We start from the raw sequence: 72089 nt of genomic DNA on the forward strand, positions 1-72089 counted from the left end.
TCATCTAATAAAAATAGCAAACTAATCTGCTTGATCATTTATGCTCTTATTTTTATTCACACCTTCTATATTTGTATTAACATTACCCTCATTGGAATTTTCTTTTACAATCTTAGGTGCATTAATTCCTTCATTAGCCAACATAACATATTACTCAGAATATCTTTAGCTCCATTTTGACTTACTATAAAGATGGGAATGGTAGGAGTAATTGGTGTAGAGTCTACCAATTGTGTGCATACCTATGTGTTTATATTAGTATAGTCATTTGCTTGTACTAACATAGGATTTGGGTTTAGCAATACCTCTTGTGCTGACTTAAGTCGTGGAGCTCCCTCCTTCTATTTTTTCTCAATCAACATAGCCTTATTTGGTTCAAATTCTTCAGTTATTGTGTCCTTCACTTGATTCTCCTCAGGCTCATCTTCTATGCTTAATGTTTTAGTTTTTTCTCCTCCTTGTTCAACCATGTCATCATTGAAATATTCTTGATTATCCAATTCAACTTTTTCATCTTCCTTTTCCTTATCCTTATTTTCATCTTTAGACATTAATCCATAAATCTTCTTCTAGATATTTTTTCTTTGTTCCACTACATGTTCAATTTTTCCTTTCAAAGTCATGAAAGCTCTAGTTTGTACCAAGTGCACCTTCTCTTATTTGTCTTTATGTCCTTAGTGCAAATTTCCACTCTCATCAACTTTGGCATATAATTCATCAAGAATCATGTTTCCTAACTCCAATGAGGTGTAGTTGAATTTTTCCCTAATATTAAAAGTAGCTTCATCAATCTTGTTCTTGTTAGAAACATCAATTTTTCATACTCAATGAAGTGAAAAGCTAAAAATCCTACACTTTCCTTGATGTTGTGATATATTTCATCAATTATTGTTGGGGATTTGTGCATTGCAACTCTAGAGTGACTAATGTATTTTGATTCTATCTTCTCTTCATCATCATCTCCATTAATTACAAGCATTATCCTAGGATTTTTAGTGTTATAATGATTTATAATGACTAAGAGGAGTGATTAATCAATTATCCTCAGGTCCAGATGTACCAATTAAACTTTTCAGCTCTTCAAACAACTTAGGTCTAATAATAAAGTAGCTTGATTTCTATAGTAACTTAACAATAACTTAATAATAACATAAACATGTAATCCATTGTCCCAATAGTAACTTAACTATCAAAATGTAAAACATTATATAGTAAACATCTCAAATAATATCCACACAAGTAAGACACCAAGATTTAATGCAGAGACCCAATTTGAGAAAAACCACCAACAACATGTCACCAAATTTTTACTCTTCTAAAATAAGCTCTATTAGGAGCCAACCATATTAAAGGTTACAATACATATTGTTAGGTGTGACCCTGTTAAAGGATTTAATCACCCTGTTAGGAGTGGCCTTATTAGGGGAACTAATAAAATTCCATTAGAATGTCACCTTGATTTAAGGATTTACAAACGACTGTTAGGTCAACTTTTATTAAAGGATTTCAACTAGTATAATAGTTAGAAAGTAATAATAAGTTGATCTAATAAATATAACTCACTTTGCAAATACAAATCAAAATTTTTTTCAATTATTGATTCATTGACTGGCCACTACTATCATCTCCATTACTAATTCACTTGGAAACCCTTAATAAATCACTCTTCACCTGAACTCTTCACTATTCAACCTTCTCAATTTTATCAATCAATAGAATCAAAAAATTCTCCAACCCCACTAATTAGGCCCTTACACCTCCTTAAATAGGTGACTTTTATCTTTTTCTACTTAAACACCACCATTGATCTTAGGTTTCGATCAGATTCATCGAATCCTTCCATCTTTTTGTTTCCTATTTTCCCTTCTAGAAACTTCTCAATATTTCTCTTTGAGTCCATGCCTAGAAATTCTCAAACATGGTTTCTCTTGCATTAAATGTTCCAACTCATCACTCCTTATCTTCAACATGCTTTACATATTCCAAGAATTTAACAATGTCATCCAGGAATCCCAATTTCTTCACAAACTATAATACATTGACACTTGACCAAAATAGTGTTCCTCAACCTTGGCCATCACTAGATAACTTGATCAATAATAATTATCTTTGTAGGCTTACACTAAATTTTACTAGAGAAAATTTTATGATATTATGTCTTTATTGGCGCTCGGTTGACAATATATTTTCTAGGCTTCTACCATTCACTAGGTTGACACTAGCACAACTTGACTTTAAATATAAGTTCTTGAATATTCTTCTTTGAATTTCAGTTAAGCCTATATATTTGGTCCTTCATTGATCATCTCTTCTAGGCTTCAACTCAACTATCTTCTCCACTTAGTCTCATGATTAAACAACACATTATCTTGTCAAAGTCCAACCTATCAAGTGCTCATTGTAGTTTCCTCATAACTCAACCTTTCCACTAGGTTCTCTTGTTATCTCTTCTTTTCAAATCCTTTTCATCAATCATCTTGATATGGAACTCTAATTAGGTAGAAATTTTTGTCTCATTAATAAGGTTTGACATCAATGATAATACAACAATTATTCGAATAGTAGTTATCATGCAATCCAAAAAATCATTCAAATATCCACTTGATTTTCTTTGTCAACTCACTCCATATTTAGTAAAAAATCTTCACTAATATCCTTAGTTTCATTCTAATTCTCATCTCATGCAACTCTAATATGAAACACCTCTAGTAATAATTATAATAGCTCCCTCTATCATAACAGAACATTATCTCCCTCTTTGATATACATATGTTCAACTTCTTCACTATCTCTTGATGGCAACACCTCTTCCTCTAATTACTCCATAGGTAATTGGTTCATACTTCTCCTTCTTTCATGTATGACTTATTTCTTCTATAATCTCTACTTGTTTACATTTTCTCTTCCCCTTGACTTTCACTCCTCATGACAACTGATTTAAAATTCTCTCCGTCATTCCGCACTATTGATGGTAACTATAAAATCTCTTCCTCTTTGACAATAATCCCAAAGACACTTCCAAATATACTTCAACATCTTTAGTTAACTCTATCTCATACATCTTCAACATGTAGATATCTGTTTGTTAGTCCTCTAAACTAGGATCTTCCTATGCCATCTTGCTTATGACTGATTCAACATCTTTTGCTTTTCTCTTCACAACTTCAGGAATGTCCTAAAATATGACCTTTCACATCAATTTGTAAGATTTTCCAATCAAAACATTTGATGTATAACTTCATCTTAGCTTAAGTAGCCTCGATGCCTCTTAGATATTCGTGTGCATCCTTAGATAAGGTCTTTCCTTTGTATTCATATACACCAATCTCACTTCTTTTTCTCATATCAACCCTCTCAAGTAATGATACTTGATAGCAATATGCTAGGTCATAGTATGCATCACAAGATTTTTAGATATGTTTATAGAACTTGTGTTATCATAGAATATGGAAACTAGTTCAATGATCTCTTCCTTCAATCCTTTCAACAATTTCTTGATCCACATTATATTAGAACAATTTACTATTGTTGTGACATATTCAGATTTTATTGTAGATTGGGAGATGCAATTTGCTTCTTGCTTGTCCATAAAACTAGTCTCTTTCCTATAAAGAAAGCTCCACTTCTTGTACTCTTTATGTCATCAACATTTCCAACCAAATATACATTTGTATACACTATTAGTTCAAACTTTTCATTAGTTTTTTAATACAATTTGTAGATCTCTTTTCTTTTCAGATACCTAGGTATTCTTTCACATCCATTATGTGATTCTCCTTAGAATTTTTAGAAAGTGTAACAACAACCCCAACTGCTAGTGCAATATCTGGTCTCATATTAACAATATATTACATCTTTCTAATCATTGATCTATATAAGGTTTGGTTCACATCAATAGAATCATCATTCTTTGAGATTTTGTGTCCATAATCCATGGGTGTTCCAATTGGTCATGAGTCTTTCATACCAAACATTTTTTAGTATCTCCTTGATATACATTAATTGAGTAATGTAGAAATGTTTCTTGATTTGATATACTTGCAAGCCAACCAAAAATTTGATCTCTCCAAACATAGACATCTCAAACTCTTGCTTCATTTGATCTACAAATGACTTACACAATGCATGCTTTCCTCTGAATATGATATCATAAAAAATATTTTTTCTAATCCTTTTTCAGATTCAGTCTTCAAATATAGATTTTCATTATCATTTGTCCTTGCAAAACCAATCTTTACCAAATATGTATGAAATCTTTCATAACATGCTCTAGGTGCTTGTTTCAATCCATACAATGCTTTGTGCAACTTACATAACATATCACTTTTGTTTGGGTCAAAAAATCCTTTAGATTGTTCAATGTATACTTCTTCCAAAATTCCATTAAAAAATGTAGACTTGACATCCATCTAGTATACTTTGAATCCTTTGTAAATAGGATATGCAAGTAGAGATCTCTCTCCTTTCAATCTTGCAACAAGGAAAAATGTATCCCCATAGTCAATACCTTCTTCTTGTGCATATCCCTTACAAACTAGTCTTTCATTATTTATTATAACTTCACCTTTCTCATTTGACTTGTTTCTAAATACCCACTTTATTTAGATAACATTCTTGTCTTTTGGTCTAGGTACTTGTCTCTAGGTTTTGTTATTCTCTATTTACTCGTTCTCTTCATTGATTTCTTGAATCTAGTATTCATTATCCAAGGCATCCTTCACTCATTCACATAGTAAGCATGTATCACTTCTCAATCTTCTCCTTGTCATAACTTCATAATTTTTTTCTCGAATGATTTGATTAGGTGCATGATGTCTTATCACATATTTTTCTAATGTAGGATCTTTTCTTCTTTCTTCTTCTTTAGGTTCATCTTGTAGATTTTATTCAAGTAGCACTTAATGAATTTCTTCTTGTTCTTTTGGCTATTTAGCAATCACTTATTAATGCTTGACAAGATCTTCATGATGCTTGACATGCACTTCCTAATCCTTGACACCAATTGCTTGATGCTTGGTACAATGTTCTTGTAACTTGACATGTATTCACTCTTCCCAAGTTCAGGTAAGGTGTTGGGCTCACCCTCATCAATGTATGTGAAAATTTTGTAATATTCAGGTTCTTTCTTACATTCAACCTCATTCTTTTCTAAATATTCATCAACTTTCACATTTTCACTTTCCACAACTTTGTTAGTATTATAATTCAAACACTTGTTTTTCTCTTAGTGGAATATACTAAGAATATTTCTTCATCCCTTTTTGCGTCAAGTTTTCCATTTCTATTGTCTTTCAACATATAACATTTTCTTCCAAATACTTTGAAACATTTCACGTTAGGTGTAAAATTGTACCATTACTCAAAAGGTGTAACACTTGTACATTTCTTGAACTTTACCCTGTTTAAGTTATAAGAAACTATACTTATAGCTTCTCTCAAGTATTTTGGTGAAACATTATTCTACATTATTAATTTCCTAGAACAATCTATTATTGATCTATTCATCCTTTTAGCTATACCATTCTGTGGAGGGATCCTAGGTACAAAGATCTGCTCTTGATTCCTCTATCATTACATAATGTATTGAATTCCCCATATATAAATTCACCTCTTTTATTAGATCTCAAACACTTCAAGATTTTACATATCTCCCTTTCAACTCTAGCCAAATACCACTTAAATATTTGAAATGCATCAGATCTTTCTTTAAGAAACATCATAGTCAACATTCTAGAGTAGTCATCAACAAATAGAATAAATTATTTGTCACTAGAGTACCTTTGCACACCAAGAGGTCCACAAATGTTATTATGAACCAACTCTAAAATAACATCAAAGTATATATCTTTCTCTTGAAACTGGAATTTTTCATTTTTCCCAATTGATATTTTTTACACATCATGTTATCTATGTGTACAAAAATTGTCGCACTTATATAAACCATTGTTCTTGAGAATACCCATGAAAGAGGGCATCTCAAGAGGCATCTTGGAGCTATCTATGTATGACATGTAAAGGTGAAAGAAATTGAGATGGAAGATCTCAAATGAACCAAAGTTATGCAACCCTTGCAAGGTGCACCATAGAATGAGAGATTCAAAGAGTAGAGGCAAGAGTGCCAATGTCCAAGAATCTAGAATAAAATGCAATGCAAATGCAAGGTATTCTAAATAAAATGCAAGCTAACAAAGAGAACTAAGCTAAAGCATAAAGAAAACTAATCTGAAAAGTATGCCATAATGTAAGTAGAATGAGAGCTAATCTAAAATGCAAAAATGAAAGAATACTCCAAGTGATCCAAGAGCATCTAGTGGCATAAGGGCAATCCTGTATCACCCAAAAATATTCTTAGTATTAGTTCTTGTTTAAAGTGTTTTCATTTATGGATACCCATTTGGGTCGAATAAAGATTCCAACTCTCGTAGTTCCACTATTGGTTTTTTGGGTTAGAGTTTTTAAGCACCTTGGGATATGTACCAATGCAAAAAATGAGTTATTTTTTAATTGAGCCATAATTATGATGAATTAGAGGGTTTAAGTTGGATGCATGATTATATTTGTAATTTAAAGCACTCCAAAAAAAGAATCAAGCTAAAAGGCTTTACAGTTTGAAAGTTATTGTCGTTTTAATTTTCCTAGAGACTTCCTAAGAGTGCTTCAAAGTTAGATTTGAGGCACTAAATAGCCTTTTATAGGCCCAAAAATTGGAGGATGAACAAATCTAGTCCATAAAGCTATAGAGAGCTTGGAGAGCTTTCTATAAATGTAAACGGTTTGTCAATCAGAATCCCAGATCAAAAGTTATGTCTCTCGGAAGTTGGACTACCATTTTTGGAGTCTTCTAATTTTACAATGACTTCTAACATGATTTCTAGAACCTTTTATTTTGGTAGTGGATACCAAATGGCATGTTCTAAAAATTATTCCTAGACCTAAATGTAATTGGGGTTTATTCAAGAACATTTATGGCTTGGTGGAGTTTGGGAGAAGGTATTGGAGGAAGATTTTTCCTAGATCCAAATGACTTTGTAAGCTCATAGGGAATGTCATAGAGTCTATTTTTAGTGTATTGAATGTAATAGTAGATTACTTCTAATAAAAATATTTCCCTTTTTGTATTTTACCTCTATGAAGTGGTATCAGAGTAGGTCCTCTTGAGTGTGTAGATAGAGCATCAATTGTGGGGTAGTTTGCACCAGGACTATATGGTTGTGGGTTTTGATATAGTGAGAAGATGCCTCCATGAAGGGAGCATGGTGGAATGGATGAAGTTGTTACTTATGAGGTTAGAGCCCTCCACAGACAAGTTCAAGCATTGCGAGAGGAGATCTATAGAGGGATGAATGCTTCCATAAGCAACAAAAGTGAGGAAGAAAATGAAGAAGAAGGAAGTATTGGGCAAGAAGGGGAGGGAGATGGAGAAGTCCTAAACTAGGTAGAGGAGAGGCTTTTTAGGTACATTGTTAAGCTTGGAAAAAGACCTAAAATTGATGGTGACACATTTTTGGGAAATCTAATCCAAATAAATTGATTGACTGGATCAATGAACTAGAGGAATATTTTGAGTATGAGGATATCAGGGACCCTGGGGGTTAAGTTTGTGAAGGCTAAAATGAAAGGCTATGCCAAAATTTGGTGGCAAGGGATTTAGCTAGAGAAAAATAGATCTTGAGGAAAGGAAAAAATTACAAGATGGGATCACATGGTGGATGATTATGAGCTTGATTTTTTCAAGAAAATGCAAGGGTTAAAGAAAGTAGGAAAATCTATCTAGGAATATATAGGGAAATTTTACTGAGTCCTTATTAGGGTAGGACATGTAGAAGCAAACAAGGAGAAGGTTTCTTATTACCTTAGTGGGTTAAGACCCAACATTCACAAGGAGTTAAGTCTAGTTAGAATGAATAGCATTGAAGAGGCATACTATTTTGCCCTATGAGTTGAGGAGAAACTAAACAAAAAGTTTGATGGGAGGTAAAGAGGGCATAGTCAAGGAGTAAGGAGTAGTGGCAGGACATTTGCAGGCCAAAATGAGAACCAAAAGAAAAATGAAGATGTGGGTACCAGCTGAAACTAGAGGAATGAGGGTTTCAACCACTCTTCTCATGATCAGAACTTTAAAAATTAGAGAGGAAGACATAGAGGACATGGAAAAGGTTCAAGAAGAGGAGGTTTCTATGGTACTTGTTTTTATTGCAATGAAGAAGGTCATCGTGCCTTTGAATTCCCTCAACACCAAGGAAGGATAGATAGGAGAGCTAATGGTCAAGCAAGGATTGCTCATGTGGATGAGGATGCACAATCATCACATTCAGAGGATGCAAAAAGATGAGAGGTTCTAGTTAATTAAAGGGTCTTACTAAGTGGTGAGACTGAACCTATACAAAGGAGGATTTTTTTTTGTACCAAGTGCAAGTGTGAGGGTAAATGTTGTGATGTGATTTTTGATGGTGGAAGCACTGACAACTTGGTGTCAGAGGAGATGGTCTCAAAGCTAAAGCTCAAGAGGGAGATACACCCCTAATCCTATCAAATTGCTTGGATGAAGGATGATCATAAGGTCCTAGTTAGTGAACAATGCCTGGTAAAGTTCAAGATTAGGAGTTACCATGATGAGGTTCTTTGTGACATCATTCTAATCGATGTCTGCCATTTATTGTTGGGAAGCTCATGGTAGTTTGATAGGCATGTTGTACATGATGGTCATGCAAATACATACTCTCTGACAAAGGATGGATTTTACCATAAACTGAAGCCCTTGATCAAGAAAGGTGAAAAGGCATGCAGTAGTGCTAGGGTATGTCTTGTTGATGGAAGAAAATTTTTGGATGGCATGAAACATCAGTGTATGTGTTATACTTTGATTCCTATAAAGGATAAGGAAGGTAGCAGTGAAATTCCACTTGAAGTTTTAGGTCTATTAAGTGATTATGGAGATGTCATCTCTGATAATGTTCTAGAAGGGTTACCACTAGTAAGGAAAATAAATCATCAAATAGATTTAATCCCTGGAGCTAGTTTTCTCAACAAGGCTACTCATAGGATGACTCTAATTGAAACTGAGGAGCTAAATAGAAGAGTTTAGGAGCTATTGAGGAAAGATTTGTTTCAAGAGAGCCTGAGTCCATGTGCAATACCTATAGTGTTGGCACCAAAGAAGGATGGAGAGTGGAGAATGTATACAGACTCTCAAACTATAAATAGAATAACCATCAAGTATCGGTTCCCTTTGCCAAGAATGGATGATCTTATGGAATTTTTGAGTGGAGCTCAGTACTTCACAAAGATAGATCTCAAGAGTGGCTATCAACAAATATGAATATGAGAGGGAGATGAGTGGAAGACTAGATTTAAGACCAAGGAGGGTCTATATCAGTGGTTAGTCATGCCCTTTGGACTAACCAACATGCCAAGCACCTTCATGAGGCTTATGAATGAGGTACTAAAGAAATTTTTGGGAATATTTGTTATTGTCTATTAGGATGATATTTTAATTTTTAGAAAATCTTTGGATGAAAATTTATTGCACATTTGTAGTATCCTTGAAAGGTTGAGGGAAGAGAAATTGTTGATTAATTTGAAGAAGTGTAGCTTTGTCAAAAAGTAGTTTGTCTATTTGCAGTTTGTTGTATCAGCTAAGGGTCTCAAAATGGACCCAGAGAAGGTAAAGGTCATCATAGAATGACCTACTCCAAGATATGCTACTGAGGTGAGGCCATTCCATGGTCTGGCTAGTTTTTACAAGAAGTTCATTAGGAATTTCAGTAGTATATGTGCACCCCTAACTAAAATAATCAAGGGGATAGAAAAGAGTTCAAGTGGACTACAGGAGTTGCAAGGAGTTTTGAATTGTTGAAAAAGAAGGTGATAGAGCAACCTATGTTGGCACTACTTGATTTTAATAAAGTGTTCCACATGGATTGCAATGCTAGTGGCAGTGCTATTAGGGCTGTATTGAGCCAAGAAGGTAAGCCTATTGCCTACTTTAGTAAAAAATTGAATGATGCAAAGAAGAAGTAATATGTTTATGATCAAGAGTTCTATGCAATAGTTTAGGCCTTAAAGAAATGGAGACATTATATGTTGCCAAAATAATTTTTCTTCTATATTGATCACCAAACATTGCAATACCTAAATAGCTAAGGTAAATTGAATAAGAGACATTTGAAATGGGTAGAGTTCATGCAAAGCTATACATTTGTGTTGAAACATAGAAGTGGAAGGTCTAATAGGGTTGCAGATGCATTAAGTAGGAGACAGTTGTTGTTGACAGTAATGCAGGTTGAAGTGGTTGGGTTTGATGAACTCAAGAATTTGTAACCTGAGGATCCTAATTTTGCAAAAGCATGGAAGGCTTGTAAAGAACTTATTACTCTAGACAAGACCAGGTGGCTAGATTACTTGATTCAAGATGGCATGTTGTTCAAGGGTAGTCAATTGTGTATTCTAAGGAGTTTCATGAGGGAGAACTTGATCGAGGAGAAACATAGTGGAGGGATGGTAGGACACTTTGGTTGGGATGAAACCATTGCCATTATTAGAGAACATTATTTTTGACCTCAATTCTCACAAGATGTGAAGAAGTCTGTGTAGAGTTGTTAAGTATGTCAAACAGCCAAAGGATTTAGTCAAAATACTAGACTCTATCAGCTATTTCCTGTTCCATCAAAGCCTTGGGAGGACATAAGTATGGATTTTGTTCTTGGGTTGCCAATGACACAATGGGGTAATGACTTAGCATTTTTGGTAGTTGATAAGTTCTCCAAGATGGCACATTTCATTCCATTCCATAAGACTTATGATGCAGTGCATATTACAAATTTTCTTTTCAGAGAGGTGGTGAGGCTACATGGCCTCCCAAAAAACATTGTTTCTAATAGAGATACTAAATTTTTGGGGAATTTCTAGAGGACATTATGGAAAAAGTTAAAGATAGAATTGAAGTTTAGTTCTACACATCATCTACTGATGGACAAACAGAAGTAGTAAAAAGAAGTCTGGGCAATTTGTTGAGGTGTTTAGTAGGAGATAAGCCCAAGGGATGGGATTCAATTTTACCACAAGCAAAATTTTCTTACAATAATTTTGTAAATAGGAGTACTGGTAGATCACCATTTCAAATTGTGAATAGTAGCAGTCCAAGGATTACACTAGAGCTAAGGAAGATGGAGCAAGGGGAGAAGACAAGTGTCGAGGCAAAAGAATTCATTGAACATGTCAAGAACCGACATGAGGAGGTACATGCACATATTACCAAGATGAACCAATAGTATAAGGCTAGGGTAGATCAAAAGAGGAGACATAAGGAGTTCCAAGTAGGGGATCTAGTTATGGTATACTTAAGGAAGGAACGATTTCCATTGGGCACCTACAAAAAGCTAAAGATGAAAAAATTTGGCCCCTGCAAAATTTTGAAGAAATATGACTAGGGAAATGCATATGAGGTGGAGTTGCTAGATGGGATTCACATTTCTCCTATTTTCAATATTTTATACTTAACATAATATATGATGATGGCATAGATGAGGGGTTGATGCTAGAGCCATGTTCAATTCCTACTTCTGTGAAGGAAGGGATTGAAGAAATTCTGGATAGTCATGTGGGCTAGAGTACCAGAAATAGGTAGTATGAAGAATACTTGGTGAAGTGGAAAGGATGACCAATAGAAGACTCAACTTGGATATTCACAATGGACGTTGCCCATTTGGGTTTTCCTCTACCAACTAGAAAGTGACAGGGTCACTTTTCAATCTACCCTCAGTGTCTAATGCAAGAGCATCTAGTGGCATAAGGGCACTCCTATATCACCCAAAAATATGCTTATTATTAGTTTTTTTTTAAAGTGTTTTAATTTTTGGATACCCATTTGGGTCAAATAAAGATTCCAACTCTCATAGCTTTACTATTGGTTTTCTGGGTTGGAGTTTTTGAGCACCTTGGGATACATACCAATGTAGAAAATGGGTTATTTTATAATTGAGACATAACTATAATGAGTTAGATAGTTTAATTTGGAGTGATGATTATATATATAATTTAAAGCACTCTAGAAAAAGAATCAGGTCAAAAGGCTTTACGGTTTGAAAGTTATTGCATTTTTAAGTTGCCTAGAAACCTCTTAAGAGTGCTTCAAAGTCATATTTGAGGCACTAAATGGCCTTGTATAGGCCTAAAAAATGGAGGACAAGAAAATCTAGTCCATAGGGCTATAGAGAACTTGGAGAGATTTTCAAAAATGTAAATGGTTTGTCAATTGAAGTCCTAGATCAAAAGTTATGCTTCCTGGAAGTTGGACTACTATTTTTGGATTCTTCTAATTTTACACCAACTTCTAACATGATTTCTAGAGCCTTATTTTTTGGTGGTGGATTTCAAATGGAATATTCTAGAAATTATTCCTAACCCTAAACCTAATTGGGGTTTATTTAAGAACATTTCTGGCATTTTAAAGGCAGTTCTTGGTGGAGTTTGGGAGAAGGTACTGGAGGAAGATTTTTTCTAGATTTAGAAAACTTTGTAATCCCATAGGGCATGTCTTAGAGTCTATTTTTAGTGTATTTAATGTAATAGTATATCACTTCTAATAATAATATTTCCCTTTTCATGCTGTGCCTCCATCACCAAGCCTCCAAAATCACCAAGAAAACCTATAGCATAACAATAACATGAGATGCTAAGATTTTTGAATGAAGAGAGAGCCCTCCCTTTTAAAGAAAAATGGATAGTAGAGATTAAGAGGCAAAAGAGGAATAATCAAGGAAGGAGAATACATCTTGAGTGATCCATGTGCACAAGAATCTCAATCAATCACAATTAATGGTTGACTTTTGAGAGGGTTTGAAATTTTTGGAGGAGAATTAAAGTTATTTTAAAAATAGAAGATTCTTCCCACCTAGAAAATTGTCCATTCATGTGTAAAAAAAAAAATTTCTTTTTTTTAATTTCTAAAATAAGAATAATGATTTATGTGTACACACTTAGGATAACTGGGAAGTGGAGATTTTTATTTAATTAAAAGGGGGACATGTTCTTTTAATTAAATATGAACTTAGGATAAAGTGGTCAAACTATAGGATAAAATCAAGAGATTTGATCAAGGATAAGCATTAGAAAAACTATGCAAAAATTCTAGAAAGGGGCTCATAGTCTAGATGACCATTTTTGGGTGATTACATTATCGGGTTTCTTGAATCTTGGTAACCCTTTTAATTTCTTTGTCTTGCTAATTCTTACCAAATTATCAAATTTCACATGACATAACCTCTTATGCCGTAACCATATATCATAACATTGTGCAAACAACAATGTATCATTAGATAGATCTAGATAGAACAAGTTACCTCTAGTTCAGTATTCATTTCTAATCAATTCACTAGAACCATTGTAGATCTTAGCTTTCTTGTGCTGAAATTCAATTTTTGTAGCCTGAACTATTCAATTATGCCATACTAGACAAGTTTTTGTTGAGTTTTTCAACCCAATAAGCATTGTCACATCTAATCTTACCAATCAATCTTATTGATCCTTTACCTTTCACAAGACATGGTGCATCATTACCAAACTTAACAATTCCTCCTTTATATTGTTCTAGGTTTTCAAACTTACTTTTATCACTAGTCATGTGATGTGAGAAACCACTATCAATTATCCATATATCACCTTTACTTACATATTAAATTTGTGTAGTTTTCTCATCTTCATCAGCATTATCTTTCATAGCAACATAAAAAGCTTCATCATTACTATGTGAGTCACTACTAATCTCATCTTCACTAATGTAACAAGACTTCTTACCTTTTCCTTTATAATATTTGTATCCTTTTTTTTCTTTTCCATCTCTTCTTCCTTTGAATTTTTTTTTATTTCTTTTCATCCTTGTCAAGACACTTTCTAGCAATATGACCAACTTTAATACATGAAAAACAAATTACATGGAGTTTATCTTATTGACATTATGGTCAAGTTTGTTTATTAGTGACTCACACTTAGTCAAATGGTTAGCAGCTACCAAGCTTATCTTACAGCTTACAGTGTTAACCAAGTAATTTAGGTTATACCAAGTTCTATAGTTACTACTAAGTTATAGAATTAGCATTTAGTTCACACTAAGTAGTATCTACTAAGTTGATGAATATCAATGAAAACTAAGCTTCATAGTATCTACTAAGATGTACAATGCAAATCATGGTCTCCAGTGTTTGTCGAGTTTGTAGCATCAATAATGTGAATCAAGTGTTGATCAAGCTAGTAAGTGTTAACCAAGTGATTCGGTTTATATTGAGCTTGTAGTGTTAGTGTTGACCAAGTCTTGTAGCGTCAACCAAGTGATTCAATTTACATATCAAGTTTTGCAATGTTCATTGAGTCACCAGTGCTGACCAGGTTAAGACTACTTGGAAGTGATTCGTATGAACCAATATTCTACATCTAATGAGAGCATGATGATGCCAAGTGTTGAAAATGGTTTCTGAGTATTAGAACCTCATTGATTTTATCTTCAAAACCCAAGCACCAACAGTTGAGCCAACTTTGTGTATTTTGGTGAAACTTGTATTGTATCCAACCTTGATAAATAATGATTTTGATTGGTATATATGTAATGTACTATATCACATCCAAATAAGAGATATATAGAAGAAAATATTATGAAAATATAATAAGAGAAGAAGTGTGAATTAAGAAGGCTACAAGCAGTATAAGGAGCGAAAAATATTTATTTATTACAGCAAGGTGATCATTACACTTCAAAGGAATCTCAACCAGAAAATTAGAGTTGTAGATCAAAGATCAACCACTGGTTCATCCTAACAAGTGGAATAGTTAAATCCTTTCACAAGGTAGACTTAACAGTCTTTTTGCAAATCTCTTTACCAAGTGCATACTCCATTGTATGTTTTGTAAATCCTTTAGCAAGGTAGACCTAGAAATCCTTATTGCTCCTAACATGGCAGATTATCAGAAGTGATCAATTGTAAGGCTTAATTGGCCAACTTTATACTACAACATTAAAACTTGTGGGTATTATCCCCACCCCAATTTTACTTTATATTTGGAAGGTTTCTAGGTCACCATATCTTGTGTCAAAGTGTTATGAATGTTTTAATGCTTTTAATTTTTCATGCATGCAATTAAATTAGAATATATGTGAAGGATTAATTATTGAATTAAGAATAAGTTTCATTCATTTTTTATTCACCCCTCCCCTCTCAGTAACCTATTATATCCTATATTTCGAACAATTGGTATTAGAGCATTGTGGTTCTCAAAGAAGAAAGTTTAATAGCTTGAGCAAAGATCGAAAGAAATGAAGGCATTTAGGCTAGATAAGGCTATTGACAATGAAAAGCTGGATTTGGAATTGGCTATTGGGAAACTTAGGAAAGAAAAGGAGAAACTCTCTCAATCTTTGAAAATAATAAAAGATCTTGCAGTACAAATAAATGAAAAATTCTACACTGAAGATAGAATTGAAGATATCTATCTAGAATAAAATTTAGATGAAGCTAATGTAGAAATCAAAGACCTATTAGAAAAGAATTGTAACCTTCAAAAAGAAGTTAGAAAACTAAAAAGAGAACAAAAAGTTCAGTCAGTAAGATTGTGTGAAGTCATGGAAGAAAAAGATAGAGCCAAAGAAGAGATAGGAGGAAAGAATAATGAAGTTCAGCATCTATCCTTTCAACAAGTAGACTTCATTGATCAACTTACTAATGCAAATGAAGAAATCATGAATTTAAGATCAGAGAATGGAAGATTGAAAAATGATCTAAACATTGAAAAGAAAACCAATGAGAGGATGATGAAATCTCAAGTAGACATGAATTGGTTGAATAAGCAAAGCCAATATAGATAGAAAGGAAAATCAAGAATAGGATACATAGAAGAAGGTGAATCATCCAAGAAAGGAGCTCAAAAGAATCAAAGGCCTACTTGCAATCATTGTGGTAAGTTAGGTCATACATCAAACAAATTTTGGAGTAATTGTAAAGCAAAACTCAATGGAAAGTGTTCCAATTGCAATAAGCATGGTCATAGAGAAAATGAATGCAAAGAGAAACCTAAATTTGAAGGTAAATGTCACAAATGCAAGAAGCATGGGCACAAATATTCTAAATGAAAAACCAAGATAGAAGAATAGATTGTAAAAGATATATTTGGTTGGGACTACAACACATGGTGTAGATGCCTCTACTGTGGAGAATTCAAGCACATTGGAGAAAATTGCATGAAACATCACATGAGACAAGAGACACCACTCAAAGATGTTTTATTTGTACCAAAATTGGACATCTTGCCAAGAAATGTATAAACACTAGAAGGATTGAAGATGAAAAGAAAGCCAAGGTTGACAACATCAGAAAGCATATGAGGAAGCAATGGATTCCAAAATCTTTTGATAATGCAAGTCTGAGCCATGAAGAACATGTCACTCAAGAATTGGGTGACTCAAGAATTTCTACTTAATCTCCCATAGGGATGCCTAGAACTAAGACTCTAAAGCACACATCTTACATCAATTCTAGCTAGCTAGAAGGAATTATTCATATCAGCATTGAAGATGCAAAGGGATCACCGAGTGACTAAGGAAAATCTAGGCCTTATCGAGCTAGGTCAGGCTGCAAGACCCTACCAAGCAAGGTCGGGATACACTAAAATATTGTGTGGACACCAAGTTATGAATGACTCTACCAAACACTAAGGTCAAACCGAGTTGAAGATAGTCTATCATCAAACAAGAAATCGTACCAAGCATTTATGGTGATAAGAAAGTAAAAATTTGTTAAAAGGAAAGGAATTAGATTCATTTATCACCATGAATTTTTGAAGAGCTATTTGCTAAGAGTGATTTCTATGCTTCCAAGTGATCTATGCATTTTTTGTTCAAGATTTTTGTGTTTTCATTAAACCCTACTAAGCATGGCATCCTCTAGCAGCAAAAATAAGAAAGGATCTAAGATGTTGGTTCGAGGAGTCAATTGGAAGGCACTAGACTTCAAGTTGAGTCTAGCAATTGCAGAAGTGCTTGATCCAACTAGAGCTCAGTCACAGATTCCACATTAGGTATTACTTGTTAATGATATTCATTCACATTTTCAATATTTGATACAAAATATTGGAATCCTAGAGATGGATGAGACTCTACAATAGTTATGTGTGAATGGTGCATTGAAACCCGAGCATCAACACTTGGAGACCAAGGGTTTAACACACATTCTACATATTCCCCAAGACTTTCAAATAAAATGGATAAGGTTTATCCTTAGTCATGTACACAATGGGTAGATATGGTTAGAGTAGCCTATTCAAATAACAAAGAAAATGATTCATCAAATCTTATGGCTCCCAATGTTGAGCAAGGCAAAGACTATTAAAACCCTAAGTTGGGTAGAACTACAAAGAAAAACTCTTGTTGAGTGGGATGGAAGAGGCATGAAGATTAGTAGTATGACTGACATGGAGCTGAAATTTGAAATTCATGTGATATCTCATAAGATCTCTAGCTCTAGTCATCTCAAAAATGTGTCATGTGAGGTAGTTTCTCTAGCTCTCAAGATGGTGAAGAACAACATGTCCTTTGACCTTGCTGAGCCAATGTTGAATCAATTCAACAAGAACATGGATCAGGACTTCAAAGAACAACCTATGTAAGTTTGATTCACTGTAGGACCCCTCCTAGTTAGTACCTTTTTTTAAATATGTTTTTCTATGGTAATTTTCTATATAAGATAATATTAGATGCTTTATGCTTGAGACACCTATGTATACATTGTGTCTATATATATATATATATATATATATATATATACTATTATTGATAAAACTAGACTATTAGAATGAGATAAGGACCTATTGCACATGTGTTAATATTTATCAATTCAAGTAATCATTTGATGATGTTAGGAAACATTTTTTTTTTAATGTTATTTATTCAGGTGATAATTCTGATGTTGAAACTTGAATGACAGTTAAGTTAATTTTGGTATGTAAATGTTTATATCAAGCTTTAACCACAAAATGTAATGTTAATTGAAAACAAGATGATTATTCTGACTACTCCTTAGGAAAAACCCTCATCACCCTGTATTATTTTATCATGAGATGGACTCCAGCCAAGAAGGTGATCTATAGAATCAAACTCATTAAGTCATGGAGTATCAAGAAAAAAAATCCATGCATTAATGGGAGAATGCAATTCAAATGGGATCATATTACCCTTATCTCTTTGATGAACTCCAAGACGATGTTCATGTCTAGGGGGGAGGATGTGAGGCCTCACCGAGACCCATCATAGCATAGTTGTTTATTTTCATTTCATATACTATATATTTTGAGACCTTGTTATATGTTGGACTATTTTGGATCACTATTTAGACTATTTGATACTATGGGACACTTTATTTTATGGTGATTATTTATAATGTTAGAACTTATTGACGATGCTTGATGATTATTTGCATTCATGTACTTGGTTGGTGATTTTATTAATGGGTAGAAAATTATGTTTTAATGCAAATATCAAATGGATTACATATATGAAAATCATGACATGTTGTAAAATGGTCATATCATGTTTAATTTGATTATGTTAGTATTATATATGCACAATAGCTTAGAAATAGAAATATGTTATTTGAAATTTAGTTGGTAAATATTAATGTTTGATTAAGTTATGAATATAGATTTGATGTAGGATTTATATATGCATGCAATTTATTTATTTTGGACTACTAATATGCAATTTGAGTGTGCAGGAAATAACCATGGTAAAATGGAGCACCAAGACTATACCTTTGTATTAGTTGAGAATTCCAAGGTTATATCTAATGAAGAGATCTTAACCTCGTTGGTAAGTATTTTACTTTGTGAATGTAATGTGAATGAGTATTTTAGATTAAATTCTTTTTTTGGAAATTGATTTTCCACTTGTAATGTTAAATGTATATTTTATAGTGTCACTTGACACTTGTGTTTATTTTTTTAAGTGGAAAATCACATTGAGATATTGGCAAAAGACACCCAACCTTATTCCTAACTTTTTAGAAATGTTTAAGTTTTTAACCCCTTGCATACAAATATCTTATGAAGGCTTTTCTTAGATTAAATTTGGATTTTAAGTTTAAGGTGACTTTAGAGGGCTTTATTAGAGTCCTAAGGTTGTTCTTTTGGTAAAATTAGGTTACCTACATATTAGTACTATAAGTTACGGCTTTAAATTTGACTTTAGTTTAAACCACTTTTAGAACCCTTTTAACATCCCATTTTTTAAGTATTGTGAAAATGGAAGAAATCTTACCCAGCTTCTTACCTTATCTTAAGTGAGTTGGAGTTCCAATCAAATAGGGAAACTTAAGTGGAATAAAGGGGACTTGTCTAATTCGTAGTGGAGAAAAAGGAGTTTAGTTTTTTTTTTTATTAAAGGGGATTTTGAAAATAGGGGATCCATTCACCCACTCTCTAGGTTTAGATATTTTATGTTTTGGAGATTGGATCAAGGAAGGATAGAGGGCTCTTCTCAAATCAGTTCTTTTCCCATAACTTGGAGAAAGGTTGGAGCTTTTGCCATGTTTTAGAAATTATGTGTTGTATTATTTTTCTACAAATGCATATGTGTGTTGTTCATTGTCCCTTTTATATTGTTGGGTGTGAATGAATTTCTATTGCCTTATTTTTACTTTAATTTTGAGAGTATGATGTTATGGGTGCAAAAAGAATCACTCACCTTTGGGAGGGAAGAAGTGGCCTTCAGGTGAAGGGGCTAGTTGTGCCTATCCTCTGAGTGTAGAGTCTCTTCCCTAGAAGGAAGAGGGATAAGCATGTAGTATGGGCTACATGTGCTAGTACATTGTTATGCACTTTCGGGGTGATAAGGGGAGAAATTATGTGAGAGTTGCTATTTATTTTGTATGCTTTGTGAAGACAAATTTGATTTTTTGTATTTGGCTTCTCCTTGGGGTTTTAGGCACTAGGGTAAACTTTAAGAAACCCCCCTCTAGAAAAAGATATAAATTATTGTCAAATCTTTCATTATTTTGAAAAACCAAATTATTTTAATTGATGAATCTTACATTTTTTTCATTTTAAATATTATTTACATTGTTGATTATTTTGGAATCATGATTTTTGAGTAGAAAATATTGGTGAATCCCAATAATAATAGGAAGTTTGCTAATCGGCATGGAATATTACAAATCAAAATTAAAAATATTTTATCTCATGGAAATTATGAGGATAATTACATTATATTTTAAATCAATAGTGAAAACTAAATATTGGTAATATATCCCTAAAGTAACTAATAATTATGATAATTATTGGTGAATTAATTTTAATTTCTTTGATAATATATAATATTTAGGTGAATCAAATCTAACCATGTATCAAATATTATGGCGAACCTTTGAGTTCAAATTTTTTAATAAAATAAAATATTGAGTGATTTTAAATATTTTAGAACTAAATTTAATAAAAATGTGGTGATTTGGGTTGCATTAAATCTTAAATTATTAGCCAAATCACTAGCAAAAAATTTCTAAAATTCACAAAATTATGAATATTCACCACTAAAAAATACCCTATTAGGCACACCTTCACCCATTATACCGGTTGCTCTGGTAACCTACCGTGTAAGCTCAAAAAGGGTGTTAAATATTGTATCATGTAATGTTGATTTATGTGTTTGTGCTTGATTGTTACCCAGTTGGTCTTGGTTCTCCAAGCTCGGTAGGTGGTCTCATAGAGACCTAGGCTAGAAAGTGAGCTCTCCATGGTTTGCAAGGTTTTTGGTACAACTTTCCAAATGGATATGTGTTGAAGAAAAGCTTGGAAGATTTTATTTTTCTATTGGAGATTTGAAGATGATTTATTATGAACATTTGTAAAAGTTGTGTATTGTAAAAAATCAAAAGTAGATCTTCATGTAATTTTGTTGTTGTAAGGATCTAATTATGATTGTAACATTTGAAAGTACTTTTCAATATTGTGAATATATATTTTATTTTAAATATTTCTTGAAAATAAGTAAAAGAATTTGAAACATTGTAGCAAAATAATTAGTTAATAATTTGATATGATTTCTTAAATTGTTTTCAAGAATTAAAAATTGAATATTATGTATGTGTGTATACTTGTGTGTCTTGTTCTAATTTTGGGAATGACATTCACTCTTGACTTGTTTATTCTTCTTTGTGCAAAAGTTTTTCCCTTCAAAAGGTTTAGTCATATAGAGAAAAGATGTAGCAGTACTATATTAGACTAATGAATATATAGCAGAGATGTGTGAGAACTTTGTCAATATCATGGACAATTACTTTATTCATTAAAAGAAAAGATGAATAGTAGATTCAAAATCCCTAAGAAATTTATAGAAGATTATAAGGATGATGTTTGTTTCATGGTAGACTGTAACAAAGTGTAAATTCAAGTAGTCAAACCTAGAGTGGTGTGGGTAAAGCCTCTAAGCTATGAGGTTAACATTGATGACACTAGGATGTCATTAAGGCACTATTGAATGAACCTATGGATCCCAAAGCCACATATTTTGGTACTTTTGATGAAGCCAAAGCTAGAATTTAACTTGAAATTAAGCTTCCTCAAGCAGTCAACAAAGGAAAGAAGAGGATAGAAAAATTGAGGTAAGCAAATTCTAATCCCCAGTTGACAAAAGGAAAAGGAGATTATGTGGAAGAAGAAGATGCCAAAGATGAGATAGAAGTAACAAAATCTTAAGAAGAATAGCCAATAAGGAAGAAGGGTAAGGTTATCTTAACCAAACCTACCAAGTCATCTACTACAGTATTCATGAGATGAGCATCCAGATCTAGAAAGAAATTGAAATTAGGTGAAGAAGATGCAGAGGATATTATTTTCAAAAGACCTCCACCTAAAATTTTTTTTTTTTTAAAAAGAGATTGATGCAAGAGTGATCATGGAAAACTCCAAATCTCTTAGATATGAGACTAGGAATGTACATGAAAAGAAGAAAGTTGAAGACATGATAATGTCAAAGCTAGGTAAATGGAAATACTCACCTGATCAACTTGTCTAGCAAATTACCAATGAGCTTATGGAAAGAATCAAGCCTAGATGGGAAAATTATAGGAAAACTACAAAAGATATATTTGAATAGACTTTGAGGTAGCTCATGTCAAGTCTTATTGATAAAGAAGTAAAAGAATCCATGAAGATAAATGAAGAAAAACTCATTCTAAAATTCAACACTTGCATGATAATGGTTAATGACATTGAACATGTGGTGAAGATAGCTACAACTACATGGAAGAATATCTACAAACTTCATCAATAGAGTAATTTTTTTGTTCATGTCAATGATATAGATGGTGAAGATGACAAGGAAGAAAAGGACAATAACGATGAAGAAGATATAGAAATAGATGATGCAAATCTGGATGATGAGCAAAGATTACTTTAGTGGCAAATCTTTTCCATTTTCCAATCTCATCTCATGGATTGATCATCATTTGGTAAATAGTATATGTAATGTAAGTCAACCATGTCACCGAATATTTATCATATTTGGGTCCAACGCCCATGGTAGTCACCCATTAGTTATCACATGATTGGTAAAAATATCAGTCTAATTGCCAATTGTAATATACATTTTGGATACATTTATTTTAAAAAATTTACCATCCTTTGCATATTGTTTCTTATTGGCCAACGTTCTTTCACCATTACTACAACCAAATAATTTTCCCTTGGGTTGGCCATCGCCTACCATTTTTCTAACATGTGTCAACCACCAGCCCCACTTAGCCAATTGTTTCCTATTGTGGACTTGCATAGGAAGGTGTATTTCATGTACATTTTACATTCCCACTTGTTAATCCTATGTAATTTGCCAACTTAAATTGGACTATAAGATATTATTATTCTACACAATTCACTCTTTTCTGGTCTGGAGACTGGCATTTCTTATTGCTTCCATAGTTTCAAAGTGATGAGTGCATTGCCCATTGACTTGTGGACCATGGTTTTCATAAAAGGCAAGTGATTTTTAATTTATTTTTTATGTTGACAGTGGTACTAGTATTGGTTTTTTTTTAGTTTTACTATCTAGTGTCCATTGGTGACTAGACATCTCACATGCTAAGATAGCCTATAGGTTTGCAAATTTTATTGGGTACTACTATAGTAGTAGTACCCTTTTTATGAGAATGAATCATATTATTGTTATTTTATGTAGTCTAAGTAGTCTACTATCACTATTCACAATCTTTGACTCATCACTATCTAAGTCTTTTGTTCAACAACTAAGTTGATTTATTTTTTGTAGCCTTTATCAGTTTGCAATGCCAAACAAGAGGGGTAATAGGGGTTCCAATAGGACCCCTAAAAGCCAAGAGAGGACACCATTAGCAAAACATAGAATCATATCAACATATTTTGGTCGTGGAAATATTGGCAACCTAGAAGTATCACATGCTAGATCTCCAGTGTTTAGTGAAAAAGGAGATTAATCACAAGTTAGAGATCATATTGAAGAAGTTCAAGTTTGTGAACTTGATATCTCAGTTGAGGATGAACTTGAACATGATTTGGAGGCACTTCCCCTGAGTAGAGAGTCACAAACTAATATGATAAATTTGGAGTTAGTTAATGACCAGTCGAGTGAAAAAACCAAAAGTGATTTCATAAATCATGTTCATGCACAAAAGGGGAAAAGAAAATTGGAATAAAAAAAATATCAATCTCGCTAGGATCTATCGAAAAGAAATTTTCAAATAGAATGGGTGGAAAAGTACTAGTTCATTGAACTAGTGGTCAATCTAATTGATGGTGAGCCTCCTATAGAATGCAGATGTAAGATTTGCATAGAGATAACAAAGAAGAAGAGGTTGCAGCTTAAACTTGATACCACAGAAAAGTATGTTGGTAAAGTTTACAAAAAGGAAACTATAGATGGAGTTAAAAAAAATTGTGCTAACTTGGAAAACAAAGGACAACTATTTGCATATTAGGAATGCCAAAATATATGAGTTACACAAGCAATTATGAGAGAAGCATTCTGCAGTAAAAGGTTCCATTGAAGATTTCATTGGAAAAATGGAAGTGCAAAATATGAAAAAAGTAGTTCAATTAAGTGTGGTATTTTATATTTTGAGTAGAGGACATTATATAAAAGACTACACTTCAATTACTACTTTATTTCACTTTTTAAAAGTTTGAAACTATCTAAATAGTCACAAGTCAGTAAACAACAGGTGGGAATGGGCTAGATGTCTTGCACAAATTGAAAAAGAAGATATGAAAGAAAAAATAAAACACTCAACTTTCATTGCATTGTCACTAGATGAAGTTACAAAAATTGATAATACTTCTTGGGTGTGCATGCATGTTTATATTGTAAACAATATTTTTTGTCAACCCTTTCTACTATCTGTTGCTAAATTGAATTGTAGTGCGACAGCTACAAATTTATATGATTTATTAAAGAGTATTCTAATTGAATGTGAAGGTTTGGATAACATGGAGATTTTCAAAAAGTTGGTTTATGTTGGAGTAGATGGAGCTTTGGTTATGCAAGGTCATAAATGCAATCTTTGCAAAAAGATCAAGAATGATTTGGCACCCTACTCTATTCCCATTCATTGCATGGCCCATCAAATGAATCTAGCTTTTGGAATTGTCAATGATTTTAGTTGTGTAAGTAAAGTGAAATCTCTAATCAAAGAGATTTACCAATACTTTCATCAAAGTCCAAAATGAGTTTGGGAATTTCAACACTTTACTCAAGGACTTACTAATGGGAGGAAGCTTCTTAAAGATAATGATACCAGATGGATCTCTTTGGATCGACCACCACATTAAGTATTCTCTGAATATCTGTCATTTCTTGGACTAATCCACTCTATGCAAGACAAATTCTCTTGACTATATTTAAGTCTAACTAATGTTAAGATACTCTTAACTTTAGCAACTATTCTCCCCATGCTATAGGACATGAGAAATATTATAAAAAAGGTTCAAAAAAGAGCTATGTACATTGTAGAATATAATAAGCTGCATAAAATGACATGTAATAGCCTAGATACTCTATATAGATTACTACCATTAGATGAATCAAAGTTTACAAACTGAATAGAAATCACAAATTTGAACAATCCTGATAACTTTTTATATATTGGTAAAAATGATGAGGTATGTGATATGGTACACAGAGTTGACATACTAATGTAGTACTATACTTGTGTCAACCCCAACAAAGGAGGAAGCGAAGTAGAATCAAAACCAAAGAAGGTACTTTTACATTTTACAAGCAAAGACTTCAAGAAGATCAAAGACTCTATGCTTTACTCTATCAAGAGATTTTGCTAAAATCTTTCATCATAAATTAGATTCAAATTCCCTCTAGAGAAACTATTTGAAGCAATGTCAATTATTTTTCCTCAATATTGGTCTCTAAATTGTCTGACTAATTTTTGAAGAAGGATGACAACTTTGATTCAACATTTTTACAAACCTAAAGTAATCAATGAAGTAAATATAAATGGAATTTTAGATGAATCTCAACTGAGAGATCAATCATATTCTTTTGTAAACATAATGAGGGAATAGTATGATCTTATGGAGAATCCAAATGAAGAGGGAGTGGTAACAAAGCTTTGGAAAAACCTTAGTAAAAGAAATCAGTTGAGAGAGTCAATACCAAAAATTTTCAAGCTTACCAATTTATGTTTGACAATGATATTGAGTTCAATGGAGGATGAGAGAGTTTTCAGTACTTTGGGCTTCCTGAAGTTAAAGGTTAGAAACAAATTAGACAAAAAATTGGATAATTGTTTGAGGCCCTATAATTCTAGGTATGAGGTAGATAGTTTCCCTTATGACAAGGCTCTCAAGATTTGGAGAAACAAATGTCACAGAAGAGGGATGGCCAAAATTTCAAACCCAAGTGGTAGTGGCAGTGGTGGTCGTAGTGGTAGTGGTGGTGGCGGTGGCAGTGGCGGCAGCAATGATTCATGTCCTAATATTGGAAGTAATGAAGATGATGTTTACTTTGGCATGCATACTAATACTAATAGTGAATCTAAAGAAAACACAATGAACAATGAAATTTTATATGCAATAAATGAGGAGGATTCTGATGATAGTGATGCTGAGCCAGTCTAGGTGGAGTGGCAACTATAGCAACTTCTCAAATTCAAGTTTTAACTTCTGCATGAGTCAAGTAGTAGGATACTAGCTTTGATCTAAGGGTGAACCCACAATACTAGGTACCACTTTTGGGGGACAAAGGAAATCATGAAATGATGAAAAATTTGCATTTAGAAATTTACGCATGTTCGCCCAAACGTACTAACAATGTTCGTGCAAACATAAACTAATTATATGTTCGCACGAACATATTAACTTTTAATAAGGTATGTTTGCGCAAACATACATAGTTAATATGTTCATGCGAACATATTTGTAATGGCAATTTTGTGATGAAAATTCCACTTTTCCATTTGAAATCTTGATAAATTTGCCCTTTTTTATGTTCGTGTGAACACAAATTTTTATACATGTTCGCGCGAACATGTTAAAATAAATTTTTGACAACCAAATTATTTTCTCATATGTTCATTCAACCATGTGTTTGCATGAACATATTAGACAAGTTCGTGCGAAGATAGTGTTCGTGTGAACATCTCAAATTACAAATTTTTGGTGTTTTTTTCTAGAGAAAAAATGAAATTGGCTCTTTTGACCCCTAAAATTGAGATTGAATGATCTCGTACTGTAAAATAAAAAAATGTCAATTTGTGTTACTCAGAGCAAGCTATCGAACAACTATAATTGTAATACATATTATATTCATTAAGACTTTCAAATATGAGTTTAACTCATTATAGGTTCATTACCAATTCAGCATCAACTAACTTTGACACCTCAAGAAAACTAGTAAATTAGGTCAAAAAAAATTTGAAAAATATGTAGGAACTAGCTTATTGAGATACCTTTCTATTCAAAAAAAAAAAAAAGGTTTTTGATAAATTGACTTTAAATTATCTGTGTCAAATAGAACGTATGTCTAAATTATGATTCATGTCACTTCAAAACTTCATAAACTATACAATATTCAACCAAAATGAATCAAACCAAATGCATCTTCTGGATATTGATGTTATGAATCTAACACCAAAAGAATTGTGTCATTATCATTTCTAGAAGAAAAGTTATGTGTGTCAAACGAACTGTCACTCTTTAAAAATATTGAGTTTTACTATGTACCACTTTTCGAAGGAGATGAAAAAATTGACCTAAATAAAAAAAAAAATTAGATTAATAAATATGGTTACAAAGTAGGAACAGAGTACTCAAAATCAATAGTTTATGTCATCTTGAAATTATTCATAGTTTTCGAGATATAGTCAATTGAACATGATGTTAGTTGCAAAAATATTGATTTCAATGTCAAAATTGGTCAAAAAGTGGAACCCATTATTGTGGGATCACCCCTAAGACTCTATCTGCTAATTAATTATGTTTGTAGAAGTTAATTTATAGCCTTCATTCACTATCCTTTTATAGATGCTTAAAAAAAAAATTAAGCATGTTGATGTTACAAACTTACATGTTGAGATTTTCATTGAAACTAGTTTTTACTTTTCGAGTCTACACATGTTGAGATTTTTATTGATTGTATTTTTTAAACATGCTGAGATTTTCATTGATTGTATTTTTTAAACATGCTGAGATTTTCATTGTTTCTAGTTTTAATACAATAGTACATGTTGAACTTGAGATTTTCATTCATTCTAGTTCTTATAAATTTTTACTTTTAGATTTTTATTGATTATAGTTTCTTTAAGAAATTGTAACATAATGCATTTAACAGAATAAGCTTTATTTTTTAAAAAATTTGTATTATAATTTATAATTATAAGTCAACCTATAACATAATACATTTAACAATTACAAACAATTACAAACCTTTGCAAATGACTCAATGTCAAATGACACTGAATTCTCTTTTACAAATACAAGGGAGTAACAATAGTTGTAGGTTGGTTTGTAATTGTATATATAATCAGATTATTACTACATAATACATTATGTTTGTACAATCACATTGCCAATTTTCCATATTGCCAATTGTACAATTTTTTCAAGTAGGAGTAAGAAAAAAATTTCCATCTGCTCTATGTAGTATTAGTGTGCCAGTGCCTGGCTGCCCAACTATCTTGATATGTTGGCTCTTGATTCCTATAACAATTAATATTAAACAAAGTTGAAATTAAATCCAAAATTTGAAATTAAAGAGCAATAAGTAAAAAAATGATCATAGTACTATCACTTACTAAGTTGTTACTTCTGAGTGCTATTAGCTATGACTGCCACTGACAGCAACAATAATAGTTTGAGAAGATGACCCAGCTCCAATGATGTTCTTTAGGGTGCTCCATTCTACATCATTTGGAAGCTCTATTTGTTTGAGGTTGTAGCTAAATAGTTATAACCTCATCAACAATGAATAATTTAAAGAGAGTTTGCATGAATCGAGGAATTTATCTATAATTGCATTCATTGTTGATAGTTGTTCCATACAAATTGTAATTATTTCTGGAGTGGTTTCCTCAGGCAAGTTGCCTAAATCAAATTTCATGGTGTTCTGCAACTTTTTCATGTAATCTTCTTTTCCAATGAATTTTCTGTCTGAGTAAGCTAGATTTTGTAATCCAACATTTAGCAAGTTCAGTATGTTGTGATTCATCTTCATCAAGTCTTTAGAAGTAGATTTGAGAGCTTCATCTATTTCCATTACTTGTTCACAACTATGATAGATAGAAAAGGTCATTACAAAGGCATCCATGCAGTTGTTTATTCCTTGGTATGCCAAATCTCTATCACTAGATCTCTGTACTTTAATCAAAAAAAATTTAGCAAGATTTTTTAAGAAATTGGTGAAGATACTTCTTTTACCCTCAACATTTTTTTTTACATTTTTTAGAGACAAGTTTGAGATTGCTATTTAAATCAAGCCGTTCAAACAAACTATCACTGTTCTTCATTATTTTGTCCCAATTTTCTTATTTGATAAGCCTAATCATGTTTATTATAGTATCCTTGACATGATGGTCTTCAGAAGATGTCATTATATTTTGTGCAATTACATTCTCCATCTTTTTTTTCATTTCAAACATCTCTATTTCACTCTTTTTCTATATTTCCTCTAGCTGCCCTTGCCAATTAGTTGTTTTCTTTCTCTCATCCTCCAATTTCTTCTTCAAATCATGGATTGCCTTTGTAGTAGTTACCTCTTTTTACTTCTCATCTATGAGTTCCCTTTTCAAATCATGGATTATCTTCGCAGTGGAATCCTCCATTTTCTTCACATTGTCCAATTCCTTCTTCAAATCATGGAGTGTTTGAGTAGACTCCTCTTTCTTCATGTTCCCCAATTCCTTCTTAAAATCTAGGATTTTTTTTGCAGTTGACTCCTCTTTTTTATTTGCATTCTCCAATCCCTTCTTCATATGGTGGATTGTGTTACTATTTGCAATAGCACTAGACTCTATTTTTTTCACATTCTCTAATTCCTTCTTCAAATCAAAGATTGTTTTTGCAGTTGACTCCTCTTTTTTCTTCATATTCTTCAATTGCTTCTTCAAATTGTGGGTTGTGTTTGCACTAGACTCCTCTTTTTTCTTCTCATTCCCCAATTCCCTCTGCAAATTATCAATTATCCTTTCCTTAGACTCCTCTTTTTTCTTTTCATTCTCCAATTCAATCTTCAAATTATTATTTTCCTTGACGGTAGAGTCTAGGTCAGTTTTCAATTTATTGTTAACCTATGCACTACATAGTGAGGCTTTTTCATGTTGAATTCTTTTTTTCCTCTCATCTAATTCTTTAGTCAAATTTTGCAGTTGTTCATTCATCTTTTCTTCCTGGATGATTTCTTTTGTAGGAGAAGAATTATTTATCTTGTTTTGCAATTCTTTAAACATGTTGTTTGCTACTTTCTCCTTGGCCTTCACATTATCAAGGTCTGCCTGTAACTTTTCTATTTTCTTTGTAAGCCTTTTTTTTTCTCTCTCTACTTTTAAAAGTGTAGAGTAGACCATTTGTTTCTCTCTTTTGATATATTGATTTTGTCAATATTTTTCACTTTTGACAAATCCATTTGAAGACTAGTAACTTGTACATAGTTACAATTTATTACATTTTCTAGTGGATTATTATCTCTAGCTAGGGGCATAATAGCCATGAAGTTCATCATTTTGGTGTTTGGATCATATGTTGGAAATATATTGTTAGTAGATCCATGACATTCAACAACTACATCACTTTTCAAAGTCTTCATAATTTTCCTATTTCTTTTGCTTGTCTTATCAAACTTTGATACAAACTCCTTCAAACTAAAATCTAAGTTTGTTGACACTATTGAGTGTTTGAAAGGTGAATTATCAATTGTATTATTGTATGCTCTTCCAACTCAAATTAAACTTACTCCACCTACAATTGTATTTTGAGGATTGCCAACATACTAAAGATGGCCCATTCTAAATCCTAGCATTTTAGGACTATTTTTAGGGTTTTGTAGAGAAGCTACTAGTGCATACATTGGTGAAGTAACCACTGACATTACTTGTGTTGTAATTGTTATAATTTTTTCTTTTTTGTACAAGGTTCATCCATGCTAGTGCCAATGCCAATGCCAGTGCCAGTGGGATCAACTACAATTGGATTTGAAGATTTAACAAATAGTGTGTTGGGATGACCTTTAGAAGTAGAAGTATAATGTTTTTTTTCTTTTTCTAGAAGAATCATTTTCAATCTCATCGAAGAGTCCAATGATTGGTTTACTTCCTCTTTTGGGTGGGTATTGTAGTGGAACTAGATTCCAAATCCCTTCACCACTTGCACCAATGGGGCCTATACCTGCATAACCCATTTTTTGTATCATAGTTGCCCCTTTACTATAAGTTTGTTTAATAGAGTCACTCATTTGAAGATTAACAATATGTCTACCCTTGGTTGACTCAGAATCCTGAACACCTTTAATATCACCATCAAACTTTAGGTCCTTTTGTCTTTGAATATCATTGTCACTGCAACTACCAAAATCATATAATACAATTGGATGCTCTTTATTATGATAATTGCTATAAAGTTCATCCTCCTCAATTTTCTTAAAACCTATTTATGTCATTGGTTCACCCAAATTTTGCCTAATTTTCCAAAAATCAATCTTGGTTTGACACCACAATTCATATGAGCATGCCTTTTTAATTGCTTTCAGCATAGACCTCTTAGAAGGTTGATATGCTTTCTTGTAGAAATTTCAGCATGTCAGAGGCTTTGATTTGTGTGACTCTAATATGTGCAATGTCGTAATTTGGGATGACAATTCTTTTATTGAAATATTATTCTTTGTTTCATGTTTCTCCATCTCTTTCTTAACCTCATCCCATGAATCCTTATTTTTTAACTTTTTTATCAATGGCATCTCTTGATGTTGGTATTTTCTTGTAGGGTTCCCATTGGAAATTAGTGTTATTTTTATTATGTTTAATGAATCATAATTCTAGTGACTAACAAAATCAAAGCCAAAAAATGTTACTAATTCATTAGCCACTTTGAAAGCCTTTCTCTCAAATGTGAGGCCTCTAATTGTGAAAGGCAAGGAATGAAATATCATTTTTTTTTTGTCCAATGAAAAGTTCATCTACACTCTCCATTTGTCATACATATTCCAATGCAAAAACCCTTTCTATAACATGCATTGGAAGTTTCCACAATTCAACCACTAAATCATAAAACCTTAAGACAGTGTTCTCTTCCATGAAGAACTAGTCAACCAATTGAATTTGACTACCTAATTGAATGCAATCTTTACAAGACATAGGCAATCTAGGCATCAAAGTACCTATGATTTTTTGGGTAAATAGGTGCCAAAAAGAAGTCTACAAAATGGTTGTAGTTATTATTGTTAGCAATCATCCTCATCTTATGTGTCCACTCATATACTAGACTTGGAGTCTTTGATTTCTTTTGGATTTTCTCATCAAACTTATAGACCTCAATATCAAGCTTGTTATTCTCTATCTCAAATATTGGGTGATGCTTTGCTAAAAAAAGGTAGCACAAGTAACTTGTGAACCTAAATGTCTTCATCTTGCTTGTAGTTGTACTTTGTTTAATCATTAGTAATTGTTGTTGCATAGATTCAACAATATGATGAAAAAATATATAGCTTACATCTACCTTCTCAACTGACTAGCCTCGACAATGGGTATTATAAATCATTTCAAGAACACTGGCCCCACTTCCTTGTTACTGTACAATCCCAAACAAAATGATAATAAAGAAATAGTATTCTGAACCCATGGCACAAAAATATCATACTAATAAGGAGACTTATGGTCTATGTCCAGTGTAACTCTAGTAGATAAATTTGAGTTTATTAAAACCTTAATATATGAATCCTAAAAAACTCATTCCAATTTGTCATAAGCATGTTCTAGTTTATCCAAGTCAATGTGCTCATTAAAGCTTTCTAGTTTAAACCTTGGCCCTAAGTCTAATAGAGTGAAAAATTCACTCTCGTTTATGGGTAAAATTTCCTCCAAGTGTTTTGGTTTAGAATTGCCTTTCTATTTTCATCATAATTCTAGGCATATAGCATTACAATTTTAGGGCAAGGGAATACTTTGGGTACAATGAGGTTTTCTAATCCAGTAACCAAAGTAGCTAGTTTATTTGTATGTGCACGAATACTATTGTTATATTTGTAATAATTTCTCCCCTTTTGTAGATCTTTCCACTTATTAAACAATAAATGTCTAATTCCCATGATTCCAAAATCTCCATGGATAATAGGATCAAAAATATCATGACATTCATTGGCAAAACTTAGGGTTTTTAGCACATGCCTAAGTTCTATAATGTTTTTCTTTTCCTTTATGCTTGCATTCGTACTGGAAGTTTTTTACTTTGCTCTACCCATGCCTACTACTAGTTATAACACAAAATTCTTCTTCAAGCCCTATTAAAAAAATTTGTAAAGTGTAAACTTAAGACAATAAAAATCAATATTTATATTGCTACAAATTGCAATGAAATTTTTTATTAAAAAAAATAAATACCTAGAGTCGAGATTCGAGATTCGAGCAATACTGGTGCTAGCAAATACTCATATAATTGGTGTTGTCCTATGATACTCAAGTTTCAAACTTTCAGTCTTTAGAACACAAAATGGAATTTAGTTAGTCTTTGAAAAGTTGAAATTTTAAAACCCTATCATATCGGACTCTTGACTTGGATAACTTTCAACTTCATATTCTAAAACCATAAAAGGTAAATAGTTAAATGTTAAAATGTAAGTATTTAGTAATTAATGGTTTTAGGTACTTTACTAATACTATGTACAATGTAAATGTAAACGACATAAAGACTCAATAATGTAGTAATGTACATAACTATAATAATAATAAGTAAAAAATTATTACATTAATATACATTTAAATTTTGAAATTTCTTCATTTTAAATAAATAAACTAATAAAAATTGAACTTAATTATTGATATGATTTTCGAGTCAATTTGTGGAATGATATCGTTGTTGTCAACAGTCATCTGAAATTGTGACACTTGTCAAGGACACATGTCAATTTTCTAGATGTTTCTTGAAAATAGTGATAGCGGACCAAAAATTTACCCAAAAACCATCTTAGGTCATTGGCGTCAATCTGTCTTTTACTTAACAATTACAGCATCACCAAGTCAGGATTAAGGAATAAAAATTTTAAAAGACTAAACATAATTATTATTAATATTAATTGAGTCCTAACACTTAATTGAGCTTTGCAATGATAGGACACATGTCACGATTCCAGATGAATCTAGGCACATGGAAAAACATTTCCCAAATCAACCTGAAATTCATCTCAAGTCGTCAATCTTTCTTTTAGTCAATGGTCAGAGTTAGGAATTGCTGAGTTAGACATAACTATAAGAGAGAATCTTTGACTACACATGTTTTGATTTTGGGTAGAAATAGAATTTAACTTCAATCTTTTAAAATTTGGTCTGAAATAGAGTTGTGGTCATTGATATATCGTTCATTGAATGGTCTAGATCAAATCATGAATCGTTAAAACTTAAAACCTTTAAAATAACTAATATTAATTATTTAAACAAGGTTCCATAGCAACTAAGTTCATGGCAAAAAAAATTGATAGAATTAGTAAAAATTTTGATTTAAAAAAATATTATCATAAACAAAATTTAAATAGCATATTAATTAATATAGAGAAAAATATTGAAATAAATATTGTTAAATAAATTGATATTAATTATTATTATTTTATTTTTAAGTTTGAGCATGTCAAAATCATGATGTTAATTTAATTATTTATATAAAATATTATATATATATATATATATATATATATATAAAATTTATAAAAATTATTATAATAGTTATAATATAATATAAATAAAGGATTTTTTTCTATTATAGAAATGATTTTCTTTTCTATCATAAATTTTTTATTGTAAAGATGATATGAAAAATTCAATGAAGATATATTAAATTTTATAAAATAAAATTGATGCAAGATATGAAATAATAATGACAATAGTTTAATTTGAATAAAATAATTAGAATTAAAAAACATAATTACAAATGCTATATTTTTATTTTTATTTATTAATTATTTTCAAAATTAAAATGTAATATAGTTTAATTATCTATAGATTATTAACATATATTGAAAATGTGCATATGATAATTGTTTATCAACTATTCTTCATCATTTACAATATTTCATAATGAAAAAAAGTTAGGAGACAAGATAGGTATGAAATAAAAAATTGACACATAAATTATCAAAAATTTATTTAACTTTGCTAAGGTTATAATCTTTTAGTTTTCCTTGAAATCTGTTCTTATCGCTCCATTACCAATCAGATTGAAGATAAATAGTTTTAGAAATTACAAAACTTTAAAATTGTGCATTTTACTATATCAAATATTAAAATTTGACAAGTAGAAGAAAAAAATTGAAAATTGATTGGTTGATGTTCAATAGTTTAATCAATAATTTAAATAAATTGATGCCTATAGTTTTATAGCCTACAACACGAACTAATTATGATCACCCTATCATGAATATAGAGTCCAATCTTCAAACACATTTTTACTATTATACTATATATTTTAATTAATTGAACTATTTGTACATGTAGAAAAATCCAAATGTTGATAAGAAATATACCAATACTTGAACACACGAAAACTTATAAATGTTATAGAAAAATAAATAACTTTTTGTCTCAAATAAAAATAAAAATATCATAGCTATTTCATATATGTGTATCACTCAAAACATAATATGCTCAATTAAATAAACATTGATATCTTAGTAATAGTGTACAAATACTACTCTTATGTGTACAACTATTGGGGTAGCAATGTATATGCATAGAGTAAATCATATCAATAATATGTCTCACAAATATAAAGGGTGAATACTAATAAATGTTTTGTATTTTCTTATGAAATGTGTGAGATTGTCAAAAAAATTTAGTGTTCAACTAATGGTCCCTTAAACCTTTGTGTTGGTTATAGGTTTTATTTTATGTAATAATGTGTTATTTTTATAACAAAAAATTTTATTTTTTTGTTGAAGTATTTGTCATTTTGTTATATGTGAAAGTTATATATAGACATCAACTTTTTTTAATTAAGTTTAACTTTAACAAACTATTTTTTATTTATTTAATATTTTAAATAAATTAATAATAGTTAAAACTACTATAACTAATAACTATTGACTTGCATGGCCCTGGCTCCTGCGTTCATTTATTATCGAATTTTTACAGGTTTTGAATTTAAAGGACATACATATACATATTACAAATTTACAAATTTTCATCAGATAATTTTAAATTGAATAATTTTTTACTATAAATTGTTAATCAAATATGAAACCATAAAGGGATTGTTGAAACCCTTTTTTCGTTTCTAACTTTATAACTATTAACAGTTAATTTTTTATAACAAAGTCACAGACTAACATTTCAATAGTGCATTGAGATGCCTAAAACAATGTCGTAGACTAACAAGAACAATGATTTGAGAAGCCAAAAACTATTGTTTTCATTGATAATATTTTAGAGTGTACATTATACATAATATTGATTCATAGCATAGATATTCAAAATAGCTGATTAAATCAGCCTACTTTTACTATTTTATAATTTACATTAAAGAGTAAGGATCAATCCAAAGAAAAAATAGATATCTTAAAAACATATTTTTGCCCAAAGGGAAATGGTTAAGGAAACAAGATTCAAAGAAAAGGGAACAAGGAGGCTGGAAAAATTAGCAGGCTAAGGGGATGAGGGCTTGAAGCCTTCAATTAGAAAGGTCTTCAAGTCCCTGAACAAGGAATCTATTGGAGAAGATGATATTGTTGAACTCATCCAGCCATGTGAAGTTGGTCTTGCTAACATCATCCAACAACAACCACTTCTATAGAAAATCCCTTTGGATCTGTACCCACTTCCAATGGCAAGTCAATTGCCATTTATTCATGCCAAGTAGGAAGAGATGCTTTTGTAGAATTCTCCCTATGTCTTGCTCCTAGCACTTGTCTACTACATCTACAAAAGGGATGCTAGTGCCCAACCCTAGTACCTACTTGACCAATACAATAATTTTGGCATCATCTTCTAAAAATGTTATGCAGAAGCATCAAAATGTGTACTTGACTGCCTCCAAGGTAAAGAAAATATGCAAGGAAGCAGGAGGTAATATCTGTGGACACACGGTACCTATTATTGTTTCTTAAAAATTCATGGCCGAGGACCATGAATAAAGCATGGTAGATAAAAAGACCTTGGGCATCTTGCTTGCAAACCATGGCAAGGACATCATTAGGAATCATGCCCAAAAGGGCTTTTGCAGAGCCATTGTTCCAAGGTAAAGAAAATATGCAAGGAAGCAGGAGGTAATATCTGTGGACACACGGTACTTGTTATTGTTTCTTAAGAATTCATGGCCGAGGACCATGAATAAAGCATGGTAGATAAAAGGACCTTGGGAATCTTGCTTGCAAACCATGGCAAGGACATCATTAGGAATCATTCCCAAAAGGGCTTTTGCAGAGCCATTGTAGTGCATTTCAAGTGAATTAGCATATCCATGACTAAGATTCAAGAAACTCTGCAAACCGAATTTAGATTCAAGAAATTGAGAAATGATAATGAAAGAAGAATTGAAGATACTATTTAATGGAAGTTGCATTAAATTGTTTGGCATTGTGATCTTTCATATCTTATTTTTTGTGTTCTTATTAATTTCCAAGTGTGAAATGTACTCACGTTAATGTTGGATAGTCGAAAGTGCCTACCAAGGTGGTTGTAAATGGAATGTGATAGTTGTAACTGTCAGTATCACATTTATGATTTTAATCTTGATGTGATGTTCACTACATTAGGTACATTTTAGTTAATGGTTTCCATGTAAACCTTTTCACGTGTCTCCATTTCGAAGAATTTCATGCGACTCCAAGTCTTTTCAAGTGAGTGGCCCTAAAATGCATCTTCTATCATTGATCTATAATTAATCAATAGTCGATAAAACTATTGTATTAACAATATGAAAGTAACAGTAGCTGACTTGGTAATAGTGACACTGACGTTATGACATTATTAATAATGGACCTAAGATAGTACACAAGTTAAACTTGAAGTGACTACTCAATAGTCAGTATAGTCACTAGCGATAAATGTGCAAATTCACTTTCAAATTAAATAATTTTTCAGTTTACCACTAAAGATTAGCCAAGACCATTATTGTTCATTTTCCTACAAAATAAGTAATTCGCCTTTGACATTATTTATTCATTTTTGGAAAGGGAAAAAATAGCCATCATTTATTTATCTTTCAGCAAGAAAAAAACCATTAATTTGCTACATTTAAAATGATTTTTTCTAAGGTAAGAAAAAAATACCAACATATAATATTTTATTTCCCTATATGGAACAAAATAATCGCCCTCGACATTCAAATTTTCCTACCTACAAAATGTTAGATTCACCAGCATTCTAGGCATTTTTTGGGAGGGGTTTCTTAAAGTTATCACTGATGATGAGGAGAAAGAATAGGAAGCTACCGAGGAGAATCTCCCTAAGATTTAGAGGATTGAGGAAACTGACCTAGAGAAGATTGCAGCAGCAGTTATGGCCTCATTTCCTCACTCTCTGACAAAAGCTTTAATACCATCAAGCTCAAAGAAACCCTCTACCAAGTTGGTTGTGGAAACCACTGCAACAACATGCACCTAACCAATATATGCACCTATTCAACTGAGTTCCATATTGACTGAAGTGATTAGCACTTCATCTACCGAGAATCTAGTGCTTCCTCCTTCATCAAATTTAGCTACACAACAACTAGTATTTCTACTATTACTGCTATATCTATTTTTGTTGCTAGCCCTTCTCATTTCCTCACTCTTCAAGAATAGCTTGAATTCCATCAAGCTCAAAGAAAGCCTCTATCAAGTTGGTTGTTGAAACCACTACAACAACATGCACCCAACCAATCTCTACACTTGTTCAACTGAGTTCCATATTGACTGAAGTGATCAACACTTCATCTATCGAGCAACTAGTGCTTCCTCCATCATCAGATTTAGGTACACAACAACTAGGTATTTCTACTATCAATGCTATATCTATTTTTGTTTCTAGCCCTTCTATTTCTACTATTGTTGCTACTCCCAATATGCAAATAGTTAGTACAAAGATAGTTGAGAGAAAGCCTCAATCGAGTATTAAAGTTTCAAGCAAGGAAAAAGGCAAAGAAGACATTAATCTGGATGAGGATATAGTTATCTTGAATTGGGATATATCTACTTTGAATCCTAATAAAATGAACATCATAGGTGAATTATTATAGAAGAAAGCTAAGCAATAGATTCTTAGAGAAGAGAAAAGTAGAGAAAATCAAGTACTTGAAGATGTAAACAACATACTTGTAGATGCACTAAGTACTAAGGTTGATAGTACACAACCTATTTTGGTTGAGTTAGTAGACATTATTTAGAAATTCAATAAATATCTAAATGGGCAAGAAAAATTGTTACAAAGAGCAAAGAGAAAATTTGAAAACAAAGTATTGGAGCAAGTTGCACAGAAAATTACAATATATCAAGTAGACCTATCTACTATTCTCATATCATTAGAAACCTCTGCAAATAATTTTACTTAATTATTTATAAAGTCATGTGATACATCTATCTTCACTCAGGAAATCAAAGATAAACTATTTAATATAGAAGAAGACTTAAAGGCAAGTACACATCAGTTGTCACTTAACCCAAGCTATAGTTCTACTCACAACTCAAAGATCAAATTTTTGACTAATATACAAGCAAAATCATTAAGGAAAGAAGCTAGGATCAAGGTCACACATGTAGACATCCAAGGCATGATTCTTCCAAACATGGATGCATTGCAAAAACACATTGCACATGCCAAAACTCTTATCCATGATAATAACTTCTCCATAGATAATCAAATGATGGAGTTATCAAAAAAAGTTCAAATTGCATTACATGCAAGCAAGGTGTTATGATAAAATTAGGACAAGACAATAGCATTGATTTTTAAAGTACATTCTAACTTCATATCACATTTTGGCATTACCATGTTGCATACACCTTTGGCATTTATGTCCAAAAGTGGTCAGAAGATGAGAAGATGAGATAAGATAAAAAAGAGAGAGAAGATGTGATATAAAGATATGAGGTATAAAGTAAGTAAAGTTTAATATGTGTATATATATTTAGAAGTAGCATAATATTCATGTAAAGTTAATCAAAAAACATCTCTTACAAAAGAAATTTTTGACAAATCTCAAAAATAGAGTATGTTACCGATTTGAAGACATGGGATGGAGACTAAAGATTGTTTTGAACTTGAAATTTTGAGAGTTTATTTTTTGATTGATAAGTTTTTTTGTCACTAATGCCAAAGGGGGAGATTTTTGACATTATGGTCAAGTTTTTTTATCGATGACTTGCACTTAGTCAAATGGTTATCACCTATTGAATTTATCTTGTATTTTATAGTGTTAACTAGGTAATTCATGTTCTACTAAGTTCTACAGTTACTACCAAGTTCCAAAATTCGTATTCAGTTCACACCAAGAAATAACTACTAAGTTGATGAATATCAGTGTAAATCAAGCTTCATAGTATTTACTGAGTTGCACAGTGCAAACTGTGATCTCCAATGTTTGCTGAGTTTGTAGCACTAGTAATGTGAATCAAGTGTTGACCAATCCAAGAAGTGTCAACTAAGTGATTTAGTTTATATTGATCTCACAATGTTAGTGTTGAATGAATCTTTTTGTGTCAACCAAGTGATTCAGTTTATATGTCAAGTTTCACAGCATTCACTAAGTCGCCAATGTTGACCAAGTTCAGACTACTTGGAAGTGATTAGTATGAACCAAGCTTCTACATCTACTAAGAGTATGATGATGTCAAGTGTTGACAATGGTTGTTGAGTATCAGAACCTCATCGATTTTGTCTTCAAAACCTAAGTACTAGTAGTTGAGCCAACTTTGTGTATTTTGGTGAAACTTGTATTATAGCCGACCTTGATAAATAATGATTTGGATTGGTATATATGTAATGTATTGTATCACATCCAAATAAGAGAGATGTAGAAGAAAATATGATGCAAATATAATAAGAGAAAAAGTAAGAATTAAAAAGGCTACAAGAAGTATAAGGAGTAGCAAAGATTTATCTATCATAGCAAGGTGATCATTACACTTCAAAGGAATCTCAACTAGTAAAATAGAGTTACAGATCAGATATCAACTATTGGTTCATCCTAGTAGGTAGAACAGTTAAATTATTTCACATGGTAGACTTAACAGTCTTTTGCAAATCTCTTTACCCAATGCATACTTCATGTGTTTTGTAAATCCTTTAGTAAGGTGGACCTAGCAATCCTTATTACTCCTAACAGGGCAGATCATCAAAAGTGATCAATTGTAATCCTTAATCAGCCAACTTTATACTATAGTACTAAATCTTGTGGATATCATCCCCATCCCAATTTTACTTTCTATTTGGAAGGTTTCTGGGTCACCATATCTTATGTTAGAGTGTTATGAATGTTTTAATGCTTTCAATTTTTCATGCATGCAATTTGATCAGAATATATATGAAGGATTAATTGGTGAATTAAGAATAAGTTTTATTGGTTTCTGATTCACCCCTCCCCTCTTAGTAACCTAGCCTATCCTATATTTCCAACATATCTTTGTCTTTTCCTTTACCTCTTGGTAGTCTCCTAGCCATTAATTCTTCAAGATCCTCAAGATAATCATCAAGAGATTCACTCTCAGTAACCTCATACTTTCCTTTCTTCTTCTGACACTTATGCAAAACTAGTTGTGCCTTCAAAGTAGATTCAATAGTGGGGGTATTCAAATTATCAAAATTTTGAAAATTCAAAAGTAGTAAGTTTACCAACTAGACTATCCAAGGTTAGATCATTACCAAGAGAACATCTTAGATCTTGTATTGTAGACACTCTAATGGCATAAATAGGAAGTAAAGTTCTTAATACCTTGTTGATCACACTCTGATTGCTAATCTCCCCATCAGCTCCTCTAATAGCATTCACAACTTCTTTGATTCTTCCAACATATTGAGAAATGTTCTCACCTTCTACCATCTTCATTTCATCAAAATTTCCTCTCAATATTTATTATTTGGTTCTTAGTACATTTTTATCTCCTCCATGGATCTTTGTAAACTTTTCCCACATCTTCTTTGCAATATTGCAAACTTTTATATCATCAAATTCTAAATAGCTTAGGGAAGATGCAATCTCCCAAATTACATGATTGTGTTCTTGTTTCTCCTTTATCTATTGGGTAGTCATAAGTGTAGGTATAGTTACATATTCATTCTCCAAATAGAATATTGTTGAATCTTTGATTCTAGTAATGTGTAGTTTTATTTAACTTTTCCATGGAGGGAAGTTATCCTTGTTCAACTTGGGTATCTCATTCCTATAGATCTTGATCTTTAGCTTTAAGTATCTTCAAAATTTTCTCTATAAGCATCATTTCTTTGATACCAATTGCTATAATGATTTAAATTAACTAAGAGGGAGTGTGAATCAATTATCCTTAGGTCTAGATGTACCAATTAAACTTTTTAACTCTTCAAACAACTTATATCTAATCATTAAGTAGCTCAGTCTCTATAGTAACTTAATAGTAACATAAACTTGCAGTCCATTATCTAAATAGTAACTTAAATTATAGAGTGTGAAACATTAAATAGTAAACATCTCAAATAACATCTACACAATCAAGACACCAAGATTTAACATGGAAACTCAATTTGGTCAAAAAATGCTAGCAACATGTCACCAATTTTTTACTCTTCTAAAGTGATTTTTTTAAGGAGACAAACCTGTCAAATGTTACAATACACACTATTAGCTATGATCCTACTAAAGGGTTTTATCACCCTATTAGGAGTGGCCTTATTAGAGGACTTGAGAACAATTCATTACAATGTCACCTTGATTAAACAATTTACAAATGACTATTAGGTCAACCTTGATTAAAGGATTTCAACTAATACAATGGTTAGAATGTAACAATAGGTTGATCTAATAAATAAAAATCACTTTGCAAATATAGATCACAATTTGTTTCAATATTTGATTCATTGGTTGGCCTTCATTATCATCTCCATCATTTATTTTCTTGGAAACCCTTCAAGCAATCACTCTTCATCTCAACTCTTCATAGTGATTTCTTAAACACCACTGTTGATCTTAGGTTTAGATTAGATTCATCGAAATCTTCCATATTTTCATTTCCTCTTTTTCCTTCTAGAAACTTCTCAAAAACTCTCTTTGAATCCATGCCTAGAAATTCTCAAACATAGTTTCTCATGCATTAAATGTTCCATCTCATCAATCCTTATCTTCAACATGCTCTTCATATTCTAAGAATTCAACCATGTCACCTAGGAATCTCAATTTCTTCACAAACTGTAAATTGTTGACACTCAACTAAAATAGTGTTCCTCCACCTTGGTCATCACTGGATAACTTGGTCATATTTATTATCTTTCTCAACTTACATTGAATTTTCTCAATCTAATTTTTTTTTTTTTTTTTTTCTTTAGTGGCAATCGTTCGACACTATATTTTATCAACTTCTCACTTTGTCAACACCAAAAGAGCTTAATTTCAACTATAAGTTGCTTAATCTTCTATTTTTAAGCTTGGTTAAGCCTATGTATTTGGTCCTTCATTGATCATCTCTTCTAGGATTCAACTCAACTATCTTCTCCACTTAGTGTCATGTTTAAAAAACACATTATTTTGTCAAAATCCAACTGATCAAGTGTCCATTATAGCTTCTTCATAACTCAACCTTTCCACTAGGTCCTCTTGTTATCTCTTCTTTTCAAATCCTCTTCCTCAATAATCTTGAAATGATACTCTAATCAAGTAGAAACTATCTCACCAATAAGGTTTGACATTAGTGACAACATAAAAATTGTTCCAATTGTAGTTTCCAACACTTAGCAAGATTCCTCATCTCTTCCTCACCAATAGAACTCTTTCTCTTTGTCAAACTCTTTCTCTAAATAGGTTTAGTAGCCTTAGTTACTCCTTTTTCTATTTTTATTTTGGCTTCAATGGTGGATGCTATGGTTCTCTTCCTAGTTTCTATTGGTGGTGCATAAGAAATATTAGTGACTATTTTTAAGCTATTCTTCAATTGGGGCTTGACAATTACAACTTCTTTTCTTTTACTCTTTTTTGGTTTGGAAGCCACTATCTCTTTTCCCTTTCCTTCTACTTCTACTTCTTCATTTCCATCTCCATCTTCATCCTTATAGCTTATATCCTCACCTTTCCCTTCTAATATTTGAAGAGGCATCTCCTTCTCTAATCCTCCTAATTCTTTCCCCAAATTCTCAGTCATGTTTCTTCTCTTCTTGTTTATCTTTCGAGCATTTATTTGTATAGTGATATTTAATTTATAAGTTTCATGCCTATCAAATAGCTCATAATCCTTATCAACTTTATTGGCCAATAGTTTAGTAATTATTGTTGTCACTTCATCAATGTTAACCTCATATGGTAGAGGTCTCAACCATACAATGCTAGGTATAAATTCTTGTGCATATTTATAATATGTGTCCACTAACAAACAAATTTCATTGTAGTATTGATCAAAAAGGTATTGAGGTCCTTAATATTTTCTTCATCTTTCTCTTGAACTCTTCAGAATACCCATCCATGATGGTCTCAAATTTTGCACCCATTTGACTAATAAACTCTTTTTTTTTGTGTTACATGTTTCTTCATATCCCAAACTATTAGAAATGCTTTAAAATAACTAAGGGCAGGGGGGTTGAATTAGTTATTCAAGTTCTAGATGTCAAAATAAAAAAAATTCACAAGTGTAGTGAGCTCATTAAACATTTCATTTATCCAAGCTAAACATTCTAACTAGCAAGTTATTGTCAAATCAACATGCAGCAATAAGACATGAAAAATCAACACATAACACAGTGATTTACATGGAAACCCAATTTGGTAAAAACCACCAATAACATGCTACTACTTTCTCAATCTTCTGAAGTGATGCCCTGTGAACGGCTTGCCCTATTAAATGCTACAACACACACTATTAAATGTGACCTAGTTAAGGGATTTCAATCACCCTGTTAGAAGTGAGCCTGGTTAGAGGACTTTAGAACATTCACTTGGAATTCCACCCTATTAAAGGATTTTTTAATGGCTATTTGGCCAACCTTAGTCCAAAGGATTTTTCCTACCTGATAAAATTTTTAGAGAGTATTCAATAAGGCTTTTGACCTAATACAACTTACAATTTAACTTGCAAATTTTAGATCTCAATTACAATCACAACTCTTCTTGGCTTTTAGTCTCTACAGCTCTGACAACTTGTCCACTCATCAAGCTTCTGTCTCCATGAGTCTCCCTACTCGTTGTGCCACTGCAGTCACCTCTATGGTCACTTATTGAAGTAGAGTCCTTGTACTTTGTTCTTCCTCTTTAATACCTTCTCCTTGACACCACACACTATCCAACCACTACTTTGCTTTTTAGTAATTTTGGAATGCTTTTCTTGCTCTTATTTCCCTCGCTTAGGTTAGGGTTTGAATTAATTAGATCAAATACAATGTGTAGACACCTAAAATTGTCCAAATCCCCTTTTCATCACCAATTAAATAAATATTTATTATTTATTTAATTACCATACCTTTAATTAAATAAATTGACATTTATTTAATTATATTTTCCTTTCATTGATTTAAATAAACTAAGGTTTATTTAAATCCTAGCCTTTCCACTTGCATCCTAACCCATTCACTTTAATTAAATACTTTGTTTACTTAATTAATCCCTTTCCTAATCCCACTTGGAATTAAATATTACATTTAATCCTATTTGAGCACATGGCTCCTACCTTTAACCCTCACCTAACCTCACTACCCCTACCTAACCCACCTTTCTAAACCTACCCACTTCCTTAATCATGCTTGCTTTGCATAATCACCTAGCTAATCACCTTTTAATCTTAAGTGTGTGCTCCCACATGTGTGAGGGATGTTCACACTTTCCTCATCCCTCATGTCTTCCATGCCTCTTGCACACTTGTCCTCTTGCATGAGAGTCAAGTTGTCTCACACATGTGTGAGAAGCCATGCTCCTCACCTCATTGATCATGTCACCATCAAAGGTTTCTCACACATGTGTGAGCATATTACCCCCTTTGTATGGTCAAAACCCTAATCCACATGGAGTGTACTTGGCCTCCACCTCATAGACACCTCGTCGATCCTGAGGGATCCTAGCCCTTCATCTTGCCTTTAATCTCAACCATTCATTGCACCTCATTTCCTATAAAAGGAGAGCCCTCTCCTTATTTCATCAAGCACTATCTACCTCATTGTTATGCTGTAGAAATAGTGAGCAACCACATCCCATAATGTGAAATCATCCCAACTTGGTGATTTTATGAGGTTTGCATTAGTAGTTTGAGTTATTGTGATTTCATGTTATCTTTATTTTACTTTTTCTCTTTAATATTTGAGGTTTACATAATCATGTAGGAATAGGCATTAGTTTCTTAGTGTTTTTATTCCATTTTATTACATTTTTATGCAATACACAATGTATCTACCCTTTATCTTGTTTCTTCTAGAAACTTCATGTAGAATCCACTTGCAATCACCCAAAAATGGTTAACCTCAAATTCTATACCACTAGCTCATCATCATTATCTTCCACCTAGTTCACAAAATTCAAGATAACAAACTTGTTGCCTCAAATTTGATAAAACTTTGACTTTTCAAATAATGCAATAGCTCGACATTATGTACTTTCTAATGCTCGGCACATACTGTGTTACTTGGCATCAACTATGAACTCACTTAGCACCTACTAAATTTTACTAATGCTTGGCACCTATTACATTTTTCTGGCTTAGCACCTAAACTTTCTCAGCACCAACTACTTCACTTGGCATACACTAGAATTTTCTTTTACTCGACACCTATTGATTTTCTACTCAGCATGAACTAACTTTTCTTGACACCCACTAATGAATTTAATCAAGCCTTGCAACTAGTTTTGTTACAACTTCTTCTTCTAGAATTTCTAAGTGTAGCTAATCTCTGTACCTTAGGGTTGATTATCAATACATCATTTCATCATTGTCTTAATTGATCCTTGTACCTCATTACAAAATCATAAATCAACCTTTCCTCTAGGTGTTCTTGTTACATCCTATTGATTAAATCCTAACTAAGTGATAGTACTTGGATCTTATAAGCAATTTTCATTCTAGCAAATAGAAAGTTTGACATTAGTGACAAAACAATGATTGAAAACATTCTTTCATCAACAATCTCCCTTTCTCAATAATGATCTTTTCAATCATATTTCAACAATCTCCCTCTTTAGCATTGATGGAAAACCAAACGAATCAACAAAGTTACCTACAAATTAAATAGGCTAAAATGGTCTATCAACATTCTTACTATTAGCTTCTTATTACTCCCTCTCACAAGATAGATATTTCTACTAACTCCCTCTAAGTTCTTGATCTTCTTCCTCTTAGCTGCTACTTCTCTTCCTATTAGCTCTGATCAGAGCTAAGCTTCTCTTCACCTTCTATCAACTTCTTGTTGTCTTGTTGTTTCTCCCTCTCTTTCTACTATTTCTTCCTCAAGAGTTCTCCCTCTACAATAGTTCTCCCTCTATTTGCTCTTGTAGATTTGATTAGTTTCTACTATTTATCTCCCTCTTTGACAACAATGCCAAAGACATATTTTCTCAACATCTTAACATGCAAATATAGCATTTTTTGTAACTCCAATTTCTCCCTCTATCACCTTGCTTGTATTTTTTGGAATTTCAGCACTCTGATTACTTCAAGCAAAATCCTAAAGCATGATCCTCTGCATCAATTTATATCATTCAGTATCAACCTATTTGATGTAGGGATGTCTTATTGTTGCTTAAATAGCCTTTGATAGGGGTAACACCCTAACTTGCCCCTAAGATATTCAAAAGCATCTTTAGGTAATGGTTTTGTGAAGATGTTAGCAATTTTTTCCTTGAAATTAACATATTTCATCTTTACCTATTTATCTTCAACTATCTCTCTAACATAGTGATACTTGATTGCTATGTGCTTTGTCTTGGCATGCATCACTAGGTTCTTTAATATGTTGATGGCACTTGTGTTATCACAATAAAGTATCACAAGTTTAGTTATCCCCTCCTACATACCTTTGACTAGATTCTTTATCCATAAAATATTGGTCCAATTGATGGCAATAGCAACATATTCTACTTTAGCTGTGGATTGTGAGCTACAACTTTTCTTTTTACTAGTCCAAGTAACTAGTCTTCTTCCTAAAATGAGTGCTCCTCCACTGGTGCTTTTTCTATCATCTATATTTTCTCCCTAGTCTGCATCAGTGTAAGCTTTCAACTCAAATTTTTTAGTCCTCTTATAGTATAGGCCAAAGTCATTTGTTCCTTTTAGGTACCTCATGATTCTCTTTACTTCCATAAGATGATTTTCTCTTGGATTTGTAGAAAATCTTGCAGCTATACCAATAGATAATGCTATATAAGATATGCTATGTACAACATATTATAATTTACCAATTAGTGACCTATATAGTGTCTGATTCACTTCAGCTTACTCATCATTCTTTGATAAATTTGTAAGGAAACTCAAGTGTGAAAACAACTTCCTACACTAATATCTTAAGAGAAGTATGACCTGCAAATCCTATTAAAATCTTTTCCACTTACAGATTCAATATCATGTAAATATTTCAGCCAAGAAAGCATAAAAAAAATAGACAGAGAAAGAAACACATAACACAATGATTTTCCGGTGGGGAAAAACCTTTTGGTAAAACAACCCCACCCCTTCAGAACCTGCACAATGTATTATCTTCAACAAAATGTTGCAATACACTTGCAGTGCAAGCTCAACAGCAACAACAAAAGACTCCAATAGCAACTCACAATACCAACAATACACTCTTATGCATCATCTCTCTTTGCAACTCTAAAAATGCTTATAACATGCACTTCACTTTAGGGCTACTCCCAAAGGTAAACCATATTAGGGTTTTACCATTCTCTGAGAAAATAGGAACCCCAAAAAATTAACCCCACTATTGGGTTAGAGTGTATAGTACTCAAATATCTTAGTTGCCACATGTCTTCACTTGTCATTGAATCTTCCTAACATAGCTCTTACGTGTCATAGGAATCCGTCATAACCTTTTTGGCCATGATCTCCTTACACACAATTCAAGATGTCGACACATCAACATTATTTGCAAGAAATAGATTTTACAAAACAAATAATAAGAATAGGAATTATAAAAGGTTGAGACACCTTATTCCTAACAAAATTATGTCCTATTATCATAGGTGTACTCACAGGTTTTGAGTCTTCCAGTCCAAAAGTTTTCAATATTTCCTTGATGTACTTTGACTGGATAATAAATATGCCATGCTTCAATTGATAGTCTTGTAAGCCAACAAAAAACTTGGTTTCACCAAACATTGATATCTCAAATTCATTTTTCATTTGATTGGAAAAATTCTTTCATATGGCATCTTTACCCCCAAATATTATGTCATCAACAAAGATTTATGATAATAGTATGTACTTTTTTCTATTTTGATGTATAGATTGTTGTTATCATCAGTTCTCTTAAATCCAATCTTCACAAGATTTTTGTAAAGCCTCTCATACCATGCTCTTGGCACTTGTTTCAGCTCATAGAGTGCTTTATGCAATTTACACACCATATCCTTGTTGTTGTTATCCATAAATCCTTCTGGTTGTTCTATGTAGACTTCCTCTTCCAATATACCATTCAAAAATGCAAACTTGACATTCATCTAGTAGACCTTATATCCTTTGTAGGTAGCATATGCAAGTAATGTTCTTACTCCTTCCATCCTTACAATAGGGGCAAATTTTTCCCCATAATCTATTCCTTCTTCTTGAGCATATCCTTTACATACTAGTTTGGCTTTATTCCTTGTGATCTCACCATTCTCATCTAGTTTGTTCCTAAACACCCACTTGGTTCCAATCACATTTTTATTAGCTGGTCTTGGAGCTAAGCTCCAAGTTTTTTTCTTTTCCATTTGCTCAATCTCCTCTTTCATGGCCTTGTACCAAACATCACTTTCTAGTGCATCTCTCACTATTTTGGGTTCTGTCTGACTCAACAAGCATGATTCACTCCTTAATCTATTCATTGTCATTGGATTAGCATCTCTATTTCTAATGATCTATTTAGCAGGGTGATGTCTTCTGACATACTTGGATAGTCTCAGTTCTTGCCTTGTTTATGTGTTTGATCTTTCATCTTTAGAGTCATTGTGTACATCTCTTTCATGTAACTCAGCATCTATGTTATGTGTGCTAACTTCAAAATTAGAATGAGCATTTTCTTCATTTTGCAACTTGGCATCTAAATGAAACTTGGCATTCATTGGCTATGACTCGGCAGTTGTTGAGACTTGTTGTTGATTCCAAACTTGATTTGTAGCATATTCTTTAGCAAACGTTCCCTCATAGAAGTATACAAATGATTTGTATTCCTCTAGTCTTTTGATGCATTCATCATTATGAACTTTTATATATTAATCAAAACTTACATTTGCACTTTCCACAATTTTGTTAGTGTTAATGTTCAGACACATATGCTTTACTTCTTATGAAATAACCAAGGACTATGCCTTCATCACTTTTTGCATCAAATTTACCATTTCTAGTATCCTTAAGATTATAATATTTTCTACCAAATAGTTTTAAATGTTTGACATTGGGTGAGTGACCATACCATAGTTCAAAAGGTGTTGCATTTGTACCTTTCTTGATTTGTACTCAATTTAAGGTGTAAATATTTGTACTTGTAACTTCTCTCCAATACTTTAAAGAAGCATTCTTCTCCATCATTAGTGTTCTAGCATAGTCCATCATTGATCTATTTCTTCTCTCAGCAATTCCATTCTATGGAGGGGTTCTTGGTGCAAAAGTCTATCTTTTGATTCCTTTGTCATTGCAGAATGTCTCAAATTCTTTTGATGTGAACTCTCCTCCTCTATCTAATCTTAGACACTTCAGACTCTTTCATGTTTCTTTCTCAACCCTAGCCAAATACCACTTAAACATTTGAAAGGCATCAGATTTTTTCTTTAAAAACATGACAATCATCATCCTAGAGTAGTCATCAACAAACAACATTATATATTTGTCTCTTTTGTAACTTTGCACATCTATTGGACAACATAAGTTAGTATGAACTAACTCTAATATTTCTTTGGAAGTATAGGTTTTTCTTTTGAAACTTGACATGGTCATTTTTCCTAGCTAACATTGTTTGTACATTGTATTATCGGGCTTCTTCAATTTAGGCAAACCTCTAACTTACTTCATATTACTGATGTTGATTAGATTGTCAAAGTTAACATGACACAATCTTTTATCTCATAGCCACACATCATCAAATCTTACAATAAGACAAGAAGCATCCTCCATATCTAGTTAAAATAGATTACTCCTTGTTTGTTCTCCTTTTCCTATCAGATTTCCATAATTGTCATAGATCTTGGTAGTTTTGTTTCCAAACTCTACTTTATATCATGCATTGCTTAACTATGACACACTCAATAGATTATAGTTTAATCCTTCAACATAGTATGCATTATCACATGAGATCTTCTCTATAAGATTAATGGAACCTTTTCCTTTTATTGGACATGGAGCATCATTTCCAAATCTAACACTATTTCCATCATACTGAGTTAAGGTAACAAACTTAACTTTGTCTCCTGTCATATGATGTGAGCATCCACTGTCTATGGTCCATTTATCATTTCTATTCACATATATTACAAGTGTAGTTGCCTCGTCTTCATCTGACTCATCCTTCAAAGCAACATATACTACCTCATCATCATGTTCATCTGAGTCATCTTCTTCAAAAATGTAGCACTTCTTGCCTTTGTCTTTGTAGTCTCTGCCATCATCTTCTCTTTTATTTTTTTACTTGTTGCCTTCTATGTAGTTCTTCTTTTGTGTGCATCTTGCTGCAATATGACCAACTTCATTGCAATTAAAACAAAGGATAGGAAGCTTACCTTTGAATTTACCTTTGCCTCTATGAAATCTTCTAGCCAGTAATGCTTCCAATTTTTCAACATCTTCTTCATCTGTAGTGTTGTCACTGGATGCATATTTTATCTTTCTTTTCTTCTTTGTTAGTTTTACTTCTTTAGTGTCTTTCAACAATAGCTTGGCCTTGAAAGTAGATTCGAGACTCTCAGGTTTGTAGTTATCAAAGTTGGATAACTCAAATGATGTAAGTCTTCCTACTAAACCTTCAAGACTTAGTTTGTTTCCTAGTATGCACCACAGTTCTTGAATAGTTGATATTCCAATAGCATAAATAGGTAGCAAGGTTCTTAAAACTTTGCTAATGATAATTTCATCATCTAAATGACTAGCAAAACTTCTACTTGCACTTACAACTTCTTTTATTCTTGAGACATATTGAGCAATACCTTCCTTTATTCTCATGTTGTCAAAATTTCCTCTGAGGCTTTTTGACTTGGCTCTTTGTACATTCTAACCTCCTCCATAAATGGTTGATAGGGCATCCCACATTTTGAATGCAGCGTTACATCCCTTGATGTCATCAAATTCAGCATAGCTGAGGGCAGAGGCAATCTCCAACATTGCTTGGTTAAACTCCTTCTTTTTCTTTATATCTTCAGTAGTAGGCACACCAGCTAGATCAACATGTTCCACTATGATTGAGGTTTGCGCATGATCACCTATAGATCCATGGTGCAACTTCATTAGACTTTGCCATGTAGTGAAGTTGTCTCTATTGAGCTTGGGAACTTCTCTCTTAGACATCTTGATCTTTATGCTTCTAGTACCTTTACACTAAATCAGCAGATGGCTTTGATAACACTTGTTGAAATTATTTAGAATAACTGAGAGGGGGGGTGAATCAATTATTCAAGGTCCATATGTCACAATAAAACATTTTTACTAAGTGTAGTGAGCCCGTTAAACATTTCATACATCCAAGCTAAACATTCTAACTAGCAAGTTATTGTTAAATCAACGTGCAGCAATAAGAGATGAAAAATCAACACATAACATAGTGATTTATGTGGAAACCCAATTTGGGAAAAACCACCTGTAACATGCTACTACTTTTTCACTCTTTTGAAGTGATGCCCTGTTAAAGGCTACAACACACACTATTAAATGTGACCTGGTTAAGGGATTCCAATCACCCTATTAGAAGTAATCTTGGTTAAAGGACTTTAGAAAATTCACTTGGAATGCCACCCTATTAAAGGATTTTTCAATGGTTGTTAGGCCAACCTTAGTCCAAAGGATTTTCCCTGACTGATACAATTACTAGAGAGTATTCAATAAGGGCTTTTGACCTAATAAACTTAACTTGCAAATTTCATATCTCAATTCAAATCACAAATCTACTTGGCTTTCAGTCCCTGTAGCTCTGACGGCTTGTCCACTCATCAAGCTTTTTTCTCCATGAGTCTCCCTGCTCATTGCGCCAATGCAGTCACCTCTGTGGTCACTTATCGAAGTAGAGTCTATGTACTTTGTTCTCCCTTTTTAATACCTTCTCCTTGACACCACACACTCAATCCAACCACTACTTTTCTTCATGACAAGCAAGTCCTTAAATAATAATTTTGGAATGATTTTCCTACTCTTATTTCCCTCGCTTAGATTAGGGTTTGAATTAATTAGATTAGATACAATGTATCTACCCTTTATCTTGTTTCTTCTAGAAACTTCATGTAGAATCCACTTGTAATCACCCAAAAATGGTTAAGCTCAAATTTTGTACCACTAGCTCATCATCCTTATCTTCCACCTAGTTCACAAAATTCAAGATAACAAACTTGTCGGCTCAGATTTGGCAAAACTTTGACTTTTCAAATAATGTAGCAGCTCACACTATTTACTTTTGGATGCTTGATACATATTGTGTTACTTGGCATTAACTATGAATTCACTCAGCACCTACTAAATTTTATTAATGCTCAAAAGCTATTACATTTGTCTAGCTCAGTACCTAAACTTTCTTAGCACCAACTACTTCACTCAACACGCACTAAAAATTGCTTTTACTCGGCATCTATTGATTTTCTACTTGGCATGAACTAACTTTTCTTGGTACCCACTAATGAATTTAGTCAAGCCTTGCAACTAGTTTTGTTACAACTTTTTCTTCTAGAGTTTCTAAGGGTAGCCAACTGTTGTACCTTCAAGTAGATTATCAATACATAACTTCACCATTTTCTTAACTGATCCTTGTACCTCATTAAAAAATCATAACTCAACCTTTCCTCTAGGTGTTGTTGTTATGTCCTATTGATTAAATCCTCTTCATTAATCAACTAAGTGATAGTACTTGGATCTTATAAGCAATTTTCATTCCGACAAATAGCAGGTTTTACATTAGTGACAAAACAATGATTGAAAACATTCTTTCATCAACAATCTCCCTTTCTCAATAATGATCTTTTCAATCAAATTTCAACACAAACAACATTACCAATGGTAGGAAATGAATTCTAAACATAAAAGAAAATATAAAGAATTAGAGATATAAACTTACACAAGTTGTTCTTCACTTTGCTTATGCTCCCCAAGTTCTTGGTTAGTTGTGTTTTCTAGAGATCTGCAAGGTCATAAATGTGATCTTTCTTAATAATGTTCCATGCTAAATCAACAAAAACACATGGCCCACTATTAGGTCGGCTAGATTGGTAGAATTTGTGTGTAATGACTTTGATAACAAACTCAACCTCTACATCCTTGATGGTAGAGAATGTCATTCCTCTCTTGTTCCATCTGGCCCATGTGTTGGCCTCAATTGCATCTCTTCCTTGGCACCAAATAGTCTTCACCCTCTTTTTAATAGTGTAACCTATGACATGATGAATAATTTTCTTGGTAATCATTGTTGTTCCATCTTCTAACCAAAGTTTTATGTCATGGGAAACCTCTGACATGATGAAGGAGTTTCTTGGTTATCATTATTAGTACATCTTCTAATTATAGTTTTATGTCATATTAAAATAATCTTGATCCATTCCACCTTGAAAACTCTTGCAAAATTTAGGGCATTTCTTATACCTTTATGGGCCATATGTTTATGCTCATCTTTCATCCTTCCATTTTTGCATAACTTATCATGTGCAACCCTTATTTCCAAAACACATATTTCTCCAATCTTACACATATAATATGATCTTGCATTGTGAATCATTAACCCTAGGTGGGATCAATGACAGGACACCCAAAGAATCACCCTTAATCACAATCTCTAGATATGCTCTAAATTTAGGTGGGGGACAAGCTTCATTGCTAACCAATTGAGAATTACTAAACTGTAGTTCCATTTTCTTCTTGATTTCATATGAACTTGATGTCATTTTTTCATTTTGGGTTCCAATCACAATCTTCTATGTAACTTGGTCTCAACACAACTGCTCATAATTAAATTTTATCGCCAAAGGCATGCACCAAATATTTCAATAGATCACTCAAATTGCTCTGAAAATATTCAAATCAATTCACTCTCACAAAACTTGAATGTAAAGTGCATAAAATGATTCAAAAAATTCACTATATAGCTCAAAAATTAAATTTTAGAGCCTTGTTAATACGTTGTACCTTTAGTGGGTGTATAACATCTATCTTGGCCTTCACTACAAAACTTGATAGTCTCACTTCCTTCCATTTCACTTGGCCAAGACCACAACTTGTTCAATACCAACAATTATACTTAGTTATTTAACACTTTTAATACTTTAGTACTCATACTCAACCAACACTAACTCTTCAACTCAATAGCTAAACACATTACTCAGTTCAAACTTAAAATATTTCCTTATGCATCTAATATCATGTTGATTAAAACTATTATGCATTCAATCTTAGGAACTGATGTATGATTTGACAATTTTAAATATTGTTCCATACATACCTCTTTATCTTAGTATGTGATGGGGGAATCACCTAATCCATTGGATTAGGTGACCATAAGTTCACCATTTGCACTACTGCTTCTATCAAATTTATTCTTCAAGGTTTGATTCATATGGTTTCTCACTTCTTCAACATTAACTTTTTCTTTCCATTATTCTCTTCAATATTTGGTGATGGTTCTTGGTTCATACAATCTCTTCTTAGATGACCAACCTTTTGATAGTTAAAACACACTAGACCAAAATTTCTCATGTTCCCTAACCTTCCTCTTAGTTGTATCCTTGCACAATTTGTTGCAATGTGTCCATAATTTCCACATAACTAAAAATTGACCCAATTTATAGAATTTCCTTTCCTAGTTGCATTTCCTTGACCTTTAGATGTCCAACTATGTTTTGCATTTGATCTACAATATTGTTCCTTATGACCATACTTTTGACATGTGTAGCAATAACCTTCAAATATAGATTTAGTTTGTTTCTTATTTGTCTTTGATCTAAAATCATGTGCTTGATGTCCATGCTTGTCACAATTGAAATAATTTCCATTGAATTTGGGCCTAGGATTTGGCTTACTAGTTTTTCTCTTGCAATTTTTTTTTGTATGGCCTAGTTTTCTACAGTGCTAGCATGTAGGCTTCTTGTTCTTTGGTTTTTCATTCCTTTGTTCTCCATGCTTTGATAACTCTCCTTTCTCGATAGATGATATGAACTTAGTGTTGCCTAATCCAGTAGTATCAGTTATTCATCAAGTTATCCCATAGCCTCACCAAATCTATTCATCCTTTCAATGATTTCCTTTTCAGCTCTCAACCCATCTTTCATTTAATTGTTCTCAAATCTTATATTTTCAAACTCTTCCACCTTCCTGGAAACCTCATGATTAGTAATGATGAAGGGTGCTCCCCTTAATACCTTAAACACATACAGGAATAAAGAAGTAACAACAATTTGTGAGAACAAAATATGGGCTTCTTATTATCATCGAAAATGTAGAATTATAGAATTAAAAATTATAATATGCTAACCCACATGGTTGCCTTCATTACAGTAATATGCAAGAAAAAGCTACAAACTATCACCCTAAGTTGTCCTAGACAATGTTTGGGCATTTCTTAAATAGGCAATTTTATGCCATCTAGGAAGGTTCTAGAACTCAAGCTTAATACCTAGGACCGATAGAGCCTAAAAATACATGTAGAGTCGGCCAAATACATTTTTGACATTTATTTTGGAAGTTTTGATAGGCCCAAATTTGGAAAGCCACAAATTTTGAACCATTTCTCTGATTGGCTATTATAACCACTTTTTGAAAACCTCAACTTCTAATCTACATGCTCATATTTGTGCAAGTGCTCATTCATTGAGTTTTTGAGCCTCATCCAGGCATGTTTATGGCTTCAACGATGAGTTTGAAGTTTATATACCAAAATTACAAACCAAAAATCCATAGTAAATCCATCAATATGCATGATATGGTATCAAGCCTCAACTAGTAGGCTAATATATCCAAGATGAACATCCACCTTTGAAATTAAGACATTTTGAGCTCGTATTCAAACAACTGAAATGAAATTTTTTTGGTTGATGCAAGATTGTTCTTACACCCAGGATGCTACTACATTAAGTACTTAATAATTGATTGACCATGTCAAATTGGTTGTGGTTTATCCTTTGTACCTCATTGATCCTTTCATCAAGACTTATAGCCATTTTCCTTTTATCTTCATCATCCATTACCTTGTCTTCTTCAATTTTTTTCTTTTGTCTAGTCACTTCACATAACCACATTGATTGTATTTCATGTTCTACTTTCAATTCTCTTACCTCTTCATTCAAGATGTTGTTCTTCTTGAATAGACCTTCTATTGTTGCATCAATTTCATTGGATCTACCTTCATCACATAGATCCCTAATTATTTCTTCATTATAATGTGTATCATTTTGTTGGATAATCATCTCCCTCCTCTTTGGGTATTTCTTCAATTCCTCCTTTGCAACCTTGACTTTCTCAAATGCAAGCCACAAATCAAGATTTTGATTCTTAATAATTTTCCCAAGTTTGTAGGCTTCCATCTCCAAGATCTTTGAATCTCAAGTGGTTAGACTTCTTTCTTGGAGAACATTTATATGATACCAATTTTTAGAAATCTAGTGGGAAAGTAAGATACTGAGGGGGAAGGGTGAATCGGGATCACTAAAACTTTTACCACTTCAAACTTAAACCATGGTCATACCTAATTTACCATTTATTACCCTTAACCTTGTGTGTAATCAAACATGTAACTTCACAAGATATCATATCTAACATCAAATAACATGAATTAAACACATAAATACATAATCAACAAATAACACCAAATTTGATAATGCAAAACCCTCCAAGGTGAAGGTAAAACTATTATGGGGGTGGAACTTGCAAAATCTTTACTACCACAACAATAAAGTGTACCTTTTTTATCACTTCTGATGATCTACCCTATGAGGGGTCTGCCCTATTAAGAGCTTACAATACTTGTAAGTCTACCTTGATTAAAGGATCTAAAATACACAATTAAGTTGGCACTCTATTAAGAGACTTGATCATTTAGTTTGCACTTGAATGATGATGACATATCACCTTTTTCCAATATGTAATCATTTATGTGTAATAGATCTATAATAATTACTCTTTGCAATGTTCAGTCACCTTACTTCACACTTTGTTCATTCACCTTGCCTTCACACACATGCAATCCTTAAACTCTCAACAACAAAATTCTGGCTTGGAATCATGCTTAATTGATCATCTTAAAAGTTTCTAGATCTCAAGAAATGATTCAGATTCATCTTTTTTGTCACTTAGTCCTTCTTATTTCCTAATTGTTTGATATCATAGTATAGGGATTAATGATGCATAATTACAAGTGTAATTACCTCCTTGATTAAGTATTCGATCATTAAAAAATGTTCTTATCTTGCCAAAATGGTTTACATAAGATTTTGTGTAATTCCAAACATATATACAAAAACTAACTTGGTACATATACCTTCATGATGCTTGGTCATGCTTGTTCTTTATGTTGTCACTCAACACATAATGTGCTTAGCTTATATTGTATTGCTCGACCTCTATATCACTCAGCTCATGTGTTTCCTCCTATATAACTCAAAAACTATGGTATACTCAACAATTATTAATTTTCTTGGCAGCCACTACTACTTGGAAACAACTGAATGTAGACACTTCTCCTTTATATAGCTCAACATGTATAGAGTAGCTCAGTTGTAGTGTTGACTGACCAAATCTTCATATAAATAACTAAGTGTTTTTCACTAACTATCAATACTAAGAATATGATGTTTTGGGAAAACTTGGTGGTCTACAACTCTATATACATCCATTTCATTATAATGTGTGCCGCATTACTAGCTAGCCTTGGTGGCCCTGCATGTCATTCATGTGCTTTGTCCTTCTTTTTGTTTTTTATTGTCATGTCTTTCATGTTGTTCATACTTTTTAAATTTTTTTTCTATGTTGCCATTATCATTAGGTCGTGTGTTGTTTTTCTTCTTTTCCAATTTGGTTAGGTTGTTTGGCTCCTTTGTTTACTTACACATGTGATGCAAAGTGAATGTATGGCAATGATGATGTTGTAGCTAGTGAATGATCAAGTGAGATTTCAATTTGTAAAAATAATGATAAAATGGTGGAGGAAATCACTTCAAGCAATGATAAACCACAAGATTCTAGTAATGATTGAAATAAAGGCTTCAATGAATATATCATTAGCAATACTAACTCTGAGAGGAAGAGTGAGAAGCCTTCTTATAAAGTAGTTCTTACTAATATTTCAATCCTCACTTGTCTTGAGTCAGTTTGTTTTGAGAGTAATTTTGAAAGGATAATAGTTACAGAGTGTTCTAATGGAGTGAGAAGAACCATAGCCCATGGAGATAGACAAGATGTTGGAAATGGTTTAAAAGCCTCTCCTAGACAAGAAGATGGTAGGAACCCTTTTGATGGTTTGGGAAACCTAACCTTGTCTCCCAATGAGGATATGGTTAAAGTCATTAGAGAAGAGTAGAGTTGGTTAAGAAACATTTCCATTTTCTTTTTTTTGTAGAATTTAATGCTTTGCATTCACATAAATTTCTTGATGAATGGTTAAATGTTGTTTGGGGAAAGAAATTTAAATTACATGTTAGTTCCTACAGAATGTTTTAAAAGGGGTTCTTTGTTATTTTAAAAAATTCATAACATGTAGGAGAGAATCCTAAAAAAGGGTTTTAGAATGGTGGTCATTCTTTATTTAGAGGATATGCATCATCATCAAATGGTAATTTTGAAAAATTCATAAAAATATCCATGTCAAATTGGGTGGAAATTTAAAATCTCCAAGCTAAATTGTGGCCCTTTATTCCAAATTTCTTGAATTCCTTAGATTCTATTTTGAAGATTGAAGAATCTAGAGTTACTCTCCCCCATTTGAGCGTGTGTGTTCTTGTGGCCCTTGATCTCAATTTGTTTTTTCCTAATATTATTTCTCTAGACCTAGAAGCAAAAAATTTCTCATGGGAAGTTTCTTTGTTAGGTAATCTACACGCTTGTTTTCATTGTAAACTTAACAAACATATAAAAAGAAATTGTTCGGCTCTTAAAGTGCATTTTAATAAAACTAAGGTGAATGTTAATAATTTTAAACAATTAGTTCTAAAAATGGTTAACAATTTTGAGGCTATGGATAAGGATGGTTTACCATCTACCTGAAAAGAAATTTTGGATAGTTGTATTTCTAATCACTCTCTATTGTTGAAGATTTCTTCTGATGCTAATTCATTGGAGTGTGGTGAATTTGTTTCATTATATAATCCTTTACATGATAAATATTTGAGGTGATCCCAACTATATAGGCCAAACATCTTCCTAGTGAAGTTTATCCCATGGCCCTCATTGTGACCTCTCCAATTGGTTTTGCTGAGACTAGCCTTGATGAGATCCCTGCCAAATTGAATGCTCAACAACTTGCCATCAAATCCATTAATGAGAAGGTACAAGTTATTAAAATAATTTTGGTAAACCTAAGGAGGTTGGTACTCCCTTTCACTCATGATTTAGAAGACTTTAGATGTAGATCCAAGGGATCAATTCATTGATGTTGTTAAGGAAAAAAAAAAGTCATGAGAAGAGATCTATCTCTGGTAGTGTTGGTGGCAAGAATGCTATCCCAAATTGTTTTAATATAATTTATAAGGCTCCAAAGCCTCCCTCTAATTAATCCCCATCATGATGATCAATATTCACTAATGGAATGTTAGAGGAATTGGAATGACAGACATGAAATATATTGTTATAAAATGGTGTAATAGGTTTCAAGACAAGGGCATCATATGTCTGCAAGAAATTAAAGTTGTTGGTTTTCAAGAATCTTTTATGAGAAACTTTTTATGCGAAAAAGCTATAGGGTTTCATTCTAAACATGCGAAAGGAAAAAGTGGAGTGGCCATTTTTATTAGCCCCAATTAGGCAGACTCCATCTTGTAACATGGTTTCTCACCATGTCAAGGAGCACATTGGGTGACATTTAAACATGAGGAGGAAATAATTGGGATATGTAACATAAATACCCCAAATGATTACAGAGAAAGAGTTGTGTCATGGGAGTGGTGTTCATCTAAGTTTCCTAAAGCATATTGGACTTTTATAGGGGAATTTAACATGGTGGAAGCTAGCTATGATAAACAAGGTGGATTGAAACATTATTGGAAAGGTAATGAAAAATACTTCTAGTTAAAATTCAAAAGATGTTTTAACTTGATTGATCCTGTGGAAAATAATAGGGAGAATTTCAAAGACATTTGGTTCACTTGGTGGAATAATCAAAATCCTCAAAATAGAGGGAATAATCATTCTCCTATATCTATGAGGATTTTGATAAATAAGGATGAAATTGTTAATAGTAAGAGTAATAGATGCAAAGTATTTAAGTTAAATACCTCATTTCTCAAGGATCCTAACAATAAAAAGGCTATTAGAATGGTGATATTCTTGTCAAAAATGTGTAATCAGTATTTAAGCCTAGGTAAACAATGGTGCCAACTAGTGGAATCCTACAAAAAAAAAAAGATTATTGGGAAAAAGTGGCCAAGGATAGAAATGAAGAAGAGAATGATCTTAAAAATCAAATTAAATGAAGCAAAATTTTCTATTCAGAATAAGTTAGATGACCCATTGATTTTAAATGACTTGATATATATCAAGCATCAATTAGGTTTTCTTCATATACATAAGATCCAAAGAAAAAAGATTCAGACAAAAATGAACTGGCTAAGAGAGGGACATATAGGATCGAGGCATTTTTTAACATCATTAGGGCTTAAAAAAAGTAAAAAAAGATAGAAGATATTTAGGTGGAGGGTGGCAAAAAAATGACCCAAAGGTTATTAAGGAGGCCTTTTTAGTTTCTATTCTAAACTGTTCTCTTCGAAGTTTGGTCAAGATTAGCATAAAGAGTTGAAATATTGCTTGAAGATGATCCCTAAGAATGTTTCTAAAATTGAAAGTGATAAGCTTAATAGAAGAATCTCATTAGAGGAGATTCAAGAGGCTATCAAAGATATGGCTAATGAGAAATCTCCAGGGCTAGATGAGTTGCTTGTCAAAATTTATAAAGATAATATAGAATGGATTCGGGAAGAGCTTTTTCTATTTTAAAATGATGCCTTTGAGTTTGGTCCTCTGGTTAGTATTGTGAATATAGGGGTCATTAAGTTGCTCCTTAAAGCTAGGGATACATTCCTGCTTAAGAATTGGAAGCCTATCACCCTACTTAATTTATCCTATAAAATTATTGCTAAAGTGCTAGCTAGAAGAATTACAAAGAATATAAAAAAAATATTTCAGTAACTCAAACTAGTTTCATAAAGGGAAGATATATTTTGGAGAACCTTATTATTAGTTGGGAAGCTATGAATTGGGCAAAGGCTATGATCCTTCTTGATTTTGAGAAAGCTTATGATAGATTTGAGTGGCCTTTTTTCATTAGAATGTTGAAAGTTGTTGGATTTCCTCCTTACTTCTACAAATAGATTAAAATTATGCTTTAGGATACATCTACTGTTATTGAGGTGAATGGGGAATTATCAAACCCAGTTGTCCTATAGAGGTCTATCAAACAAGGTTTCCCTATTCCACCCTCCTTATTTGTGAGTGTTGTTGATGCACTTGTTTACATACTAAGGGATTCTTCTTTAGGGCTTCCTATTAAGGAAATCACTCTTCCTAATTCAAAGGAACTGATCAATGCTCAGTTCGCGGATGACACTACTCTTTATTTGGAACTATCTAAAGATAATTTTTATGTGTCTCACAATAGATTTAATTTTTTCCACATTATTTTTGGAGCCAAAGTGCCCCTCCCCCCCCCCACAAGTCATTTGTTCTAGGATGGAAGGAGATACCTCCTAGATGGTTAATAAAGATGGGTTGGAAATGGACTGGGCCTAGTACCATTACTAGATATTTGGGTATCTTATTTTGTTTGGAACCTTCCTTTGTTGATATGTGGGAGTGGATGTTCAACAAGATTAATAGAAAACATATCAAATGGAAAACCCACTCCCTCTCATTGACTAGGAGATTTTGAGGTTGTCCAAAAGGTCCTTTCTTCCCATCATGTTTACTTTTCTTTGACTTGGATGTTTACTAAATCTCAATTTGGTATGCTTGAAAAAATTCTAAGAGATTTTTTGTGGTTGGATGGTTTGGGATCCAAAAAAAGACATTGTGTTAAATGAGAGTGGTGTTGCCTCCCCAAATAGTTTGAGGGCCTAGGGATTAAAAATATTAGAACTCAAGGAATTCCTCTTGTAGATAAATTGATATAAAAATATTTTTGGGGGAATGAACCTTGGAAGCTTCTTGTGAGAAACAATATTGAGAAATCTCTAATTAAGAAAGGTAAACACTAGGCTAACATTCCATTTCGGGATATTGTCATGGGAGACTTTAAGATGAAGATGTTTGGGTATAAATTGTTTAACTCCCTGTGGTCTACATAGTCACATGTGAGGGAGTTCATCTCCTGTAGGAATGTCTCCTAAATATATTTTTATTGACATATCAATTTGGTGCAATTTATATTTGAATAATAAACCTTGTAACAAATGTTTTTTCATAAGAAAAACAAAGACAGTTTTATAAAGAGATTTTCCCAACATTCATTGAATAGATAACTGAATTCCTTTTCATATCACATTAACTATTTTAACTACCAATGATAAACTTAAATAACTATGTTCATCTATGATAACTATATCAATGATCAACTGAAATAAAATAATTGTATCAATGATCAAATGAAATAACTAGATTAATGATTAACTAAAAATAATTGTATCAATAATCAATTGAAATATCTAGATTTTGATGATTAACTAAAAATAACTGTATTAGTAATTAATTGAAATAAAATAACTTTATCAATGATCAACTGAAATAACTAGATTAATGATTAATTGAAAATAATTGTATTTAACAATAACTATAATAATGATTAACTATCTTTTTCTACATACAAGTAAAGTAAATTCTTATTATGGAAAGAAGATAAGAGAAAACATACAAGTATTATCCAATGAGTCTTTAGATGGTTGTACAAGCCTTGGCTTTCGGTAAGAGGAGAACCATTGACTTAGGCTTAAACTCCCAACCTCAAACCATACTTATCTCCACACAATCTATTTAATTAGAAAGGCCCTCCCTACCCCAAGATCAGGCTTGGGTTACTCTTAGTCTAGCTACCTAAGCATTTTGGTGTTTATATTGTCAGCACAGTTATGGACAGACATGTCTGAATAACTGGCACCACTGACATCAAGTGATCATAGATAGAAAACATGCCTTTAAACAACCTTGGCAAGGGTTTTTGATGGGTTCAATGACCCAATCACCACCACTCAACTTGGCAAGAAGGAAACAAAAATAAGGAAAAGCATGAGCTATTAAGTAAGATTATTTAATTTATTTTATCATATCTGATTCCACTTCCATGTCCTTGTAGATTTCATCTCACCTCTTCACCTTTTCTATGGCTATAAAGTCGGTAAGTCCCACGTGCTTGAAAATTCAAAGCAATCAGCTCTATTAATTAATTCTCAAAGGATTCATTGAATAATATATCTTATCACAAACTATGACTTGAAAGAATATGTTCTTTATGACTAGCAGAGATATTTTTAAATTCTAATTTCCAAATGGTATATTTAAATCAGGATTTTATTACATTTAAATAGTTCTTTTATCTGATAATATCTAAGATGAATATATTTATAGTCTAGCTATTATGGAAGTCAGAAACAGGTAGCAATTAATAAGAAAATATTCAGCAAAGCTTGGAACATGATTATTTACATAACCTAGGACTATTTTGGAAAGAACGAAAAGTATGAACCTGGGTAGCCGCTATGATTCAGCCCATATACAAACATTCTTCAAGCACAAAAATCTAGTGTATAAATGTACCACATCTTTTGCAAACAAGACTATAAAAAAGGCTTGGAATCTTATGGACAGTAGTGATTTTCAAATGATATTTTCAGGTTATTGATTGATGAATGGAAACTGGAAATGAGAGATAGAGTCAATCTTGAGAAAGGAATTTGGGTGCTTGAATAGATATCCCCATCTCTCACTCTCAACTTTTATATAATAAAAAAATAATGAGACTCTTGGCTTCTGTAACATAGAGAAATATCTTGGCTCCTTGAATGCCAAAAATGCCAAGTGTTAAATCGATTTCAAACAAGAAAAAGAATAAAAAGGATGGAAGAAGATTTGAAGGTTATAATTTGAAAAATATTATGGTTTATATTTATCAACGTATGCATAGATATATTGGTGAGGTGGCATCATTTTTTTATAAAGAAACTAATATTATGGTGTCACTTTATTTTTATATTTATGTGTACATGCATAGGTATATATTATAATAATATGGTGAAAGATCATTTAAAGTCCTTTGAGGAAAGTATTATATTTTAATTAAATTATTTTATATTTCTTAAATTATTTATTTAATATCTCATGTCGGTCCTACAAATGTATCCTGAAGTTCAAGCCGCTAGGTCCTTACCAAAGAAGTTTAAGGTCATACCTGTCAATCCTATTGATTGGACTAAACTAGTATCCCATTCTGTTGATCCTATTTAGCAATGCTTCGCCCCTTCATCTTCTCTTGCAATCACCCATGAAATACTTCCACCATAATAAAAAGTTCCATAATCATTTTCATATAAATATTTCAAAATATATAATTATTAACCATAATTCCAAAATCAAGTAGTTGTTAAACATCATATAACAAATAATGGTTAATGACCATCTTCATAATAGTTAATACAATGGATATAAATAACTACCGACTTCACATGATTATGAAAGAAAAAATTGTTCGATCCAACAACTATCTAAAATTAGCTCAAAATTTGGGATGTAACATACGCTCCCCCTTAAAAACAATTCATCGTCCCAGATGAATATCACAACAAAACTTTAAACAGTATGTATTAGGATTATTTCAAGAAAGAAAATGTTTAGGTTCTAGTCCTAGAGAAAAGATGAGGGTGTTTTTGAAAGATTTCATGATAATCTTTCCAGGTGGCATTATCTTCTCCATATTGATCCCACTGGACCTTGCATTAAGTCACCTCTTGATTTTGTAAGCGTAGCTTATGCACCTTGAGTAGTATGAGTGGTTCTACTTTCACCACCCCTGGTTCTTGTACCTGTAATAGGTTTCAATCAATTATATGATCATGATGAGTGTATATGTGAAATGTTGCCTTAGACTTCACACACACACACACTTCAACATGGTCCTTGTATGTGGATTCATCCTGGAATGAACATGGGATTGTTCACCCAAGAGGAGTTCTGCAAGATGACCTATTGCCTTCTATCTAGAAGGATTTTGCCTATTTATGCTCTCAGAGTTGAGATGTAGGAAACCAAACCTTTCTAGAATGAAGGGTTTTGATGCAATTAAATATATATGAGTGTGCAAGTAATCTAAAATGAGATATGCATTTAATCTAAGAACATTTAAAATAAACTAGATTATATGTATGCATACTAAAGCTATATGATATTTAATCTAAGAAATGAAAGCTTATGAGAATAATGAACTTAAATGAGTGCACAATTCAGTAGAGATTCAATTGCAATTCAATTCAACCCCTTGTAATGAGGAATTATGGGTCCCTTAAATAGAATCCTTGGAATCCATCAACGATTGAGATCAACTCAGATCGACGATCGAGATTAGACAAAAGATTTAGTTAAGATGGAAACTTATTTGTGCAGGTGAAGTGAACTATTTCAAATCTGAGTGTGATGAGTAGTTAACTAAACATGTCATAAGTGTGAGAGCGAGTTAACTAGATTGATTCCATTTTCGAGAAGTAGTTCACTCAAAGTTTCCATTTAGGACTGAAAAGAGAATTTTGAAGATATTATTTAATTTAATAGGTCAGATATGACCTCACAAATACCTTTTCCATTTAATTAAATAATCTAATTCAATTAATCAAAAATGGGCATAATATTAAATTAAATATTTTAATTCCCTAGTACATTAGCCTTAGGATATAATTTAATTTAATTAAAGTACAAATACTTCAAATTAAATCAAATATTAATCAAATAGGTTTAATGTGACTAATATGAGTCAATACTTAAGGAATTAAATAAAGAGTATGATGAATGCAGATTGAGGTTTTCTGCATTTGACAATTAAGTCAATTAGTGACAATCAGAATGAGAATTTCCTAATGAGATAGGACTTTTAGGGTTGATCAGAATAGACCAAAATTGGTGATCATGGTAATGAGCCAATTTTGGGGTATTACATTTTGCCCCTCTTTGAATGAATGTGCGAGCAGCATGTTCGGTTCAAAGAAAATTAGAAAGCATGATGTGAACATCAATAAGTAAGATTGGTTCCAAAGTTGATGTCACAGAGACCAGTTGATAAACTTTTAAGGACCATCTCCAAAACGAAGCTTAATCCTAAGGAATCCAAGTAGAACACCTAGATATATGAATTGATATGCATTTTAAAGGTTTTCTTTAGAATGAAGTTTAACCTTAGGATCTAGATAGAGCATCTAGATACCTAAATTTGATAAGCATTTAAAAGATTATCTCCAGAATGGAGCTTAACCTTTAAGGATCCAGATAGAACATCTAGATACCTAAGATTTGATAAGCATTTAAAAGGTTATCTCCATAATAGAGCTTAATCCTCAACAATCTAGATAGAACACCTAGATACCTGAGAGTTGATAAGCATTTAAAAGACTATCCCTAGAATAGAGCTTAATCTTAAGGAATCTACATAGAACACCTAGATACCCGAAATTGATAAAAGACAAAAAGATCAAAATTATGCATCATAGAATCATCCCTAAAATGAAGCTTGATCCTCAAGAGTCAAAGTTTAGATTATACTGATACCTGTTTGATACCAATACTAATGACAAGATTAAATAGATGACAAAGATGTTAGATAGAGAGAAACTAGATGCCCCTAGTAATGAGATGCCCCGAATGATGAAGACATAAGATGGGATTAATATGCTCTGAGCAAGAAAGATTCAGATTGATTTGAATTTCAAGTTTAATGATGTAATCATCCTACCCCCTTGAGAGTGAAATTGAAAGATGACACACCAAAAATATGATGTAAAGAAATATGTTGAGAGGGATAGAAGAAATACAAGATGCAGCAGAATATAGAAGAGATCAGAATGATCAGAAGAAAATTCAGAGTCAATTCCACATGATTTCAAGGTCCAAAAGACCAAGTTTTACCAAAAGTTTACTTGAATTGACCATAGTTGACTTGAGTTGAATTTTTCCAAAATAAGTTTTAAAAACATGAAGAATTTTGAGTTGAAAAGATTCTAAGAATCACAAAGTATCAAAAAAAATTTGGACTACATAAGCATTGGATCGCGTCAATCCCATAATTTTAAAATGCATTTTTGAGCTACTTAGGTGTGTCATATTTTGAATTTGATCCCAAAAATTGATTCAGAATGACAAATTAGCCAAGGGGTGATTTTCAAATTGGAGCAGTTTGAAAAATTAGGTCAAACCCTATATAAGAGCCCAAGGGGTCATTTTCAAATCATTTGAACCTTTTGTCTTTAGTGAATAGGAGCTCTGAGAGGAAGATGGTAGTCAATGTGAGATATCACCATTTTGAGCACTCCTAATGACACAGTCGACCAGTCGACTACAAACCATCGATGAGTGGTTGATAACCTTCCTTTGTACTTTCATTTTCACACTTTTTGAGGTTATTTATTGCATTTTTAGCATGTTTTAGGAGGTCAAGAATCAATTTTCATGCAAGACTATCCTTTCTCATGGAAGCCAATCTCTTCTCATGCAAAGATTCACCAACCCATTGTTTCTTTGCACACGTTAGTGGGAGTTCTCGTGTGGGAGATACCCACTTCTCATGCAAAAAGCATGGGAATTTTGGGACAACTTCGCTCAAGTTTGTGTTGCCTTTCGTGCAAGATAGTATTTATTTGCGCAAGGACTTGATTTCTCTCATGAAGATGCACAATCTCGCATGAAAAAATGAATTCTCGCATGAGGGAATACATCTTTGCATGAAAATTTGTGACAACATGTTAATGAAAAAATGAATTTTTTAAGTTTTAGCTTTGATTTTTTATTTATTATGTCATTGTTTTGACTTTTTGAGCGAATACTAACTGTTTGCACATTTTTGTTGTTCATGTGTGCAAGAAGTATTCGGTGATGTCTCATTAAAATCACATTATCTACCATATGGAGCTCTATTGCAGAGCCTTGATGTTGCAGACATGGCCCACATTGACAGATTGGGTCTCACTTCTCTATGCCAGATCCCAACAGTGCTGGTGAATCATGACTTATTGATAACTTTCGTGGAACATTTCCATTCGAAGATGAACACCTTCCACCTACCCCAAGGAGAGATGACCATCACCCCTGAGGACATCTACAAGATTCTATGGATCCCCTTCCATCAGTTTCCTAGGCAAGGACAAAGGCTTTGTGTGCCATCTTCTAGAGATAGCTAGCAATTGGGTGAGCCATCACATGGGATGAGCTCATTCATACATATGGGCAGATGCATAGGTTGGCTTCAGTTTTGGCCATATTCATCAGCTACTTCCTAGTACCAGACAAAGGGTAGCATGGGTTAGAGTGTGGATGGGGGGTCATGCTACAATGTATGCTTGATTCTCCTGAGCGGTTCGGATGGGGCCAGTGCATGCTGGCACACATGTTCTATGAGATGCATGAGATTGTGTATCACAAGTAGAGGAGCATGGCAACTGGGATATTTTTTATAGATTTGGGCATGGGAGAACCTACCAATTACATGACCCATTTTTAAGGATGCCCATGAGCCCACAGAGCCATATATTTACAGATACAGGGGGCAAATTACCCAAGCAGGCCTAGGTAAGACAAATCATTGGAGGGCCCATCTTGATGACCTAGTCTCTGTTGTATGGTAGCCCTAGTGAGAGATGGAGGATTGGGACAATGCTCTTAGGGAGCTAGGGTGGATGTTCTACTCACGACTGTTGGTGGGCAGGACCACACAGATCATTGAGCAATTTGCCATCACGCGAGTGTGGAGGCAGTATGGGAGGTAGAAGGATATCTCCCAGGAGTATTCTGCCTATGTGTGGGTCATGAAGGACCTGACGCAAGGATGGCCAGGGAGACTAGATGCGGGGTGATCCATGATTGATGTGCACAACCTAGTTCTAGCACAATGGGACTACCTTCCAGAGGTAGTAGATGCAGGGGTGATGCTAGAATATCAAGCATATCTTATTAGTCACCTCTTCCCATGGTTCACAAATCCTCCGGGGGGAGTAGCATTGGCTCCCTAGAAAGTGCCAATACAACAGAAGAAACCACCACAGTAGTAGCCATAGGGTCCACTACCACAGGTGAGACAGAGGGTCAGATAGGTTTAGATTCCTACATGAAAAATGGGGTTAGATCTAAGTGCTAGTGGTAGCAATGGAGAGCAGGGTCAGTGCCAGAGGGCAAGGATGGAGGAGCAAGCACCCATAGAGTAGGCACCTAAGATGCTTGACAAGGAGATACAAGAGCATCCTATGACAAGAGCTCAAGATGCACTGCAACGATAGAGAGAGGGGATCTACCAAGCCTCTTGGCAGATTGGAGAGTTGTAGATACAACTAGTAGTCAAGGATGCACAGATCTTTGAGTGAGATTAAGAGATTCAGAGGTTACAGGATCAAGTGCAAGCTTCAGAGAAAAGGGCAGAGGTGTTGTAGGATGAGGTCTAATTGTAGATGGCCCGAGTAGCCTACTATTTTGCAGCATACTTGACAGTGGTGCCCGATGAGGCTCAGTAGGTACCTCATTTCTCATAGTATGCTCAAGATTTTGGGGTGCATGTCTTCTTGCCAGACCAAATATGCCACCTCCTCCTCCTCCTTCTGCTAGAGGTGATGGTGCAGGATAGAGTTAGTCACATGATATGTTTAGCACCAATTTTGATTCTAGCATCATTTTTTGATCAATAACGCTCGAGTAGCACTCATTTTTTGTACTGACACATTCTTTGAGATATATATATATGAGATTTTGGAGTTGAATTTCATTGTCTTCATGTCATTATCATTGTCTATCTTTGTGTTTACTTTTGACATGAGTATATGGATGTAATGCATATGGAAATAAATTGACACCTCATGAAGTGTTGTATTTTTTTGCTTGATAGTAATAGGTATCCCCTCAAAAAGTGCGTGAATATGAACCCAAAAACCAAATGCTTGTGCAGCCATGGAGAATCCTGATATGTTTGAAGAGATCCACAATCCCCCCTCAGAAAGGACAAAAACAGAGATGTAATTGAATTGCATGCTTATGCAAGTGAAGTATGCAATGCAAGACTATGTTAAATGCAACCCTAGGTCTGGTTACCAAGCCTTGATAATTTATCATCACTAAGCATAGAAAAAAATTCTATATGTCTTGCAACCCCCACTAATAATGCAATCATGAGAATATGAATAGGACATAGGTTATAGGTTTGTCAGGATTAAATGTAAGCATTCAAGGCACAAGAAGCTAGAATGACGAGAACATTTGTCCCTTTTATTGTAACAAGTTAACATAAGCATCAAACATAAATTTTAGGATGACTAGAATGTTGCTTGCATGGTAGACACACCAAACACATGAGAGATCCATCTTATGCTAAGTATTCTGTAAGTATTCTATCCGCAAACACCCTTGCATTTGTAAGTATTCTACTAGTAGAAAATGGGGGGAAAGAAGATCCCCATTAGTCTGAATGTCCATCAAGTCAACATTGGATTATTCCAGGAAGCAATGGCAAGCATGAGTG

This window comes from Cupressus sempervirens, chromosome 2, assembly GCF_028749045.1.
Source record: "Cupressus sempervirens isolate cs-2001-9-10 chromosome 2, ASM2874904v1, whole genome shotgun sequence".
Lineage (NCBI taxonomy): Eukaryota > Viridiplantae > Streptophyta > Pinopsida > Cupressales > Cupressaceae > Cupressus > Cupressus sempervirens.